Source organism: Mchenga conophoros, linkage group LG16 (assembly GCF_057382185.1).
Source record: "Mchenga conophoros isolate Kocher_MC1m ecotype Shallow Benthic linkage group LG16, M_conophoros_male_GT1.1, whole genome shotgun sequence".
NCBI classification, from domain to species: domain Eukaryota; kingdom Metazoa; phylum Chordata; class Actinopteri; order Cichliformes; family Cichlidae; genus Mchenga; species Mchenga conophoros.
Genome location: NC_140541.1, coordinates 4,566,130 through 4,638,052, shown reverse-complemented (window position 1 = coordinate 4,638,052; position 71,923 = coordinate 4,566,130). Strand labels below are relative to the sequence as shown.

The following is a 71,923-nucleotide window of genomic DNA, read 5'->3' as shown; positions in this document are numbered from 1 at the left end:
TTTTTTCACATTCATACACCAGTCGGTAATAAATTCTACACCTCTCCTGGAAAATTTAAAGCATAAAAGCGATTTGCCAGGAAAAGTCTTAGAACACACTTATTTTGATCACATTAAAACGTGATATTCACACTGGAACCTGTAAAATTACTATAGTCATCTAGTGATTCTTGAAATAATTGAAGAAATTTTGAAATGTACCTGGTGGCTGTCGACGAGTCGGGGTCCACGATCTTCAAGCTTTGCTGTTATGATGAAACACAAGTACAAAAGATCCAAAGATGCAGTAGTTGTTGTTGCTTTGTAGTAAAATCCGCTTTCTGTAGAAATATTCTCCAAAAGTTATCTTTCCACAAGCTGAGCTTGGAGCAGGTCAAGACAAATCCAAGAGCAAGTGTAAAGGAACAGCTGGAACCTTGCGCAGCATTCATATACCAACAGCCTGCATGGTTACGGTTGCTAACATGCGTGTGCACGTGATATAACTATATGAACTGAGCCCATCAGTGTAATTTACAGTAAAGTTATGGTCATTTATAGTTACTGCCTTTGTCACCCTTTATGTGGGATGTCTAATAACCATGTAGGTATATCCAGAAATAAACACAGATATTAGAAAGCAGTAAGTCAGTACCTGCGATGTTTGTTTCAGTGAATAACATTAGCATAGCTCATGCTAATATTACAGCTTCACATTTTTCTTTTCAAAGGTAACAAAAACTTTGCGTTCTCGCTACTTACCATGCTGTAATACAGGTATATGCTAGCAATGACAACATTTAACAGATGTTTTTTAAATGCTAGCCGTGCTAATTAGCCTTAGGATCGCTTGAGGTCTTGTTTCCAGCTCTAGTTGTCATAAGGGAACTTAGGCCTGTGCGAGCCTTTGGCACGAAAATGAGTCTCGTAAAGCTCACTATTAAACTGACAAAAAGCCTTAGAACCTAGAAACTATTATTCTTACAACTGTGCTGTGTTTATGTTATAACATATAGCAAGAACCTATAACTATAATTGACATTTGACCTCACTGTATGATTATAGCTGTCAGGGTTCCTGGGTCGTTGACCCAGTGATTTCAGTTTGTTCATGTTCAGTTTGGTTCGCCACATTAATGTTCTCACTTCCTGTTTTTTCCCGTGTCAGCTTGTCTCCCGTGTCATTAGTCAGATTATGTTCAGCCCTGTACTCACCTGTTTCCAATCATTGTCATCATTCACCTGTGTATTTAAGTTCCTCGGTTTCACCAGTTCTCTGTCGTGTCATTGATGTTGATGTTCATGTCGTCCCTCCGTCTGTATGTTCAGTTAGTCAGCCAGCCATTCTTCCAGTCTTTCAGCCAGCCAGTCACTCCATCTGTCCTGCTTTGTTCACTCACCCTCCAATAAATCCCCTTCATTTCTGCACCGTGAGTCCAGCGTTTGGGTCCTCCTTCTTTCGTCCACGACCTCACCCTGACAATAGCAGCTGTGTGTTATGTCATGGCATGTTTTTAAAATGCCACCTGAAATTTAGGAGGGGGGTTCTTGAGAGTTTTGTACTTTCATCTGATAACACATACTGTTTATGTATATTTAACACAACAGGCAAGGGATTGTGGTATAATTAGAATTAACACAGATTGTGTAGTCTTTAAATAGACGAGCATTTTTAAAAGCACACATATTATTTGAACACTTCCGTAACTTATTTTTAGTTTTGCTGCACATAAGTTGAATGCAATTAAATCTCATTACCTTTTATTATCCTTGAACTTATTTCATTACACGTAATATAAACACTGCTTATTTAGAAAATAATAATTAAAACACTCCTTGTAATGCGTTAAAATCAGCCCAACTTTTATTTTCAAATTTAAAGCATTTCAGCCAACATACTGGACACTGTTCTGCTGAACAACACACATATTTCCAATATTGTAGCTGGTGTTACTTAATAATTTATTATTTTATTTGTCACACACTTTAAAACTTTAACTTTTCAATAAAACAAAGTCTCAGATTTAATTATTCTGAAACTAAGTTTAAGCTTCCCATAACTTTTTATTGCAAGTTACATTACTAATATAATAAATATAAAATGTTTTTATTGTTCATCCACAAGTGCAGTCTCTGGCTCAAACAACACAGAAGCTTGGTATGTTCATTTGTCAGTCGAGGCATTACTGCTTGAGTGCCTGTCATGAATTTAGCTCATCCAAATGCAATTGTCTGAAGAAAGTCTTTAACATTGTCCCAACTTCCCTTAAGTACAGTGGCAGTAGATGTGGGCTGGAGATGCAATGACCTTGAACCTGCAGGTGACCACACCATCTGTGATGGAGGGCTCATCTCTCCTGGTGTCCTGCAAGGAAACAACAATATTCTTTAGAACACCAAGTTATATTTGATCTACTTATTTCACTTATCTGTGGCCGGGTTGTGGGGGCAGCAGCCTAAGCAGAGAACTCCAGACCTCCTTTTCCACACCCACCTCCTCCAGCTTATCTAGGGGAACTCCATCATGTCTTGGGTCTGATTCAGGGCCTCCTCCTGGTGGGAGCTCGTCCAGTACACCTCACCTGGGAGACGTCCAGGAGGAATCCTTGTCAGATGCCAGAACCACTTTAACCTGCTCCTTTTGATGTGGATGAGAGAAAAATACAGAAAAAACCCAATAATCATATGATTTCTGATGAGCATGCGCTTTGGCAACAGTGGGAAGGAAAAACTCAATTTTAAAAGAAAGAATCCTCCAGTAGCACCAGGCTGAGGAAGGGACAGCCATCTGCCACAACCTGTTGGGATGAGCAGAGGAAGACAGGACAAAAGATAAAACTGAAGGCTCTGCCTTCCATTCTACTTTTAAATACTCTAGGAACAACAAGTAAGCCTGCAGTGTGAGAGCGAAGTGCTCTAATAGGGTGATATGGTACTACAAGGTCATTAAGATAAGATGGGGCCTGATTATTTAAGACCTTGTATGTGAGGTCTTAAATAATCAGGTCTTAAATAACACCCGGGGCTAAGCCCGGGTGTTTCAAATGTCTGGCTCCGCCTCTGAGCTGCAAGAGTGCACTGAGGATTGAGACAAAATATGGTCTACAAACCAGCATTATATTAGTTTGTATCAGATAGTCCTCCAGTGTGTTTATTTTTTGCTTTTATTATATTGTGCAGTTATTTGTTACCCTGAAATGCTTTATGCTTAACAACAGCTCACTATTTTAACTTATTTTTTAACTCTTGTGATCAGTATGACTAGATTGTGTGAGTTTCCATACTAAAAGAGTTGTAGTGATAAAATAATTGGCATGAGAGACACTGATTTTTGGCATGGTATACTGCAGAAGTTTTTTGTTTGTTTGTTTTTTTGCATAATTTACCTTTTAATTAAACTGCATTCCCTGTATTGTAACAAAACTAACATTGTTTATATGTCAGAAAATTAGCAAACATGAATAAATGGCGAAAACAATATAATTATAACATATATTTTTATTTTACTTATTTTAGGTCTGTGAAGCCAAACTTGATGCTGGGGATTTATTTTTGTCAGTGGAGTCAAATGGTAAGTTACAATTTGTGCATTTTGTCATATTGGAAACACCACAGATTATATTGTAACTTAATAGCTCTGTAGAACAAATGATATAAAGATTGTAGTGTCAGGGTACTTCTTAAGAAGTAATATTGCACTATTGATGATCGCATGCAGGTGGCATAAAGTAAATATTCAGACGTGCTACCAACACATGATTCTCTAACAGATCAATGGAGCAGACTGTTTAGGTTCTTGTGGTTGTAATAACATCCATAACTGAAGGTTTGTCATTAATTTATTTTCACAGGTCTAGATGATCACATCTGACTTTGTCATTTAAATGAGGTGGACTTTTTTGGGTAAATTGCTGTCCACTACATATACACAGAATGTGCACAGTATTTCAGATATAAAAAGCGAGTATGTAATGGACTCGCTGGCTTTAATGTAAAAAGCCTGTTGTGTAACTTTAATGAGGCAGTTGGACTAAAGCAATGTGTTGCTCATCAAGGTAAACATCTGAGGAATAAGGAAATTGTTACTTGTCCTTTTACTCAGTGTTCTTTTAATCACACATTTACTAAAGTTTTACATCACATAAGTCATTTTCACAATCATTCTACTTTAAAAGATTTCAAGACAGAGCTTATTGTTCTCTGAACTTCCTTGTTCGCTGAACGGCAGGTAAAGTGCATCTTTTTGTTTGTTTGCTTTTGTGTGTTTGTGTTTTCTCTAATGGGCCTGAGATTAAGCCTCAGTTTGCTTAAATTTGGGTCTCAAAGAATCTTTTTTTTATTCTGCCTGTACTCCCCACCCCTCTTCTTCTGTTGCTCAGGTTGAAGCAGAATTTGCCCGTCTTACATCTGTTGACCTGAAAGGGTTCCTTTTTGCTGTGCTTGACCATTATGGAGAGGTTCGTGGAGCTGTACAAAATCAAGAGCGGCATAGGACTAGGCTCATAAAATGCTCATAAAATGCTTCGGTGATGATGTAAGTGTTCAACTGCGAAATCTAATCCTTTGTTTAAGTTTCAGGTTATCCAGTTCAACTGATGAACTCATTGAAAGAAAGCTGATAAGCAAAGTCTGTCATCATATTTTCACATTTAGGACATTTAGTGTGGTAACTTTTACAGAATCTGTGTATATTGGTGGTAGGTTGGATATCATATTCTACTTGAATGTCCTGATAAGCCTGATTCAAAATCTCCAATGATAATCATATATTGATGGAATTATGTATCAAAAAGCTGTGAATTTGGAGCTGTCTGCATGCTTCATAAACACTGTTTAAAAAGTGTTTTTGTTTTCTTTTTGACTTCTTTGACCAGAGCCCTACACAAAGGAAGAGGACAGAGGGCCTCATCTTCTAAAGGAAGATCCCTCACACACTCTCAAGACTGTGAAGGTTAGCATTGTTTCTTTTAGTAAATTTAATAATGACAGCACCACAGTGGATTTTAAATTAAACACGTGGCATCTATTGTTTCATAGATGCCACGTGTTTAGAACATGTGTTCTTCCTCACCAAATGTATTATTACAAGATCTTTGACACTGGATTTGGTCTGGGTTTCAGAGAAACTAACTGGCAAGCTAGCATTGATATTATTAGTGTCTTGTGTTTATTCATGTCTTCACCAGGGTCTTTGACATTTCGCTGCTGTACTGTTCACTTCAGCTTTACGTTTGATTTCTCACATTGTATATAGTAATGGCTGAGATATTAGGACATTTAAGGGCCTGCAGTGGCTGCTACAGCTGTGGGGGGCAATACTTTGGTGAAATGTCCTGGACCCTGGAAAAGAGACTGTGTAGACTGGGTAAGCAATTAAAGGTTACTGGCCCAGAGTCATTGGGCAGCTGGGTAAAGGTGGATGTTGATATTCAGTGCCAGTTATGCAACGTGTCCAGCCATGTCTATATGCTCTTTTTTTCATGATGTTAATATAAGGGAAAAAATAAACTTTAATCAATAAACTGATTAAAGAAGCATTGTCTATGGAGCCACAATCTGATCCTGTAGTGTAGCTGCAGTTTGCACATTTCATGTATTCTCAGACAGATTTGGTTTAGAGCACAGCCAATATTTAGCGTAAGTAGATTTAAATTCACACACACTGGTGATGGCAGCTACATTGTAGCCACAGCCACCCTGGGGCGCACTGACAGAGGCGAGGCTGCCGGACACTGGCACCACCGGGCCCTCTGACCACCACCAGTAGGCAATAGGTGAAGTGTCTACCCAAGGACACAACGACTGAGACCGTCGGAGCCGGGGCTCGAACCGGCAACCTTCCGATTATAAGACGAACTGTCAACTCTTGAGCCACGATTCAGTCATCCACCCATGTGTGTGAATGACTGGATGTGTAAAGCGCTTTGGAGTCCTTAGGGTACTAATAAAGCGCTTTACAAATACAGGCCATTTACCATTTTAATTGAAAATTTTGTTTGAATTCTGCAATTGAAGACATGCTCAGTTATTTATGAACATGGTCTTTGTTTAAAGCAAGAAATGGATTTGTAACATGGGGGTGCATATCTCATTCTGAAAAAACTTTAACAACTAATAAGTGTTACCCAAAGCCAATCAGCATCAGCCAAAGTATCGGTATGGCTCTTCTTTGGAAAGACATGAATTCTTAAGCACGAGGGATATTGTGTAATTGTAATTGTGTAATTTTTTGTCTTTGAACCCTTTTATAGCCGACAGGTATTGAAGACACGCTTTCTAAGAGGATGAAAGTTGCCATTGTGATGGTGAAAGAAGAAGACATCATCGATGTGTTGGTTGTCGTTGAGACAGTAATCCTGTCTAATCTGAGGGATGTCTCAAGTGCCATTTCCATGCTGATGGGCCTTCTCTTTGCCCTCAACATAGACTATCCAAAGGAACTTAAGGGCATCTTTGAAGTCATTCAGAACATCCTAATGAACATTGGTGGAAGGCAGTGCTTCTCACTAGTGCATGGTCCAAGAAACAGACTCTTGCAGAACGCCATACAGAACTGTAATTGTATGCTCACAGCATACAATTGCCTTAGTGTTAAGGACAGTTTTTATTTTACTGTTTTGTTTTTTCTTGCAAGTTCTCATTCTCACTTTTGCATGTCACTAAATGACTACACTTTACATTCCAGATTAGACAATTACTCATTTGTTCATGGTTTAAGAAACTTATGTGAACAACAATATAATGGTGGACTCTGCAGATGCTTATCTCATCAAGTCAGTAGTTTTCCCTTTGTTTTGCAATTGAGCAGACTCAAACTAATGTTGCTGAAATATTCATATTATCAAATGTTTCAGAAACATGCACTCATTTTCAGAGATATTGGTTCTGTGGAATTTGTTGCAATTGTAAACGAAGACAAATACAAGAGTTTGATGTCTTAGTTGTTATAAACTGATCTTTACTGTCACTTATCAAAGGTTTTGTACTATTTTAATATTTCAAGTTTTATGCTAACAGGTGTGACTGAGCACAATGAAGTTTAAAAATTTTGCAAATGTAAAGAATAACTTTTCTAAAATAGCAAGTGTCCCGTTGATACATTACAATAATGCAGACTTTATGTTGTTACTTCACAAGAATCACTGCTGCTCCTAGAGTATTGGTCAGAATTTAATCTTCACCCAAACTGGGCTCAAGCCCAAGTTCAAATTTATTGTTTCACAGCGAGCAACTTTTGAGTTTTGATGGATTGTGAGCCTGATGAGTTACGTCACTGATTTCTCTGTTTCTCAGATGACTAAGATGGCACAATAAAGGTTGAATGTTGCGTGCTCATGAGTAATTGTCTTGTCATGTTCTTAAAACAAACTTTCTGCCTGAATTGATCAGATACACTTTAATGGAATCTGTGGGTTTTTCTTTCTTTCTGTAAACAACAGAAAATTTAAAGGAATGTAGATATTTAAACCTGAGATCTAAGATAAACCTAACAGGTAGTTTTGCTGAAATGGATGTTGGAAAGCTAAAAAAAAACTTAAGATGTTCAATACACATTTTTCTTTACATCCAGTCAATCAACTCTGATAATTAAAATGAAACTGATTTACAAGTTCACTCAGATACCTTAAGGAGCTCAGTTAATTAATAAACTTAAATCAGAATCAGAATCAGAATACTTTATTGATCCCTGGGGGAAATAATTTTTTGTTACAGTGCTCCATTATAAACCAACATTAAGACAAGACAGACAATACACTAACTAAGAATAGTACAATATATACATATATATACATACATACATACATAAGTCACTCATAAATAAATAGCTTAAAAAGAAACATGTGTAGTTATAGCAGTAACCAGTGTGTTAAGTGGATGCGTTGTACAGGGAGCCACAGGCAGGAAAGATTTCCTGTGTCGTTCAGTGGTGCTTTTTGGTAATCTCAGTCTCTCACTGAACGAGCTCCTGTGACTGATCAACATGTCATGGAGTGGGTGGGAGGTGTTATCCAACATTGTCTTTATCTTGGACAGCATCCGCCTCTCCGACACCACCTTGAGGGAGTCCAGCTCCATCCCCACAACATTGCTGGCCTTACGGATCAGTTTATTAAGTCTGTTGGCATCTGCGACCCTCAGCCTGCTCCTCCAGCATGCAACAGCATAGAGGATCGCACTGGCCACAACAGACTCATAGAAAATCCTCAGCATTTTCTGGCAGATGTTGAAGGACCTCAGTCGCCTCAAAAAATAGAGACGACTCTGGCCCTTCCTGTAAAGTGCTGTGGTGTTTTTAGCCCAGTCCAGTTTATTGTCAATGTGTACTCCAAGGTATTTATAGTCCTCCACAATGTCAACACTTACCCCATGGATTGAAACAGGGGTCAAGTGTTTCCTGGTCTTCCTGAAGTCCACGATCAGTTCCTTGGTCTTTGCCACGTTGAGCTGCAGATTATTCTGCTCACACCACGTGACAAAGGAGTCGACCACAGCCCGGTACTCTGTCTCATCATCCCTGCTGATGCATCCAACCACCGCAGAGTCATCAGAAAACTTCTGAAGATGGCATGTCTCTGTGCAGTGGCTGAAGTCTGTGGTGTAGAGGGTGAAGAGGAAGGGGGAGAGGACAGTCCCCTGTGGTGCCCCTGTGTTGCTGATCACCTTGTCAGACACACACTGTGGGAGACGTACATATTGTGGTCTTCCTGTCAGGTAATCAACAATCCAGGACACCAGAGAAGCATCCACCTGCATCGCTGCTAACTTATCACCCAGGAGGGTCGGCCTGATGGTGTTGAAAGCACTGGAAAAGTCAAAAAACATGACCCTCACAGTGCTCGCCGGCTGGTCCAGATGGGTGTACACGATTGAGCAGGTAGATGATGGCGTCCTCTGTTCCGAGACGATAAGCGAACTGAAGGGGATCCAGATGTGGTCTTACTATGGGTCGCAGCTGGTCCAGGATGAGCCTTTCCAGGGTCTTCATGATGTGGGAGGTCAGTGCCACGGGCCTGTAATCCTGGGGGCCACTGGGACGTGGCGTCTTTGGTACAGGGACGAGGCATGATGTCTTCCACATCACCGGGACCCTCTGCAGACTCAGACTCAGCATAAACAGTTTATGAAAGACTCCACACAGCTGGGGGGCACAGGTCTTGAGGACGAGGGGACTCACTCCGTCTGGTCCAGCAGACTTGCCTGAGTGAAGTCTCCTCATTTGCATCTCAACCTGGTATTGAGTGAAGGTGATGGGTGGGGGAGGGGTGTCAGGACTCTCACAGGAGGCAACATGTGAAGAGAGAGGCTGGCACAGTGGTGTGGCTCTGGATTCCAGGCTGACTGCAGGTGAGGTTGTGGGGGTGGGAGCAGACACTGTGGTGTCGAATCTATTGAAAAACAGATTCAACTCGTTGGCTCTATTCTCACCTCCCTCAGCTCCCCTGCTGTTGGTTGGCCTGAATCCAGTGATGGTCTTCATGCCCCTCCACACCTCTCTCATGCTGTTCTGCTGGAGTTTCCACTCCAGCTTCCTCCTGTAATTGTCCTTAGCCTCTCTGATCTTGTCCTTTAGTAACACCTGGATCTTCCTCACCTCCTCTTTGTTGCCCCCTCTGAAAGCCCTCTTCTTGTTGTTGAGGAGGGCTTTGATGTCCTTAGTCACCCACGGCTTGTTATTTGGGTAACAATGAACAGTCTGAGCTGGAACAATGGAGTCGGTGCAGAAAGTTATGTAGTCTGTGATACACTCAGTAAGCCCATTGATGTCCTCGGCGTGAGGCTCACAGAGTGTTTCCCAGTCGGTCACCTCGAAACAGCCCTGTAGTTCTGCTATTGCCTCCTCTGACCACCTTCTAAAAGTCCTGGTGGTCACAGGTTCCCTCCTCACAATTGGCACATAGCGGGGGGTGAGGTGAATCAGGTTATGATCTGACCTACCAAGTGGGGGGAGGGAGGAGGAGCTGTATGCATCCTTGACGTTAGCATACAGTAAGTCTAAAGTTTTCTCTCCCCTGGTGGGACAGTCCACATATTGTTTGAATGTTGGTAGTGTATTGTCCAGTGATACATGGTTGAAGTCACCCGAGATCACAATAAAGGCACTCGGGTGCTGAGTCTGTAGCCGAGCTATGGCAGAGTGGATAGTGTCACATGCAGCTGTGGGGTTAGCAGAGGGAGGAACATAAACAGCCACCAAGATGACGTGAGAGAATTCCCTGGGTAAATAATACGGCCTGAGTCCAACAGCACGCAGTTCAGTGTCCGGGCAACAAATCCTTTCTTTGACTGTTATGTTGGCAGGGTTACACCACCGGTTGTTAACTAAAACAGCAAGCCCACCTCCTTTACGCTTACCGCTAGCGATGCTGTCCGTGTCCGCCCGAACAGTGTGGAAGCCTTCCACGGAAGCATTCTCATCGGGAATGTCCTGGTGCAGCCATGATTCGGTGAAACACATCAGGCTACACTCTCGGTATTCCCTCTGACTCCGTACCAGTGCTGAGAGCTCGTCGATTTTAATTGCCAACGATCGCACATCAATCAACTTAGCTAACAGATTATGTTAGTTAAGCTAAAATAGATTCCTAAGTTAAAAGAACTACTAAAGTATTTGAATTAACTAAAAAACCCAAGTCAACTGAACTAGGACAAGAGTTTAAACAATAGATTATTTTAATTTATCTGAAAGGGTTTTCCCAAGTAAAAATGACAATTAAAGGAGTTGAACTGACTAACAAATCTCAGTCAACTAAACTAAGACGAAAGTTTAGACAACATGTGATTTTTCATCAACATAACATTTGGTTGTGTTACAAGAACAAACTCTATTTCTTGACTTAACTTAAATTTTTAAGGCAGCCCTTTGCCTGATATTTTTAAGTTGAAACAACAAGTTATATTTTACAGTGCAGGATTCAAATCATGAATACATAATGGGCTTGGATTTACAACATTATAAATGAAATGCGCTCTATTTGGGCCGATGGCGCGATATGGCAGCCTCGCTTCTGTCAGTCTGCCCCAGGGCAGCTGTGGCTACAACTGCTGCCTCCACCAGTGTGTGAATGCGAGAGTGACTGAATAGTGGTATTGTAAAGCGCTTTGGGTGCCTTGAAAAGCGCTATATAAATCTAATCCATTAAATCAAATTATAAATTTTAAATTGGCATTGATCCCTTTACCCCGAGTGTATATATATCTATATATATCTATATCTATATCTATCTATATATATATATATATATATATATATATATATATATATATAGATAGATAGATAGATAGATAGATAGATAGATAGATAGATAGATAGATAGATAGATAGATAGATAGATAGTATACTCATTGTTTGTTCAATAAAGTTCCTAAAAACAAACAAACAAAAAACAAAAGCAAAATGTAACGTTCGAAGCATTAGAGTCGGTCACGGCTTCAAAATAATGGAAAACCACATGTCCACAGTGACATCTGCTGGCCAATTTGATTAACGCCACATATTGATAATGCTGTTCTGTGAAACACTGACGCAGACAAGCCCTGCACAATTCCAAGCAGAACTACTTATAATACCAGACAGTCAATAATGGCAATGAGTACATGTTTTGGAGAAACTCCCACACAAACAAAGAAAGAGCAATACTGAGACTGTTAAAGACAGCAGGTTATGATCGTAATAAACTGCGCTTCAACAAAATTCTCCCTCTGTTAACATTTGTGTTGTTCACAGTAACTCAGTGTATAAATTAAATCATACAGAGAGTAGACTGCTGGGGTTACTGTAATAACCACACAGGCTTCCAGCTGTTTAGGGCCTCGGCCGGCTTCGTTTTTGCTCACAGCCCTCAAAGACCGGATGTGTTTGGTTGATTTTTAAGTTTTCTGGGAGTTATCAGGTTTGTTCTCCACACTGTCAAGTAAAGTTAGAAGCTGGTATAACATTTGCTTTTATTTTAAATTAATTTTAAAAATATTCTTTTTTTTTTTTTTTTGGCCTGTCCCATTTGGTTCTTTAGCCATCAGAATTGTTGTCTGAAGACCAACAAGGATACCCAATGGATTTACTTTGCCAAATGGATCATCGTGGTAGGTTTGAGTACACAGACCGTCCACTGGACGCCGTTAACTTGCCCACCCTCAAGGCCCTATATATATGTGTGTGTTATGAGAGTGTAAGTAATGTGGATGTCTAAGTTGTGAGATAAAATTGAGGCACAGGTGGCCAGAAGGAGACAGAGAGGGGGGGAATGTCTCCCCTGCACCCTTGTGCAACATATTCATTTAAATGAAATGTGTTTTCCTTCTTTGTAAAAAATTAACATTTATCATGTTTTCATTGGCCAATTCTGACCAATCTTAAGAGTCCATTTCACACATTATCTTTAAACTCTGCTGTGCAACCTCTGAACCATGAAGGAACTTTCCTTAAATTTCTATTGCTGTATCTTGTAACACTGGCATGATGTTTGCAGCCTCCTGTTGTGTATGAGATGTTTGAAGTGAATAAAAAAGGGAAAAGAAAAATCTGTCATTTCGAGTGTGGGTTTTTTTCTAGATTTTATTTTTACAGTATAAATATTTTACTTATGGCAGCACAGTATGTGGGTAACAGGTTATCATGAGGATGAAGTCACTTACTGCTGCAAATAAGATTTTCTGTTGAAAGCAACAGACTCCTCCTGTTCTATTTTGTCCTTGAAAGCAGAGGCAGTTTTATTAAGACATTTTAATTAATTTACAGCACAGAGTGCCTCTCTCTCTCTGCTGATATGAGTTAATGGAGCTCACCCACCAGTCTGTTTTTCTCGCTTCCTCTCATCTATATGACAGTAATCTTTAAATAAGATATTTATATATCAATCTAATATTTATTTAATTACACTTTTGATTCCAGTGTTTAAGTGATTGGATTGTCTATATTGGTCTTCACAATCCACAGCAAAAATAATAATGAAAGGTGGGGTATTGTTTCTTTTACACATGCACCTATAAAAATCAAAGCAGTAGTATCAAAAACATTAACTCAGCACAGATGACTCTGTTTCATGGAAAAATGGCACTGCCTAAAGCAGCAGGTACACCACCTGGAATAATAAGTGTAATAAGAAAAAGTGTGTAGTCAGCACTTTGTGTAGATGTCTCAAAGTTGGGAGCACAGTGCCAAAACTCTGTCCTAAAAGTTTTCTCTCAGTCTTCATAATGAGGGTTTTGAGGCAAGCTCCACTGATTATGATAGTAATACTGCGATCTTCATGAAATGAACTGAGCTGTCTTTGACTTTGACCATGACTTACTCACCTGTAGTGTGTAAAGACACCACTAAAGCTGAACTGAACTGCTGCATTTGACTTGCTATCTTTTCAGTTTTCCTTCCATTGCTTTCACAGTAACTTCCAATGTGTGTTACAAAGTAGCTGCTTACACATAACCATCCAGGAAACTGACTTCTTTAGACTGTGCCACTCTGAGCAGTAACAGATGAGCTTATTGACTTCTTATTTGTTGTTACTTCTGTAACATATTTACTTCTGAAAAAAAACCGTCAACATTGTTCCTCCTGTGTGGCAGCAGAGAAGCAGACGTGAGCTTTACCAGAAGAAATTTTGCTGTAAAGTGCAGCCTGGAGCTGCAGAAGCAGCACATGTGTGAAGCACGAGCAGAATAAAAGAAAGGCTATGTGAACAGCTGAACAGTTTCCAGGGTCTCCCCATAACAGCCAGTGATACAAATATAAATTTGTTGTTTTTTATCAAAAAATTGATAAATAACTCTAACAATGTCTTATATTTTAGACTCCTGAGAGTAGCCACCCTTTGCTTTGTTTTTGCTGCAAACCCTCGGCCTTCTCTTAATGAGCCTCATTATACTGTCACCTGAGAGTCATGGTTCTGGGTCATGTTGACCCAGCATTCTGAGTTTCTTGTGTTTCGGTGTTAATTTGTAGTATGTTTATGTTTTAGGTTCATCAGTAGTCTTAAGTCTCGTCTGTTTTGAATTTCTTATATTCTTATATTGCCTGCTTTCTAGCCTGAATATGTCTTACAAGTATTTTGTCATCCAGAAAGAGTAATATTTCAGACACCGCCACTCTGCGTTCCTCCGCCTCGTTTGAGCTTTGGACGAAATGCATACTGGGATGTTTGCCTGGGTTTGGCTACAGTAGCCAGTGAGCTGATGGTGACCAAAACAGCCAATGAGAATTTTTTCATCCAAGTCTGTGATTTTTTGGTTTTGTGGCACAAATATAACACTGTACAGATAGAGTTGAGCGTGCAGGGGCAGAGATGTTGAGAGCGTGAGCAACACATTGCGAGCAGGTCCGCAGAGATCTGAGCAAGAGCAAATGCAAAAACTGAGCGAGAGGGGCTGCTATTGTGTGTGTATATGGATAATAGCAAACACTGAAATACATTTTTTGTATGCAGCAATGAATTTTGTTCACTCAAATTTAGATTTTCCTTGCTCAGGAATAAATTTCTCCTCAAAATGCAACACTTGTACTCGCAATTTCTTTTTACGTGTGCTCAATTTTTTTTAATGTGCGCTCAGAATAGTGACACAAAAATAATGCCATAGTCTTTGACCTCTGTGTCCCCCCCTGTGCGTTTGTGTTTATGTGTGCATGTGTGTCCTTGTGTCTTGTTTCCCTTTTCTGTTTTCATGTTTCTCTTCTTTCATTCCATGTTCCCCCGTCTATGGATTCTTTAGGTAACATATTGGTAACATATTTAAAATAAAATACATGTACAAAAAATGAGTAAAATCGTTTTGGGTTTTTTGTAAAAACATTGCTTTTATTTGTTTGTATAATTAATTGGGTTAAGACTTTTATACAAATTTTTAGCCACAAAATTGCGTGTTATCTGGCGAACATGTTTTGTCCTTTATCTAAAGAATCAGTAGCTTCTCACACACACGAGCCGTTTTTATTAATTTATTTGTTTAACTGTGAACTTGTGTCGCAGTTGGTCTTCCATACAGGAAGCTCGTCACACCAGGCTGTAACTTTCACTTTTGATTTGGAGCTGTTTGCCGCACAACAGGGGCACTTTGTTTTTTCTGACTTCGACAGAAAAGAGGCAGTGCAGCCACAGCTGGCTGATTTTTGGATCGTAGCTACTAAGTGAAGTTTTCATATCTGTTTCTTTTCTGTCAATCAGATCATGGCTGAGGTCTTCGGCAGTCGATCGCTAAATGATAAGGTGAGTAATAATCTGTTCGTCTGTTTGCTTGTTTTAGCCCGTCTAAGAAGAAACAAGTGCTCCACAGTTAACGATGTCTTTCTTTCTTGGCAGAAGGAAGGAGGCCTGGATAAAGACGGTGAACTAAAGGAGGCCAGGCGAGAGTTGGAGGAATGGAAGGTAGGCCGGTGTGAAGTCGCGCAGCGTTTTAGTTCAATAGTAAAATAAGTTCACGACCGTCAGAATAAATTTATGAGAAAACGCAGAAAGCTGACAACTGCTCAGCCGGAAATGTCTTCATCCTCCGTTTATAGAAGAAGGTGGTTTGTTTACTGAGTACTGTGAGTGATCTGAGTGATTTAAATAGTAATTACAGTTCTCAGATCTCTTATTTAAGTCGAGATGCAATCCTGCATCGTGAATGCAAGTCCGGAACTAAGTATGTTCTACAAATAAACGTACTAGACTGAAAAGCCTGAGAGAATCTATCTAAATGCCCATATTATAATAGATGTCATTATTTCCATTGATATACATTTATTAGCATTGAGACATCATTGGATACATTTTATTTACGCATTTGAGCTTAAAGTTAAATGGTTACTTATATTTGGTTGCACAGAAGATGCAGTTTGCAGTAAACAGGGAGAAACCATAAAGCAGCTCATTTCAGCAAGTGAAAGTCAGACGGAATGGGCTCAGGCAACATTCCATAGGGTGTAGCTGTAGGTCTATATTTGCTCAACTAAAAACTATTTTGATGGCTCACACTTTAGCAAACGAGGCGCAGGTGAAGTGAGCACAACCAAAAATGAATAAACAGTCTTTTTGTCTTTTGTTTGGGGGAAAGATTGGTCATAGTTTGTGAAGGGCAGAACCATTATCTTGTGAAACCTACACAATTGCAATGATCAGTACAGATCTTGATTAGTGATTGCTCAGGAACCTGTTTATATAGAAATAAATAAAGATACATAAGGTTAATGTCAACTAAAATACAGGCATACAACACCAGGGGGATGCAGCACGAATACTGAGTTTCATCAGTGAGTCAAGTGCACAACATTGTTTAGGATTTCTCTTTTAAATTTATATCAAATTGATATAAATGCTTCAGTTCTTCCATTTTTTCCTCGCCTTGTAATCGGAAGGTTGCCGGTTCGAGCCCTGGCTTGGACAGTCTTGGTCGTTGTGTCCTTGGCCAAGACACTTCACCCATTGCCTACTGGTGGTGGTCAGAGGGCCCGGTGGCGCCAGTGTCCGGCAGCCTCGCCTCTGTCAGTGCGCCCCAGGGTGGCTGTAGTTACAATGTAGCTGCCATCACCAGTGTGTGAATGTGTGCGTGAATGGGTGGATGACTGGATATGTAAAGCGCTTTGGGGTCCTTAGGGACTAGTAAAGCGCTATACAAATACAGGCCATTTACCATTTACCATAAAGACAAAAACTAAGTAAAGCTTTGTTTCTCTTCCAGTTCTGTACTTTTCTTACTTATCAGCAGTGGTATTATATCATTCAGAATGACTTGAGTATATTTGGCCATGTTTAAATATCTGTCAGTGAGAGAATAATTTTATTTGAGCAGCTTGTAGTCTCTTTGTAGACTGCCCACAGCTCCAGTTGTATTCTCTCTGAACACCACCTATTGCTCTTAAAGGCTAGATTCGAAAAAGCGGATGATGTGAAAGCCAGGCTGATACTGGAAAAGCTGACGGAAGATGATGCCAAGACAAATGCACAGCAGGAGATGAACGCTTGTGTCAAAAACCAACAGAAGACCCAGGATGAATTTAATGAAAGCATGAGAACAGTTCAGGTACACTTATTGTCATCTGTGTAACATCTACACTACACTCAGAGAAACTGAGAGTACATAACTCTCACCAAATATTCCACTTTATTCTTTTCCATAGGATGAAATCCAGAAGCTGACTAGATACAATCAAGATTTGCTGGAGAAACTGAAGAGATGTCAGGATGAACTGGAGGCTAAGAAGACAGAGTCCCGCAAGTTAAAGCAGAAATTCAAGGTAAAAACCAGGAACACTTTCAGATCTGTCCATCTGCTCACATTTTTACGTACACTAATCACGGGCATTAATGTGATGGTAATTATGGGATTTCCACACATTATAAATACATCACCAAACATATCCAGATGTCTCTTAGCAAGTTGCATGTTGATGAGTTATTTTGAGATGGCAGCAAATTTACACTGTTATACAGGCTGTAGACTGTTACATTGTATCAAAGTGTCATATCTTCAGTGTTGTCCCATGAAACTATATTACAAAATATTTACATAAATGTGAGGGGTGTACTCACTTTTGTGAGATACTGCATAGACGTACAGGCTCGTATATATTCTTTTGAGTGTGTGTGGATTCAATTCAAACTTGTGCATCCAATCCCTGTTTTTAAAATTCCTTCAAGAGCTATGCTCTACAGTCATTCCACCCTGTGAAAGGCAGTTCACGGCCCCAAATAAAACTGTGACATTCATGTTCCTGATCAGCGGACACAAACGCCTGACCACAGCTGTATACACATTGAAACAGATAACGGCCTGTAACTCTGTATTGTCCCATCTGTCCAGATCTACGCCCAGATCCCAGACACAGAGGTGAAATTTATTTCTCCGAATAAAGAGACAAGGGAAGAGGGTGACGAGGACAGTCAGCCAATCAGAGGAGTGTTTACCATCAGCCAGAGAGCTGCTGTGCTTCTGCAGGGAGGACAGGCTCTCATCACCTTTGAGGAGGAGAAAGGTAGACGTCATTTGACTTCAGTACTCTATATGGTTCATTCTTACTTATGTTAATGTTAATAAAACCAAAAATAAGGAGTCCTCATGGTTTTCCATGCTTTGCTGTGTAAGATATTTATACAATGACAGTTTGCACTGTCACTTGGAAAAAGACACATACAAGACAGTTAAATGCTCAAGTGAAAAAACAGCATTTCAATTTCAGATATTAAATATGAAATTATGATTTCTTATTTTTAATATCACCTGAAAAAAGCAATTTAAATGAAGACAGACAGACGCGTTTTTTGGAGGTGTGGTCGTAAACTTTGGATCAGCTGTAAAACAGCCTGTTTCACTTTAAGCGTTATTTTCAGTACATTTCATGCTCAAGAAAATGTTTTGTCTCACTCCCATGGCTTCTTGTGGCATGCTGTAGCTCTAATTGGAACCTTGTGAAGATCCAACCATGCAAATTATGATTTTTATGCCATTTTCCAAGTGGTCTTAAACGTTTGATTGGGACCGTATCTGAAACTGCCACACGAATGTTCATCTCTTTAGTTTAACGTACATCATGTCAGCATAAAAAGATCAGATCAAAAATCTCTGCAACAACAGCTATAATAAAATCAAACACTTGAGAGACAAGAATAAAGAGACAATGTCAGCCTATCATAGTGTGTCTATAGACAGATTATTCTGTGATCAACCTGCTTAGCATGTCAAAATGAACCCGATCATGACTCAGACCAGAGGTGGGACCAAGTCATTGTTTTGCAAGTCTCAAGTAAGTCTCAAGTCTTTATCCTCAAGTCTCAAGTCAAGTCTCAAGTAATGTCAGGCAAGTCAGAGTCGAGTCTCAAGTCATGTGACTCGAGTCCACACCTCTGACTCAGACCTTACAACATGGAGTTCTCAGTACAACTGCAAATGATACACATCTTTTTGTCATATTCTTGGTGTGCAGTGGCTCGCCAGATCCTGAAAATTGCCAAGTGCTCTGTGTCCTGTGAGAACAGCAGTTTGGACGTGAAGCCGAGAAGAATCACCATGGATCCTGCTGTGAAGTTTGAGGTAGATGCTGCAACAGTATCATCGGGTTTTTTATGCTTCAGTTAGAAAATGAAGCCTCATGTTTCAAAATGAAAAAGCAACTAGAGCCTTATTTTTTATGTTGACTGTGTCTCTAGTTTCCTGTCTATAGTTTGTACAGTTGTAACACTGTCAGGTCATTCAAATCTGTCCACAGAGTAGGAGTGAGACAGTACACCTCTCCAGGGTTACTTATTGCTGTGATGACACACAGAGAATACTTTCCTAAAAATACTTCTTAACTAAAGCCAAAGTTTTTTGGCTTTAGTTAAGACCCTAACAATACAGAACTAGATCCATCCTGAGTCATTCCCATGGAAAATATGGCCTTCTGTGTGTGTGTGTGTGTGTGTGTGTGTGTGTGTGTGTGTGTGTGTGTGTGTGTGTGTGTGTGTGTGTGTGTGTGTGTGTGTGTGCGGCAGGGTCAGAATTAACAAATTAAAACAGGAAGTAACTAAACAAGGAACACAGGAACGTAAACTTGACACGGAGAACACAAAAGAGCAGGAAAAATGACCTCCTGGGACAAACAACAACTAGAACTACAACCTAATATCCAGAAAATGGAAAATGAAGCTGGAATATGAAAACCTAAGTGACAACATAAAGAACATACTATACAGTAAATATAATAATTAATAAAACAAAAATAATAAACTCAAAGCATGAGGTCAGCAAACAGATATATAGGACCGCTTTCTTCCACTTATAATTTTTTTATATTTATATATATATATAATTTTAAAATCCTCACAAACCCTTGAATAATCAGGCCCCAACTTATCTTAAAGACCTCATAGTACCATATACCAAAGTACATCACTTTGCTCTCAGTCTGCTGGTGTATTTGTAGTTCCTAGGACATTTAAAAGAAGAATGGGAGGCAGAGCCTTCAGCTCCCACTTTGGATTTGTGAGACAGACACTATCTCTACTTTTAAGATTAGGCTTAAAACTTTCCTTTTGGATAAAGCATATCGTTAGGGCTGGACCAGGTGACCCTGACTCCTACTTTAGTTATGCTGCAATAGGTGTAGACTGCTGGGGGACTATGTTACACTGAGTGTTGTTTTGTAATGATCAACACCCTGTAAACAGTGTGTGTTCACACCGATGTAGGTCCACCTTGACGTTTCCAGAAAGGAGCTGAAAGTTTCCAACGTCCCTGATGTCATGCCAGAAGAGAGAATGAAAGACCGACTGGAAATTAGTTTCTCCAGGCCCAGTAGAGGAGGAGGAGAGGTGGAGAAAGTGGAGTATGACAAGAACACTGGGACTGGGTGTGTCACATTTCTCCAACCTGGAGGTAAAACTCTATAAGATAATTGTGCGACATTACACATTATTCTTAGTTAGTTGTTCTAAGTTATTCTGTATCATTACAATAGTTGTAGCCAAGCTAAGTATGTTAATGCTCAAATGTATGTGCATTTGTATGCAGTTACTGAGAGCCTTGTCCTGAGGGGAAGGTACGACGTCGAGCTGGACACTGAGGTAAAGGTGCAGGTTGGACCTATTTACGAATACCAGCTGCGCAGATTTCAGGTAAGTTACAGCACTGAGACTAAAAGCACTTTGTTAACTTAGTTAAAAGCACAATTTATCACTTGTACAAAATTTAACTGGACAGGCTGCCAGTCTGTTGCAGGACTGACACAGAGACACAGGCAACATTCATGCTCACATTTTAGACCGGGAGTCTCTTTGGAGTCACCAGTGCATGCCTTTGGACTGTTGGAGCACACAGGGGCCCACGCAGAGAGGCCCCACACTGGCAGTTTACCTTTAATTCCCAAGCTGATGCTTTCAAACCTCTTTATTTTTCAAAATACAAAATATAAAAAAAAAATGTATTTATGACTCAGAAAACTATACTTACCAAACCCCACATACCTTTAAAGGTCATGCTACTAATGGGAATCACTAACTCAATTAACAAAATAGCCATTGCTGCTGGATAATTCCTTTCTTTTACTTAGCCTAGTCGTCAGAATCCACAACATGTCATGAAAATAATTTCTTAAAATTTCACCAACAGAGACATATGGAGAAATTTTTCCTGTTTATTTTAATATTAACATTAACCAATAAAACCTCTACATTTAGGGAGGCTGTGTCTTTTTGCAATTATGTAAATGCATCCATGCAAGTTTAATGAAAGATAGTTATTTCACTTTAGCACTAAAAATGCTTAACTGGTATAAAACTTTGCATTCAGTTGCCTTCAGATTAAACAAGAATACTTCTAGAAAAAATAGTTATATTTTACTTCAAGCTATCTTAGTATTTGTTTTTTGAGGATTTTTAAGTTGTATTGAGAGCTGATGGGGTGTTACGCACACCACAGGTGCGGCTACCAAGTTTAAATCTTAGTGACCGAGACATCAAGTCAAGGTCAGAGATCAAGTTTTCTGAAATGCCATAACTTGAGAACAGGGTGGCGTAGGATTTTGAAATTGATACTATGGGTGTGTCAACTATGACAGTGAGGACTAACACTGGCAGTTGCAGGTCTTCTTTAAATTTAAAAGCCTTTTTTTGTTACATAGTCATTGTGTATTATGACTTAAAACATTCATAATACATAATTATTATGGCTATAGTAAAATAATTATTCTCTGACAAAAATATGTAATTATTTCACAACTTGTAACAAACATATAATTATAGAAATATTATATTATAACATGTAAGTGTCAGTATTTGCATTTTTAAATTTTTTTGCAATTACTAAGTCTATAGAAAAACAGTGTTAGCGGGCTTTCTTATGTGTTCAAATACACACGCGCCTACATGACTAAGTCTTAACGACACCCCCCACCCCCACACACAAGTTGTTCTAAAACTTGTGTGTGTTGTTGTAAAAGTTGTTAAAAGTTTGCAGAGCAACAATAAAGCAAATTTTTATGATTTATTTCAGACCTTTTGCGGCTGTCCGAAGCGAACCATCCTCCTGGATGACATTCAGGACATGGTTGATGAGGAAGACCTCCAGGACCATCTGGAAATCCATTTTCAGAAGCCCAGCAACAGTGGTGGTGAAATAGAGAGCATCAAGTACATCGCTAAACCGAAAGTCCTGCAGGCCTTTCTCTGTGAGAGCACAGAGGAGAAGGACGACAGTCTGTGAACCACCATGAACTGTCCTCTAATACATATATGACATGTAAGACGAGCTCCACCTGTATTAAAGTATATTTCTAATCATTTCCAAATGTCTTGCTCAACCTGAAGTGATACATTGTAGAGATTTCATTTATTTGCTCTCCTGCTGGGTTAATCGGGACGATACTTTATCTCTGTGCATTTAATACATTTGATTACAATCTTCCATGTGGTAAAGTTGGGGGTGTTTGAGTTATGTTAAAAGATAAATCCAAGAAATTCTGAATATCACTTGAAAAAGAACCTGTGTGATATTTTATGCAGTCAGTCAGTAAAATTAATGACAACCTACACAAAGACAGTACTGTCTTTGTTCTTATAAGAACATGTAAACACTGGGATGGGTAGTAGGCTGATAGTAGGCTGAAAGCCTCACATCTCATTATCTAATCACTTATTTTAGTCAGAGAATTGTATTTCCTTTAGTTAATGTAACTAACTGTAAATCTGGGATGTCAGAAGACAAACGTGTAATGTGCTGGATGACATGATATTTTCTGTTGGTAAATTACCACTTGAGAGGTGAGAACTGCAGTTTTATTACAGCTATCTCTGAGCTAGTTGGCTTGCCCTTTTTAGCTCTATAAACCTGCAAAGGAAGCTTTCAGACACACCGTCATCCTGTGTAAAAAGAAAATCCTCGCAATTTGAACTAGTACCTCAACTGTCTTCTATGCTGTGCTTAATAAAGTTAATGAATCCTGAAAGAGTAACATGAGTTATATTTGTTATGTTGTGGCAGCTGCATTGGTAACCACAGTGTTAGCACTGCTGCCAGAGTCACATGTTGTTTTATTGTGGCTCCTGGCTGGGCAGCATGATCATTAGCACATTATTAGTTGTTGCCTCACACCACTGTTCCCTCTGTAAATGGTAAATGGACCGCTTCTCATATAGAGCTTTAACTGACCACTCAAAGTCATTCACCCATTCATACAAGAACGTCTTTCTAAGCTCTTTCCAACATTCATGCACATTTATATTCCAGTGGATGCTTTGGAAGCAACTTGGGGTTAGTATCTTGTCCATGGATATCTGACATGCAGACCAACCTTCTTATTAGTAGGCTTCTGTCTTCCTCCCACATTCCAAGATCGTGCATGGACTAGGTTCATTGTGAGTAAATGTTAATTTTATTCATATATCACATTTCATTACACATAAACTCATAAAACCTCGTGTAGGTCTACGATGACTCAAACAAAAGAAAACAGTAAACTGTGCAGAAAAACAGAATCAACTTTCTGGGAACCTTTCATAACATTTTTATGAGAAACTACTGTCCCCAAAGTTATATGGTCATATACTTTGAACCCAGAAACAGGGTAACTATGTGAGAATGCTGTTTGTTGATTACAGTTCAGCGTTTAACACGATAGTGCCCTGCAGACTGTTCACAAAGCTCAGGGATCTGGGACTTCCTCACTGGCAGAACTCAGGTGGTGAGGGTGGGTAGATGCGTCTCTAACAGCATCACCATCAACACAGGAGCACCACAGGGGTGTGTCCTCTCGCCACTGCTCTCCCCCCACTTCAGGACATTTACGCCAGGAGGTGCTGGACTAGAGCAGCGCAGGTACTGAAGGACCCGTCCCATCCTGGCAACTAACTGCTCCAACTTCTGCAATCAGGCAGAAGGTTCCACACCATCCGGGCAAGGACAGAGAGGCTCAAGAGGAGCTTTTATCCTCAGGCCATCCGTGTGTTGAATCATGCCCCTCTCTTTTTTGCACAGTCGAGGAGTGTATCAGGTCCCATTACACTGCGTGTTATATCTGTATAACCATGCATGTGACAAATAAAGAACCTTGAATCTTGAAATATTTGGAAATTGACATACTTAGCCCTTGTCACCCAGTAACAGCTGGGACTGGCTCAAATAAGCCCAGGCTCTAGGAATATTTAGGGGTGGATTTCGAGCAACAGCTATACAGCTATGAAAGCCATTAGGAATCACGAGAATTTAACTTCTGATTGTTTACCAGAGGAGAGCAGTGGATGAGGTAGTGATCCACTAGAGAAGGAGTTGGTTAACGAAAAGGAAAATGGTTGGAATACAGTGAACAGTAGTAAGAAATGTTGGAGACATACAGCGGCTTGCAAAAGTATTCGCCCTTGAACTTTTCCACATTTTGTCACATTACAGCCACAAACATGAATCAATTTTATTGGAATTCCACGTGAAAGACCAACACAAAGTGGTGCACACGTGAGAAGTGGAACGAAAATCAGACATGATTCAAAACAGTTTTTACAAATACTTTTACTTTGTAGAACCAGCTTTTGCTGCAGTTCCAGCTGCCAGTCTTTTAGGGTCTGTCTCTACCAGCTTTGTACATCTACAGACTGAAATCTTTGCCCATTCTTCTTTGCAAAACAGCTCCAGCTCAGTCAGATTAGATGGACAGCGTTTGTGAACAGCAGTTTTCAGATCTTGCCACAGATTCTCGATTGGATTTAGACACCAGACAAGTCAAGGATAAAGATATTGATGTGCTGTGTTAGTTTTCTGCCACACATAGCGTTTTGCATTTTGGCCAAAAAGTTCCATGTTGGTCTCATCTGACCAGAGCAGCTTCTTCCACATGTTTGCTGTGTCCCCCACATGGCTTGTGGCAAACTGCAAACGGGACTTCTTATGGTTTTTTGTTAACAACGGCTTTCTTCTTGCCACTCTTCCATAAAGACCGGATGCGCTGTCTACGCCGGCTCTCTCTTACCCTTTACCCGTCCTGTTGCTTGTCTCGTGTTTCTATGGTGTATTGATAGTCATGTGCTTTTGTGCTGAGGTGTTTTTTCTTTTATCAAACTGTTCTCCCACCAGGAGCTCAGTCTGAGTGGAGTTTTTTTTCTCCTCCTCTTACCTCATGTAGTGTATTTTCGTTGTTTTTTCCTATCAGCCTACCTTTCTGACATGTCTCCCCAATGTGATGTTTGTGTAAAGTTGGTCAGAAGGTTCCTTTGTGAGTGCGCATGCGCCATTAGCGTGCTGCCTGCTGTAACCCCTAATTTCCCTCGGGATGAAAAAAGTATTCTGATTCTGATTCTGATTCTGATTTGTGCAGTGCACGACTAATAGTTGTCCTATGGACAGATTCCCCCACCTGAGCTGTAGATCTCTGCAGCTCGTCCAGAGTCACCATGGGCCTCTTGGCTGCATTTCTGATCAGCGCTCTCCTTGTTCGGCCTGTGAGTTTAGGTGGACGGCCTTGTCTTGGTAGGTTTACAGTTGTGCCATACTCCTTCCATTTCTGAATGATTGCTTGAACAGTGCTCCGTGGGATGTTCAAGGCTTGGGAAATCTTTTTTTAGCCTAAGCCTGCTTTAAATGTCTCAATATCTTTATCCTTGACTTGTCTGGTGTCTAAATCCAATCAAGAATCTGTGGCAAGATCTGAAAACTGCTGTTCACAAACGCTGTCCATCTAATCTGACTGAGCTGGAGCTGTTTTGCAAAGAAGAATGGGCAAAGATTTCAGTCTGTAGATGTGCAAAGCTGGTAGAGACAGACCCTAAAAGACTGGCAGCTGGAATTGCAGCAAAAGGTGGTTCAACAAAGTATTGACTCAGGGGGCTGAACAATTACCACACCCCACTTTTCAGTTATTTATTTGTAAAAACTGTTTGGAATCATGTATGATTTTGGTTCCACTTCTCACGTGTGCACCACTTTGTGTTGGTCTTTCACCTGGAATTCCAATAAAACTGATTCATGTTTGTGGCTGTAATGTGACAAAATGTGGAAAAGTTCAAGGGAGACGAATACTTTTGCAAGCCACTGTAAGTTGCAAAAGGTATCCTTAAATACAGATGGCACTGATAGTGATCAGAGTAGCGCTGCATCGAGGAAGCAGAATGAGGAATCCAAGGTAATAATTAAACTCTCTCAGGAAGGTGCTTGATTGAGGACAGAAATATGTTTTTGGAGTCATTTCTGGTGTACCAACAGCTGTTTCAGCTGAACAAGTCAAAGGAAATATAGTAGGATCCAAGGTTATCGAGGCACAGTGCTTAAAAACTCTGAGAGAAATGTGACAGTGTAGCTGTAATTTAAAAATTTATGGAGGAAAGGCTACCATCCAAACTTTTTTCATTAGTTATATGAATTAGGATGTTCAGCCTTATATTCCCCCTCCCTTGGTTTGCTTTAAATGCCAAAGATATGGGCATGTCACTGGAGGTGGACACGAGTATGGTAAATGTGAAAAAGAGCAAAGTTAAAGTGGTGCAATTGCGGAGGTGAGCATATCTCAGCTTTTCGTGGTTATGAGGCAAGTAAAAGGGCAGCAGAGATCCAGAGAGTAAAATCCATTGATGGCATGCAGAAGCAGAAAAGAAGCTTTGGTTATGAACAAAAATGATTTTGTGCTATTTATGGAGGCTGTAATAAACTGCACCACTCAAACAGACAAGAAAACTGAAAAAATCCAAATAATTGTGAAGACTACAGACCTGGGAATCACGGGTCTGTGTGGGAGACAGCTCAGGAAATGCTGAGTGGTAGAAATCCTAGCTCACAGCCAGGAGGAGGCAGTTCATTGTGGTCCTAAATATTCTGCAGTGGGATGCTTGAAGTCTTATTGCTAATGGGCAGGAACTAAAACAGTATCTCATCTGCAAAGAAAACCTTGTGTAATATGGAAACATGGATAAAAGCAGAGTGGTACTTTGTTTATAAATGAATATACAGCTATGAAGAATGATACAAAAGAAGGTGGTGGCCACATTTGTGTGAACTGGAATATGATATAGATTAGTCAGTGTAAATATAGAGCACAAGACAATCACAGTTAAGGTTTGGATGGAGGAAGATGAGGCAGTAATGATCAACTACTATAAATTATGTAAAAGGATCACTGGGGACATATTAAACACTATAGGTGTTTAATATGTAGGTGTAGGGTGTAGGTGTTCCCTACACATGGGTCTAGGGAAAATAATATGTTGTGGGGATTTTAATGCACTTTCTGGGGAAGCAGATGCACAGATGAAAATGATTCATGCACTGAGGATTCAAATCCTTTGAATTTGGCAGAAGCACTGGGATATCAGCGATACAGGAATTGATTTCTGCAACATTCAGATACATTTCGGTCACGGTCACAAAATAGTGAAATAACAATTACCCATCTCAGGATAGGTCATACAGGGCTTAATAAAACACTACAGCTAATAGGCAAGCACCCAATGGGATTGTGTGCCCACTGCAAAAAAATGGAATCTGCTCAGCATGTACTGTTAGTATGCTGGGCTTGTGTCCTGGACAGGAAGACGTTAATAGGAGGAGCTGAAGATTCATTCCACTGTAGAAACCCTGCTTGGAAAGGCACTGTCTCACATCTATGGCCAACTGTTGAAAGTTGTGATAAGAAAGGGTTCAATACTGCAGATTTTTTTTTTATTCCCAATATTCCAAGTTCCTGATTCACACTCCTGTCCAGGAGGGGGCGGTAATGCACCTCTAAGCTCATTTGAAACTAAAACGAAGAACCCCCCCCCTTCCCCCGAGGTCAAAGCCAGAAATGTTGTTAGAGTGAGTTGCCCGCGTTCATTTGGACAGTGTCTTCATGTTTTCAAAGGTCGACTGTTTTTCTACGATTTTGTGGAAGTATAAATAGGAACAAACTAACGCAGTCATCTGGTTTGGACTTGTTAAAATCCTGTAAGTTATGTTCTGCTCTTGTTAGCTTATCAGCAGATAGCGTTTCTTACCAAAATGTATCGGTTGTCATACCGCTGTGAGGATAAACCGTGTGAAACGTGCTATTACACTCACTAGAAGTTCCCAGATGTATCTAAAGCCGAAAGATTACAGTAGTTAACTGGTTTTACTTTAACTGGTTAGATTTGTTTACACATTCAATCCGCAGATTCGTCATATTTACCGATTGGTCGACTCTGTGTGCAAATCTGTCTCGGAGTTTGACAAGATTAAAGGACTCTCTCCATCTCCAGCTGGTGCAAATGCAGATTTCAATATTATCAATATTATCTGCTGACAACAATGAGATTATTTTAATTTATCAAACAGCTTCCGCTTGATGTCGTACCTCCGTGTTTCAAATCATGAGCTGACATTTTGCCCTCGACACACTCCTGAATAGCTCGACGATGTGTCGAGTTCACCTGCACACACCTGTTCGCTCCGTCAGCTGCTGGTTTAGGAAACACGCCCACGTTTGACATCGGGAGCTTTCTGCTCAGTATAACGAAACATCGCAAAGAATAAAACCATCTTTGTGAAGTAGCTGTAGTGGGATCAACCTGTTATCTATAAATAGCTAAAATAGCTTTTATTCTCCTAATCAAAATCCCGGTGCCTTGAACTCTTGCAGATTTCTTTTTAATTTGTAAAATAATGCTAATGTTTGTTTCCCCATACATCACCTGGCATAAGTTGTTTTTCACATTACCATCGGCTATCCTAGGCTACCAACAGTGTGTTTCTCAAACCACGATTGCTTCTTAAGATGCTTACATCCAGCTATTTAAGCAGATCAGTGGCAGAGCTATGCTATTGACGTACATTGATACCAATCCAGTCAGTGGATTTCCATCCATCCGGGGCCAAGTCGTGGGGGCAGCAGTCCACTTAGCTATGCAAACATGCCTCATCTTTGATTAGGATTGCTGGACTTCAGAGTGGCTTATATGATTCATACATAACTTCCTTAATTCTGATTCAAAAAGAATAGATGAGATTTAAAAGGAGTGAAGCAGACTGAGCAGCGGATCAGTCAGGATGGTGTGGTAGTCGTACAGCGTTTCTTCTGTGATGAATTTGTTTGGAAATGTTTCCTGATGACACAGTCTTGGACTCTTACAGAGACTTCACTGGATACTGCAGATAATCAGAAGCACGCTAGGATGACCAGTGTAAGTTTGTCAAACAACAGTTTGTAATATTCTCATCTTATTCTGATGTTAATGCTCTGCAGTGATCACCATCACAGAGCACCACTGTAAACATTGAATAACGTGAAATATTTCTTTCTATTTTAAATTTATTGCATAGTTCTCACATTTATGTTTTAGATACAAACATTTGTAATATTATACGAAGATAACCCGAGTAAATACAAAATGTAATTGGGGTATTTTTTTCAACCTGCTGGATAGACGAGTATGTGAATGTGATAACCAGAGAACGAGGTGATGTAGGGAGCTTCAGTTTGATGCCAGACCACCTCTGTTTGTTTTTGAATAAACTTAATAACTGGTTGGACTGTTTGCAATAAACGGCCATTAATGTTTGACATTCCTGTAGAGACACTTTGGAGAATTATTTTAACTTGGCAACTTTAGAGGGTATTTCAGTATGAATGGCCTGTTTAACACCACGCCACAGCATCTTCAGATTAAAGTCTGAACTTTGTCTAAGCACTTCAGTTTTTTTTATTTTTTTTTATTCATTTATTAAAATGGGAATTTTTCACATCACTGTCCTGCTGCATAACCCAAGTGTGCTTGAGCTACAGGGTACAAACTTATGGCTGGACTTCAGGATTGTAGGATTTTCTGGTTGAGAGCAAAATTCATGTATCCATCAATTAACACTACCACCACGTTTGACTGTTGATATGTTTTTTTTCCTGTTCTCTATATGTAATGAGACCTTCCAAAAGGTTACATTTCTGCCTTGGGACCCTCATGTCATTTTAGCCGAGTCTCTTTTTGTCATTGTTGAAACTCTGACCTGAGGCAGATGAAGCTTGCAGTTCCTGGATGAGTCATTGATCACTCCTGGAAAAACTTTGTTAGAATCCCAAAACCTTTGTATCACTTTCCAAACTGACAGATGACAAGATGAAGCTGTAAACCAGGGGTCTCAAACTCCAGTCCTCGACGGCCGGTGTCCTGCAACCTTTCCATGTGTCCCTGTTGCAACACACCTGAATGCAATTAGTAGGTCATTAGCAAGAGTATAGAACTGAAGTTGCTGAAGTGGCAACCTCTAACCCTACTCAAGTAAATGTAAGTGTTAAGGAAAATACACTTTTAACAGTACATTTATTGCACCATGTTCATTCACTCATGAACTGCTGTAACATGAATGAAATGGCTGAATTGCCACCTCAGCAGTCTGACTGCAGTCAGGTTGCTTGCGAATGATCTACTAATTGTATTCAGGTGTGTTGCGTCAGGGACACATGGAAAAGTTGCAGGACACCGGAGCTCGAGGCCCCTGCTGTAAACCTTTGACCATGTAGACCAGGGGTGTCGAACTCCAGGCCTCGAGGGCCGGTGTCCTGCAGGTTTTAGATCTCACACTGGGTCAACACACCTGAATCAAATGATCAGTTCATTACCAGGCCTCTGGAGAACTTCAAGAGATATTGAGGAGGTCATTTAGCCATTTGAATCAGCTGTGTTGGATCAAGGACACATTTAAAACCTGCAGGACACCGGCCCTCGAGGCCTGGAGTTTGACACCTGTGATGTAGACCTTTGGTGGTGTTTCAGGTGTCTGAGTTCAGCATTATTATTATTATTATTATTATTATTATTATTAGTATTAGTATTAGTAGTAGTACCTGAGAGACTGCCATTTACAGTTGTACTGTTTGTTTGCATGTGCAGGTGCTTTGCAGCAGAAGCAGGTTGGTAAGTTACCTTCCAGGGCTCCATGTGTTGGTGTATCGTGTGGCTGGAGGCAGAGCCTTCTCTGCTGCTGATTCTTCAGGCTTAAATGAGCCCGCTTTGGCCACTTCTCACTCTGCTAAAGGTATGGCCTTATTTTAAGTTTATACATTTGAACATTAATTAACTACAACATGTTTTTCTAGTCAGTAATTAAATCTAATGCATCTTATGTATAGATTAGGTATTAGGTATAGACCTAATAACACAAAATAAATTGAGATATACGGAGGTTGACACAGAGTCGTTACCTCGGACTCTGATGAAGTGATATTGGCGTTGACCAAAATTTGTAATTTCTTATTTCTTTGTGTAAACTCAGTTTGTGTGCATGCTACTTTTCTTTGTTATGTTGTGCTTAAGGACTGCAGACACTACGGCCTGATGACATAATGGCGCCGTTCGGGCCCCAGGACCAGCGCTTCCCGCTGCCCGGTAATGTGGGCTTTGACTGCCAGCTGGAAGGATTGACAGAGCAACAGAAGAGCCTGACAGACAAAATGCTACCAGATGTGTTGTCTGCTCCATCCTGCTATCAGAAGCATGAGTGGCTTCTAGCCCAGTCTGTTAGAGAGCTCTCTGTAAGTCCAATGAGAACCTTATGAATGTTTTTAATAATCAAAACAAATATGGACCAAACTATGCTGTGTTATTACTACTAATGTTAATCTTGCTACAAATTTCACAAACACTGGTGCAATTAAATAAATGTCAGAGGAATTTTATGTTGAAGTATGTATAGATTATCAATGAATAATCATATGCAGGGATAGCTCAGTAGGTAGAGTGGTTGCCCCATGATTGGAAGGTCGGGGGTTTGATTCCCCTGAACGGCTACCCTGAGGTACCCCCTACGTCCCTACACACTGCTCCTCGGTGGCTGCCCACTGCTTCACTGGCTGAATGGGTTAAATGCAGAGGAGTCATTTCCCTACGCGGACTAACACAAGCACGTACACATGTTTAAGATAAAATGATGTGTGACATTTTTTTTATGCATTTTTAATCAGTCAAAAATGAACTTTTCATTGGAGTGTGGTGTGGACTTAGTGGTGCTAACAAGTGTAAAAAATGTAACGCTAGCCAATCGTGGGTGTGACATGATTCATGCAGCCAGACCTCCAGCATCCGTCTGAATATTTTAGAATGAAGAGACATTAAAACAGTGTATGCTGAAACTATATCCAGGTTTTGTATCGTTGGCGTTGTTGCTCATACGCTGAGAGTGGTGACATTCGCTTTTCTGACAGCTGTGTTTTTCTTTCTTAGAACAAGGGCAATCCTGCGTCCTCTGGCAAAGTCAGCACAGCTGAACAGTACTTTGACAACTCGAGAGTAGAGTGTGCCACACAGGCGTGTCCTGAACTCTTAAAGAAAGGTACATCGCTGTAACTGCATCCTTCATACATTTATTTTTCAGCCTTGCATAACTTTGAAATTGCTTGTATTTCTCATGAGAAGCGGTGTTCCTGTCTAATGCGAGTGTTTCCTAATTATAAACAGATTTCCAGTCAATGTTTCCTGAAGCTCCATCCTGTGGTATGATGGTTGTCACGGTTACCCAGAAGACGCAGAACGATATGGCGTCATGGTCTGCTGAGGTGGAAGATGAGAGAGAGCAGATGCTTGACAAGGTTAAATGCTAAGCTGAGCTGTTTTACATGTCTTACACTATAATAAGACATCACAGGGTTTCTCCCTACATTATCACAGCAAGTACTCAGAATAAATAAATGTAAGTGTTATTTTAGAAACCTTTTACAACAGCTAAGCACTGCAAATATTAGAGGTCTGTAAAAGAAACACTGATGATGAGCTGAAGAGTTTATTAGAAAAGCTGTCCACCTCTGGAGAACTACAGAAACTGCATTATATGAGATGTTACTAATGTTAAAAACAGTAGTAGCACATCCATGTAGTACATCCCATCTGTAGTGTGAAAAGAAGTGAAAATGAAACGGATAATAAATGCGTGAGTTTCATTGAGAAAGGGGAGGAGACACTTTATTATTTATTTTACAGTAATTAATGAAGTAATTAATGATTGTGGTGTCTGCTGTGTAGTTTGTTGCAGGTGCACGGGAGATCTGCTGTGCGCTGCAGCGAGAAGGATTCTGGGCAGACTTCATCGACCCATCGTCAGGCCTCGCTGTAAGTTATCTCTGACTCTGCCTGTCAACAACTGTTCAGTGTTTTTACGATATTTTATCACAATAACAACAAATGAAATGGCTGATTGGGTGTAGACATCACATGGCATCAAATGACAAAGTATAAATCTGAGAAATCTGTTAGAAGCTCATGTTTACATGGAATTAACTCTGAATTAGCCACGATCAGCACAGTCAAGATGCAGGTAGCTGTCTGTGACAGATGCATTTAGGCGCTTTTAGTGATTCCTTTAAATTCTTCTTTTTATCTTCAGGTATTTTGTCTTTGGTGCATACATTTAGATTTATTTGGAGTTTTCTGAAATAAGCACATGATCAAATGTAAACACGTCCATTGGAGGCTGCACCATGATTCTGGTTAGATATTTGGTCACCAGACAGAAGCTGATGTATTTGCTTTTCTGGCACAGGCGTGACTTTGTGCTTAACTTCACATGTTTCAGTAGGTTTGAAGACAGGACATCATAAAAGCTGTTTCTAAGTCCACAGCTAGCTTGGCAGGCCGCTGCCTTTCTGGATTGTTCCACAGTCATTCAGCTGCAGAATAACAAACCTTCAAAGTAACTGTCCCTGGGCTGGTATTTAAGGGTGATTCATTGTGGCAGTGCGCTGTGTGTATAACAAATGTACATTTCTGCAGAAGAAAACTGGTGAAAATTTCTTGGAAGCTGTAATGTTGGCAGGACAAACTTGTGCAGACAGCGGTGTGCAATTGCAACTCCCCATCCCCCACCCAACACACACACACACACACACACTATAGATAGAGACTATTGTTGCTTTTCAGGCGATGGTCTTGATCAGATAACTGTCTCATATTTGTGTGTCCCTTCTTATTTCTCAGTACTTTGGCCCGTACACCAACAACACACTGTATGAGACAGATGACCGATACCGTCACCTGGGCTTTCAGATTGAGGACCTGGGCTGCTGCAAAGTGATCCGACACTCGTTGTGGGGGACACATGCTTTTGTAGGGACAATATTCACCAGCGCACCACCTGATACTCCTACTATGAAGACGTTGCAGGGTAGATGAACACAGGCTCTGGGATACCGAGTGTAATATGCCTCAACACTAACAGAGTGGTTAGTGGTTTTGACCATATCTGTAATCATATTAAAGCTTAAATAATGCTGACACCACAAAGCTTGTGAATGTTTTGTCTTTGAAATTAGTCATTTATAGAATGACCCATTCAATAAATGAATAACCGTTGTATTAATTACCTTGGCTGCCCTTTTAACCGCAGTTGTGTTAAACCATTTTTCTGCTGTACTTAGTAGAGTTTGAAGATATTGCGCTGCTGCACAAAGAGACAAGTTCTCAGAAGATAGTTTTCCGGTTTATCAGCCTCAATTTTTCTTAAGAAAAACACGAGCATCCTCAGTGAGAAGTGAACTCATTTTACAGTTAATGTTGAACTCCTTTCTAATCCTTGAAAATATTTTAGAATCATCACTGGACTGACTTGTTGATCCCACCATAAGATGAGCCGTCTTGTTTTTGTGGCACAATCTTGAAAAATGAAATTTAAGGATTAAAATGTGCTGAAATGTTGACATAAGTAAAGGTAGAAATAGTTTAACTGTAAACTCTAAGATGTTATGCAAATATTATGCAAAATGATTTGTATTTTTTAGATAAACATTGTTTTGTTTTCAAGATTGCAACAATGATGAGTAAAATAAACCAATTAACAAAATTAAATCGTTAAGATAGTATTTCATTATCTTTACCCTCTGAAATGTAGGTACTGAAATATCTACTTATTGCAACCAAGTACTGATGGCTAAATCAAGCTTGTATTGAAAAAAAGCTTTATTACTCGAAGCTTTTCAACACAGCACTTTTTGGTGACATCTAGTGGCCGGTAATGAAGAGCAGCTTGAGTCTACAAAATGAATAGCTTTATCAGGATTGCCCACTCTACCGAGCTGACAGCTTCAGTTTAATATCACGTGACATGTCTGTGTGATACCGGACTTGGTGCCTTGTGAATGTTTTTGGGTGAAAATCTATGTTCTATTTGATTCATAAATAATTTTAATGAATAAACTTCCCTTGTTTAAACATGTGCCATGCTGTGTTCCCCCTTTGCTTGTGACTTGATGTTTTGTATCAGTAGATAAAAAAAATAAATAAATAAAAATAAAAATACATTGTATATAATATTTTACAACACGATCTTATACTAGGTTGGGAGCTGGGACTAATACCCCCGTGCTGTAGAGCCTCCCTGAACTGCCCCTCCACTGGCGGATCTAGAAAATTGTATTTAACCAGTGGACAGGCGCAATTATACAGGGTGGGCCATTTATACGGATACACCGTAATAACACGGGAATGGTTGGTGATATTAAAGTCCTGTTTGTGGCACATTAGTATATGTGAGGGGGCAAACTCCTCAAGATGGGTGGTGACCATGGTGGCCATTTAGAAGTCGGCCATCTTGGATACAACTTTTGTTTTTTCAATAGGAAGAGGGCCATGTGACACATCTAACTTATTGGTAATGTCACAAGAAAAACAATGGTGTGCCCTTCTCCCCCGTCCCTCTTCTCAGCTGTTTCTCTTTCCCTCTTTCTTTCTCCCCTTCTTTCCCCCAGTCAAGTCTGTCCCATGTTCAGTAAGTGAAAATAAAATAAACAATAAAAGGTGAATCAAATGGAAAAAAAAAAGAGAATAGTACCTGCCAAAAAGGATTGCTAGTCCCTTTCTAGATGTTTTCTTTACGTCTTTATGGTAAATATGAAATATGCTACAATAACGCAATTGATAGCATCAGAGCATAACTTTGGCAGATTTTTGGAAAGCATCACATTTTCAAGAACAATCTGGATCCGTTTTTATCTCTCTTGACAGTACTCATGCTGCAGATTAGCTACATATAAATATACATGATACAAATGACACAAGGGGCAAATGATTTTCAACTAACTTGAAAGGAGATTAAAAAAATGGATAACATGTGTTGCTCAGGTGCTGGGCAAACTGTTTCCCTGCTTAAAAGAAAAGAGAGAAAAAAAAAAGAAAACAATGGTGTGCTTGGTTTCAACGTAACTTTATTCTTTCATGAGTTATTTACAAGTTTCTCTTTGTTCACAGCCATTGACATGTCGAGGAGCGGATCGAAATTGTAACTGGGTCATTGCAGCAGATTTCAATGCAAGACACCCTACAAGACCACCCATCTTCCATGCTACAGTTAGCAAACTGCTTGCTAAGTTTGGTGAAACTGGTTCAGTGTTGGATTTGCCAAAATGTGGACGCAAGAAAACTGTCACTGATGAAGAAACATCAGTGGCTGTCCTAGCTTCATTCAGCAAGAGCCCACAGCGTAGCACTCGCCGCATGTCACTGGAGAGTGGCATTAGTCAAACATCCCTTCAGTAGATATTAGCTACTCACAAATGGCACCCTTACAAACTCCAGCTACTGCAGCATCTCAACGAGGATGACCCAGATCGGCGCACAGAATTTGCAGAATGGGCAAAACAAAAATTGGAACAGGACCCTCAGTTCACGCAGAAGATTTTGTTCAGTGATGAGGCAAACTTTTATGTGAATGGTGTTAACAAACAAAACCACCGCTATTGGTCTGACACTAACCCACACTGGATGGATCCCTCCAAGACTGTTGGAACAACAAAAGTGATGGTTTGGTGTGGTATATGGGGAACAACGATAGTGGGTCCATTCTTCATCAATGGAAACCTCAAGGCCACTGCATATTTGAAATTGCTACATGATGATGTGTTTCCCTCTTTATGCACTGAAGCTGGCACGTTCCCTGAGTTTTTCCAGCAAGATGGTTCACCACCACATTATGGGTGCCAGGTCCGAGCATTCCTAGACGAACAGTTTCTGGAAAGTGGATTGGTCGTCGTGGGCCAGTTGAATGGCCCCCAAGGTCTCCCGATCTGACCCCCTTAGACTTTTATCTTTGGGGTCATCTGAAGGCAATTGCCTATGATGTGAAGATACGAGATGTGCAGCACCTGAAACTACGGATACTGGATGCCTGTGCTGGCATTTCTCCTGCGGTGTTATTATCAGTGTGTGAAGAGTGGGAGAAGAGGGTTGCATTGACAATCCAACACAATGGGCAGCACATTGAACACATTTTATAAATGGTCAGAAACTTGTAAATAACTCATGAAAGAATAAAGTTACATTGAAACCAAGCACACCATTGTTTTTCTTGTGACATTACCAATAAGTTAGATGTGTCACATGGCCCTCTTCTTATTGAAAAAACAAAGGTTGTATCCAAGATGGCCGACTTCTAAATGGCCACCATGGTCACCACCCATCTTGAGGAGTTTGCCCCCTCACATATACTAATGTGCCACAAACAGGACTTTAATATCACCAACCATTCCCATGTTATTGCGGTGTATCCATATAAATGCTTCTCCCTGTATATAATATACTATACCTTATATAATTATAACTATGTGGGTTTTAGACCTGGGCTTAGAATGGCATATGAACTTGTTTTTATTTATGAAGAAGCAGAACGTCCTCCCTCCCTCGCTGTATGTCATTATGTTGCACACTGGATCGCCTTCTCCACCCAAACACAACATAAATCCGGCCAACGATTCACTTCCTTATAAACCATTGAATCAGGTACTGGAGCTGTGACGTGCTAAATAAATCTTCGGACGTCATTGATCACTTGGGCGCTGTCTATTTTTTGACACATGAGCTGGAGCTTCAGCTTCACATCGCTACTTTGAGGTTTAATCATTGTGTGCGTGTGTTTTAGATATTGTGTTAGGGATTTTTAACTCTGGTCCTGCTGTCATCTGTAGAGTTTACTCAAGCTCAAAATGAAATATCCCATGTGAGTTTGAATTATTATTTTTCACAAGATTATTATTATTATTATTATTATTATTATTATTATTATTATTATTATCGTGAGCTGGTTTTAGCCCTGAAGCAAGCTAGACAGGGTCATCTGAACACGAGCGCGAGAGAGCGATGATGACGTCAACGACAGCCCGGGCAAGCCCAGCTGTGAGCGCGCGCGCGCGAGTGTGTGACAGTTCGTCGCCTGCTTTCGTACAACAAGGAAGTGGAGGGTATGTCACTGAAGGGAAACCTGCAACGAACGTGAAGCGCTAGTTTCCCCCTCCGAGGTAAGCCCCTGAGCAGCTATGGCGTGTTTGTTTGCAGTTGGATGTCTGCTGCTGCCACAGTTGTAGCGGTTTAGCTAGCAGTCTTTACAATGAATCGGAAGCTCGGCTATATTCACCTTGCTGTCTCCCACAGGATCAAAGGGCTACTCCGAGACGTTGGAGGCTCTCGTTTTTGCCTTTGTTAATGGTTTACAGATAACAGGGCGGTTTTGATATAGCTACAAATAGGAAGGAAAAATATCGCCAAATCTCACAGTCGGTGCATTAGCCCGTTTCTCATCAGTGTCCGAGTAAGCTTTGCCGGGGGCCGACGTGTTGAAACGCAAGACTGCCACACATCTGTTCGACCAACGCCAGTTGATCTAAACGCCAGTAGATCTGGAACACCGGAAGCACGTTCTCCTTTCTGGCTATATTAATTTCTTTCAAGGAAGCAGAAACGGTGACCGCGCTGTTAGGAGAGTTGTGCCTGTATAGTTGGATGTTAAAATGTCAGAAGATTGTTAAACCTATATCATGTGATATTGATGTCACTTGAGATTTGTGAGTGTTTTTGGTGATTGTGATTATGAAAGGCTAGTAACTAATCGAGATCTCGGAAGTGAAATACATTGATTGCTTTGTTGTAAGTGAAGATGCACTCCCATTTAAATATCGGTTTTCTGGGTTTTCCGATCACTCAAAAAAGTAGTCTGACATGTCATGACATGACTACTTTTTGCTTTCTGTTTCGGGAAATCGTCTCTCTGACGATTCTTTACAGACCTTTGCATCTTCATCAGCTTCATCTCATACATTCTGCATGCAGAGGTGGATGATGACAGTTCTCTGCATTGTTTTTCTTGCCCAGTTGAGGCACTGTATCCACTGTATCCTGAATCATCCCAGTGTGATGCGAGTGAATATTCTAATAACCACTTCTCGTGTTCTTGTCTTCCATATCTGGTAAAGCTAAGAGTCTTAAGTGCCATCTCCTTTTGGACCTGGCATTCTCGAGGCACCTTTCCTTTAAGAATTTTACCTGTGTGTTGGCAACGCCTGGCAGAGCCCCAAGTCTGTAAAATCTTCAACTCCCACCTCTGGCAGAACCTCGACAGCATTCTGGGGGGAGGCTGGGCACATGAAGACCTTGTTGTAGACCATGTTCTGCAACTCCTTTGCTGAGGCGGCTGCAAGGTGGTTGACCATCATGGTGGTAACCAACCCTTAACTAGAGGTCAAACCTGTAGTTCGAGGATTTCTAACATCTCTTTGAAGGGAGCAGTCAAGTTGGAGTCCTATTGGCTTTTCTCAGCCTGTAGGACTTAGGAAGCAGCTGACAGATACTGGCAGGCCAATTCCACTTCCACACCTGAAGCAAAAAACTCAGGCGTGGAAGGAGTTTGGGGAGGCCATGGAAAAAGAATTTCGGCCTGCCACAAAACTATTCTAGCAAACTGTCAAGTGACTATGGAAGGTAAAGCACGGTGTATGATGGGGGCGAGGTGTTGCTGACCTCAGGATACTGGGTGTCTGGCTTGTTACTACGAGTCATTTGATCCCTGTATAACCATTGCAGGAGCTTGGTCTGCATTGCCAGCAATAAGTCATACTCATTCTTGCACACGTGTTTTACTCTACCAGGGCTGTCCTGGTGTCCTGTTACAGAGTCTGTTCATAGTTTTTAGAGAAGCTTTTATGTGAGTATGTGAAGTGGATGATGATAATAATAATATAATAATGATCCATTAATATTGCCCAGCCCTAGTACAGAGTATTATTATATCGTTGAATGTTCAGCCACAGAAAAGGCTTGAAAATCGCCCTGTGACCTATCGCAAAAGTATTTTTTTATGATCAAACTAATAATTTTATAGGTCTACAATTTGCCAGTTTTCCTATTAAAAAGTGTATCATCACCCTTGAATTTTGTTCTGGAAAATCAGAGGTGGTCAAACTGGGAATTTTTGTGAAATTTGGTAAATTAATATGGAATGACCCACGTGTCCTCCTGAAGTCAAGTTGACCAACTCAGTGGACTGAATGGGCTCACACATACTCGTTAGCAGCTCAGAGTTTGTTTGTGAGGTAGTATGAAGCTGCGGACCACATCTGAATTAAGCTGTGCAGTAAAAACATGTCATATTGTAAACTAGGCTTTTTCTTGCCCTCTTAATATCTTTATTATTATTATTATTATTATTATTATTATTATTATTATTATTTATTATTAGCATTATCTCTTCTTCACTGTTCTATTCATCCTTTCAGACTGCTGACATCTTCCAACCAGCTCCATGGCTTTGTGGATCAGCTGACTGTAGTTTCTTTTGAAGATGGATATGAACAGAGACAGCAGGGCCATGTCTGCATGTACTTCATGATTTCCTTCAGCGCGAAGAGATTTGAATGCTGAGCCCTCATTAGCTGCCTGTTAGTGGGATTGTCCATACCTGTGTTCAAACATGGCTCCTGTTCCTCCAGGGGTCCGCCTGCTGGTGTCCTTTGACAGGGACCAATGGTGAGTTTAAATTGGACTGGCTGTCTAAAGGTGCTATTGACATTAAATTCTGACCAGATGTTGGTAACAACCCACCCAGTCCACAGATGTAAAGAAATCAAACCATAGATGGCCATAAATTATATGTAATAATGAGAAGTGGAACAGGGAAATAGTACAGAAACACATAAAGAAAGAAAGGTGCAAAAAGGCCTGGAAAGATTTTACCAGCTGAAATCTATCAGTAATTACAAAACTAACCTCTCACTTAGTGCAAATTAATATCAACTGGTTCAGTCCCAACTGGTGAGCTCTCATTACCAAGGTGTCACACAAGAAACATCTCATACTGGACAAAACCAATGGAGAGCTCCAGAAATATCTAGAACCAGCAGGCATGATTGTTTCAAAGAAAACAATAAGTAATGTCACATTTGCGGTGGGCTGTATGCAAGCTCACATACGTGACTGCACTGCTGAGGAAAAAGCATGTTGTGAACTACTGAGAGAACATAGTGTGGTCAGATGAGACTAAAATGAAACTAATAGCAACGCATGAGACAGTTTCCTCACACAGGAAGTGTGTTGAAGCTGTCATCACCAACAAAGGCTTTTGTATGAAGTATTAAATGCATTTCACTAAGCGTGAGTATTACATTATTACACATAATTTATGGACTTCTATGGTTGGATTTCTTTGCATGTGTGGATTGGATGGGTTGCTACCAACATTTAGTGATAATTTAATGTCAATAACATCTTTAGAGATATATTTACTTAGAAATTTGGTGACATATTCAATATTTATTTTACTCGCTGCATACGTTGAAACCGATCTTTCTGATCACCCTGTAAAGTTTACTGTACAAGGTCGAGCAGTCAGTTTCTGCCTCTTTGACGTAGTAGTTGGCCGTTGAGGCTGCAGCCGGCCAAGTGGCATTGTTGGAGCTGCGTCAGCAAAAATTCCCGGCAGGTAGTTTTACCTGTGCTTACACCTAGTTTCACATACCTGATGCTTTGTGTAGACTCGACTTTCAGGTTTCTGAAAATATGTTGGAATGTTTGTTATTTTTGGTTGTGATTGATTTATTTATAATATTTTTGTTGAAAAGATTTTTAAAAATCTTTCCATAATGCTGAATAAGCAGAACAGCAGTAACTTTGATCTCTTTCTTTCCTTTTCCTTTTTTTTCTTCTTTTCTTTTTTTAAGAGATCAGGATTTTTTTAAAGTAGGCTTTAAGTTGTTTGGGCTCATCTTTGGCCTGCATCCAGAAATATCATCTAAGTAGTTACGTTGGAATGAACAGGAACAAACCCATTTTTTGTTATCCTGACTTTGATTTAACAATTGATTTATTAACAAACGTGTTCAATAATTTTTCAGCAAAAGCAGGAGGGCACAGACTTCATAGGAAACACATCTTATTTAATGTTTCTGAAACATCCGAAGTTTTCTTTCTACTGCATGACAAATGCAGTAATAAGGTACACGTTTAAGACATTTGACCCTGTGTTTGGGTTTGTAAAGGTTTCATTAGTTACACTGTCTTCACTAAGCCTTTGAAAAGTTATAGTGGGATTTTGTTTTTTTACTTACTTGTGTGTTTATATAACTTAGATTAATTGTGCACTCCTCTGTGAACAGCTAGTGCGTTGGTCCCGGCCACCTATTATAAATGACCAATTTAGGGTAACACTGGTGATACAGAAAGGGGCATTGATGTGACACTCCATGCGTTAAATGTAGGGGTCATTAATCATCAGAGCAGCTGGTAGGAAGCACAGCTGCTCTGCTCATCTACAAGGTTGAAACTGTTGGTGGAAGTGGTTGTTATTCACTTGAGCTACTTGTAATTCAGACTGCTGTGCACTGGATATATCTAGCTTTTATTATTTGAAGGAAAAAAAAGACAAATTGTTGCCCACTATGTTAGTTCAAGAATGAATCAGGTTTAAACATAGAAGTCATCTCATTTAAATGTAGCACACATTTTGGAGGAGTTGTTAGGTCTGTTGGTCCTAAACTTTGGGAGAAGCAACCTGTCACTGAGCAGACTCCTCGGGTTGTTTGCACTGAGAGAATTGCACATATTGCACATTGTTCAGTGTTTTGTTGCTACAATGATAATAATGATTCTGATTCTGTGGATACTTTCCAGACGCACTGTGATTCACATCAGGAACATTAATGTCTTATGTTACCCTTGAACATTTCTCTTCATACAGTTATCATCTTATATGTCTTAGTGAGACGTTTGCAGCCTAACACACCTGGTGGTTTGTGAGCACTTTGTATCTGTCAGGTTTCAAGCTGCTTTGTCAGATGATGGATTTGGTCACCCTGCTGTACCCAGGATGCACTGCTGCAACATACTAACCACATGCTGTCCAACTGCTGGATAAGAGTGTATCTAACTTTTTCTCGGCCCATTTTGAGTTTCTGCTGCACAGCCTGGTAAAGCCAACCATAGTCTGTACTGCGGGTCAAATGAAATGTGGATTTTGGGCACAGCCACACCTTCTCTCACGTCTTATTTGACTGCATTTGACTTTCTGTCTTGAGCCAGCCTCTGCTTAGAAATGACCTTACACTCAAGTCAGACGTGTGTGAGCAAAGACGAGCGTAAATATGACTGACGTAACGCAAACAGTAAAGTACACAATCCAGGTACAGGATATCAGGATTCTATTACAGGATGTAATAGAATTTGTTGGCTCCTCCTGCTTATTGTAACACATGATACATTTAATCAGTTGATGCCAGGTCTCTCTTGGAAATGAGATTTTTAATCTGCCTAAATATTTCACAGTACTTTTGCCTTTTTATTTACATATGTTGTAGCGTTGGTCAGCTAGGTTTGGGGCATCAAATCAGTTTGCAACATTTCCTTGTAGGGCCACAAAATGTCTGCAGTGAACCTTTGTGCATTTTACAGTTTGAGATGTGGACTTTCTTAGTAAAATAACATCTAAAAATACAACAACTGCAACAATGTTTAAACTTGGGCTGGGCGGTCGACTCCATAGGCTAATGCTAGATGACTGATACTGTTACTGCCGCCAATGACAGTCACCAGTCACCAGACTGGGCGAATAGATTCATGTATAACCATTAGAGTAGCACTTTCACTCTCCTCCACCACAAATGTAAGCACACTGCACACAGTGATGCCTGATTTACCGTTTCCATGATAACTTAACATAAGCTGACAAATATCATCCAACAGCTAATATAATAATAATAATATGTTATAACAATTACGTGTTCTTTATTGTATTGTAAATGTGCTCACTTATTAAGTCCATTTTTTTAAATTCACTCCAACCAGCCAGCTACTGTATACATGGTGTTTTTCAGCCTGTCCATCTCTAAGCGCACTGTACCCTTGTTCTTCAAACAGTCTATTATTAAACAAAGAAGAGAAATGGCCAAGTTACCTGCACCTCTCCACCCTCATCCCCAACAGTCTGAAGAAAGGTTTGATACTCTGCTCCTCCAGACCACATAGGCCAGATACTGAACTCCACATTGCCCCATCAAGGTGTGAGTTTGTTGGTAACAGCTAGAAAGCATTTAAGCACAAAATAAAGCACTGTGACACTGTTACTCTCACAGCAGGGGGCTGTGCTACATGAACACAGCCCCAACATCCTTTTGTTAAGTATAATTTCCCTGGGGGAATTCAAAGTTGTGAGTTTGGTGTCAGTTACATCTTTTTTGTAGCCCACTGTATCTGGGGTAGTGCAGATGACTCATAATTATGGACATCTCAAACCTGTGATCTCCATGTTATGAGCTCCCTCATTTCTCAGAGCTGCCTTCCTGTGTGCTCTCCCTTCAGGTACAGAGCTCTCACCTTCATCCTAACCTTCTTGCTCTACACCAGTTTCCACCTGTCCAGGAAACCAATTAGTATTGTCAAGGTAAGATATGGTATTCCAGAAACAGTACATGGCATTAATGATTGTACTAATAGGTGCTGCACTGTTGTGCGATGTTTGTACACTGCTCCAAAAGATTAAAAGAATACTTTGAAAAAATAGCAAATCTCAGATGTTTGTAGCAATTATTTATATGTCAAGACCTCCGTATAAAATAAACTCATCATTCCAGTCTGTGCTCCATCACAGCTTGTTTACAGCCTTCGCTGGTTACGACCAGCTGGTGTACATTGTCCTAATAAACACCCGCAGCCTTGGGCTCTGTCCAAATCTCCCCCAAAGAAAAGAACAGGAGAAAGCTAAAAGAGGTAGCAAAGGAGCTTGATTTGTAATCCCAGTAAGAAAGAACACTGAACTGGAATGGATGCAGTCTGGACCCGGGACAAATTTATGAAAGAACTCAATGCAGAAAATCAACGGAGGTGGGACAAAGACTGAGTAGACGCTGAGTGGTGTGCTCTACAGCAGCGGTCCCCAACCTTCTTGGCATCACCGACCGGTTTAATGTCAGACAATATAGTCACGGACCGGCCTTTAAGGTGTTGCAGATAAATACAACAAAATAAAATTATACTACCGAGACAAAAACGGTGGTATTCTGTAAATATAATAATAAACGTGAATTCACTGTGTAATAACTTTATTAGCAGCGTCCTCCTGAAATGCACCAACAACATTGAGAGTAACATCCTCCTCTCTGCCCCTTAATGCTCTCTGGTCGCTATGGTAACGCATAAATATTTCTTTCTCTACTGCGACCATCATGGAGTCAGGGAGAAAAGTTACCCAATCATAGTAAAGACCCCTGTTTCTTCTTCCTGTGTTTTCTGTGTGGCTTAATGGTTTTGTGCTTACAGAGTGAGCTTCATAAGAACTGCTCAGCTGTCAGTGAAGCAGCCATCATTGCATCCAGCAGCAGCCAGCAGCCCTCCCTGCTATCTCTCCACACAGATGTCGACTGCGGCTGGAAACCTTTTGGTCTGTCTTATCTTGAGATGTTTTCATCTTTTTAGAATGTTTATAATGTTACAAGTTTACACTAAAGCATCATCAGCAGCAGGTTTCTTAATACTCATGCATGCAAAACAGAGATGAATGTGTCGAGCAATTAGTAAAAACTCGCAGATAAACAAAACCTGCTGTGCTGTCCTGAATCCTGAAACCTGTTCCCCATATTTACAGATAAAAGCAATTACAAACAGCTGCTGGGAGCCATGGACTACTCCTTTCTGTGTGCTTACGCAATTGGAATGTACTTGAGGTAAGATGGCAAGGTGTGGAGGAGGAAATGATTTTACACAGTAAACGTGAACTGGTGATGAAGAGAGAAGGCCGCAGCTGGCCAGTGGATTTGAATAAGGCACCTTCTTGCTATGAGGCAGCAATACTAACCATCTGCCACCCGCCGTTATTAGTTGGATTATTAAACTTTTTTTCTCTCAGTAACTCTCAAATATTTAAACTACTTTATGTGCTGAAATGTGTGATGGTTAATATGATGTCATCACTGTGCATCCATCTAGCGGCATTATCGGGGAGCGCCTGCCCATTCGTCTGTACCTCACAGTGGGCATGCTGGCCAGCGGTGTGTTCACTTGCCTATTCGGGCTTGGCTACATCTACAACATCCACAACCTGAGCTTCTATATATTTGTCCAGGTGAGGTGCAGGATGATCATTTTATAGGATGATATGTTCATTTACACCGCTCAAAAAATTAAAGTAACACGTTAACACACATCAGAGCTCAATAGTAAAGAAAAAGAACATCAGATATGTCTGTACTGATATAGACTGGGTATGAATAGGAATTAAAAGACTTCGTTTGATGAAAATGACAATTATAAACCTACAGAGGGATAAATTTAAAGAAACAATGAAAGTGAAAAAAGTGTAAAAATAATGTGGCAGGCTAGTCCACATCAAGGCCTGCTCCTAATGAAGCAGTGGGTGATATCCTGGGCATCTCATGCCAGATGTGGACCTCACTGTCAGCAGCACTGAGCTGCTGGACGGTGAGGTACAACCTCACATGACACTGACTTGGCTCAGAGACATTACTACGACTCCTACTTTTACAAGGACTCTCCAGCACACATAGGAGTGTAAGTGGATATGCACACGAAAATGCACAATGACAGGTTTATGTAGCAATAAACTTGCCATTGTGTATGTTTATACAGAGGAAGTGCACATGTGACCCTGTAAGGAATGCATAACAACAAACTGTTCTGCACAGTGATTCACCTTCTTGTCATTTTGCAGGTGGCCAATGGCTTGGTTCAGACCGCTGGTTGGCCTAGTGTAGTGACCTGTATCGGCAACTGGTTTGGAAAGGGAAGGTAATGTCTAAGAATTCCTGGCTGTATAATGCACACTGGCTGTTAGCAGAACAAAAGAAATAAAAAGTTGGACTTTATGACCGAACAAGATCCATCCATCTATTTTCTTCCACTTAGCCAGGGGAACTCACATTAGCATGTCAGTGAAGAGATATAATCTCTCCAGCATGTCCTGGGTATACCCTGAGGCCTCTTCCCAGTATGACATGCCTGGAACCCCTAACTCAGAAGGCATCCCAGTCAGATGCCCAAACCACCTTAACTTTCCATGTGGAGGAGAGCAGCTCTACTCTGAGCCCCTCGAACTGCTGCGCTCTTCACCCTGTCTCTAAGGGAGAAGCCAGCCACCCTTCAGAGAAAGCTCATTTCAGCTCGTCTGCACAGCTGAAAAGAGCAGAAATATCTGTCCATAGGAGTTAAATAGCAATTGATCTTTGAATACATGTCCTTACTTTAGTCATGTCTTAACTGCTTCAACTGTGGGGGCATTCGGAGGGTAAAACTCTTTCCAAATATCCTGGGATTTCCTTACCTGGAAAGTTCAGCATGCATCAAAAAAAAACCAAACAACTGCCCAAATACTTGTGGAGCAGACTGTGTCTCTGTCAGCGTCAGCACTGTATGAACCGAAGGTCTCTGTTTCTGAGTCAGGCGTGGACTCATCATGGGGCTGTGGAACTCTCACACTTCAGTGGGAAACATCTTGGGCTCTCTGATTGCCGGCTACTGGGTCTCCTCCAACTGGGGCATGTCCTTCATCGTACCAGGGCTCATCATCATCATCATGGGCGTGGTTTGCTTTCTCTTTCTCATTGAGCGTAAGTACAGCTTCATCATGTTTTTCTGATGAGTGTTATAAGGAGTTTCTTGTTTTTCTAAGCGCACACATTCATTGCTCAAAGAATGCTTGCTATCAAATGAAATGAATGCATTTAGATTCAGTTAGCTGAGGCAGGCTGCTTCCTGTGATTGTCTTTTCAGTACGTTGGCTCTTTGAAGAATGGACTTTATAGCTGTAAATGGATTATGTTGTATTAACCTGATGGCACTGTTTTCATTCTTCAGATCCTAATGACCTAAAAAACATCTATACACAAAATTCATCTCTAGGCAAGACTGTAAGTACACAATTTTTGTTTGTTTTAATTTCTTATAATGAAGACTAGTTTGGTTCATTAAGCATGAATAATATTTCAGTGTAATATTAACTCTGTCATTTATAATTAAATGTGGAAATGAAGGAAAAAGTATTTTATTTTTATTTGCATTATCAATCAGCAGCCCTGTTTAGCTGTGAATGTCTCTCTTTGATTAGGTCCCAAGCAAGAGTTGGAATGGAGTGAACGGACACACAGAGGTGTATCTACAGTACAAGGACAACAAAAATCAGGTGTGTCTCACAGTTTAACTTAAAACTGAGATTATTTACTGTACTTACTGTAAGGCCACGCCTTATTCCATCACACATCACATGGTCATGATGGATAACCAATCCTACGCACGCACCACTGAACTAATCACCAAGTATGTTGTGTGTGTGGACTGCATGTACTGTATTTCCAAACATCTATCATCGATCAGACTAGAAGATTACAAGATTATAAGCTTGTAATCTTTTTTGCTTTACTCTAGAACAAAATCAGCCTTCTGTCCATGTTCAAATAAAACTTTAATACTTTGTCAGTGAAAAGTTTCTAAGTGGCACATTTCAGACTGTTGAACAATAAACTGTACAGGCCACATTTTGGAAGCAAGAAATGAATTTCATGTGTGCATCTAATAGGACCGATTGTCATGCAGCACCACAGAAACATGTTCTATTATGTCATTGTAATCCATTCAGGTCTGCTATTATTACAAGGATAGTATTCAAAACAGGAAGGTCAGTTCTTCAGAGATCTCTGCTGGTGGTCAGAGCTTTGGATGCTGGGTGAAATCACTGCTAGGCTGAATCCAAATGTCTGGACATGAGGAATGACTGGAGCGCTGAAGAATGCTCAGGGTGAACTCGTGTTTTAACCACTCTACTAAGGAGGCAGAAAGGGTCAGCATTAAAGGTGATGGGGGGTTGCAGTCAAGCACACTCTGACTGCAACAAGGAGCTCTGACTGATGACCATGATTTTTTTTAGTATTAATGTAAGGAGATGTTTGAATTTAAATATAGTACTTATCCACATCTGTACAGTGTCATCAAAGCGAGTCCTACCCTGCAGAGCACAGTGTGTCTGCAAATATGAGAAAAATCAGGACATTCGGATTCAGCCGCAGGGTTTCTATTTTTCTCCTTTTTTTTTCTCCTTGTTTGGAAGGTAGTTGGGCGAGGTTTTCCAGCTCCTGTTCTCTCAAAACTTATCAGTGGGAGTTTTATCCTTAGGTCCTTTACATGAATGCACTGCTGGCAAACATCTACAGTATAACACCAAACTGCTGACATAATCGTACAGTTATACTTCACATACATGGTGACACGACGTGTGTTGGTCTGTACCATCTGAAGGGGAGAAATATTCCTTGGTTATTTAATTAGAAAGGAGAATCTTTCAATAATTGGTCTTAAATTGCAGGTTGACTAAGTTCACTCTTTTCCATTTATTTATTTATTTTTGTAATTTTATTTATGAAACAAAAGTCCAGTCTAAGTACTGTCAGTGCTGACCCCTCGGGGTCCCCTTTGTTCTTCAGCTGTCCGGTGGTCTGGGTATGGGTACAGATCTTTGCTCTGCTCTCTCCCTCAGAGCTACGACACAGAGCTCCTGTTGCCTAGAGAGAGCGAGCGCATCCCCATGCAGCCGGTTGTGGTGGTGAAGAGTGAGTCGGAGCCGTCTGCCATCAGCTTCATGGGAGCGCTACGGATACCTGTAAGTCACACGTGCGAACCTGTGTCCATCACCTGCGTCACTCTGATGCTTTCACTGCAACAAAGTCTGACCAAGTCTCCTATCAGGCAAAAGTCTTGTGATGTTGTTTTAAGAGTGATGCTCTGAGTAAGAGCAGGATGTGTAAGATTGTTGTGTAAGTGCTTTAAGATAGAAAATCAATTCAGAAGAATCATCTTGTTTAGTTGCTCTGGTTTTTAGATCTTTTCTCTCAAAGTGAGAAAGAAACAACACTGAAAGGCTTATATTTGGACAGCTTTTGGAGCGATTAGCTTGCAGTTATCTGAGTTGCAAGCTGAGGCAGATCTAACGTAACTTATGAAGTAAGTCTGATTACTGTGTGCGTTTGTTTGTCTGCAGGGAGTGGTGGAGTTCTCTCTGTGTCTGCTGTTTGCTAAGCTGGTCAGCTATACTTTCCTCTTCTGGCTGCCGCTCTACATCACCAAAGCAGGTGAGGAGCAAATAGAAACCCGTCAGGCACGACTTCATGCATAGATTTTGACTGTGGATTAAAAAAACAGATTACATTGACAGACGTCCAATATGTCAAAATTTATACGTTGGCTATCTGAAGCAGGACACTGAATTATGGTTAAATTGGCAAAAAAAAAATCTGCAAAAATATTGGCCAACTGAGAGACTGGAGTAGTGTTTACAGCCGTATTGATCCTGTCAAAAAACATGACATCAGTCAACAGAAACATTTGAACTTCATTTATTGTCATTGTACAGTGAAATTAGCCAACAAGACCACAAAGGTGCAAGAAAGTGACAAGTTTAAAAACAACAATATAAAAAAAACACTATTTACACAATGTATAAGATACAAGAACATTGTGAGGGCGTAGATAAGGCATCATTTAACAAGTAAGGGTGAAGGAGCTCTAGTCATTAAGATGGTGAAACTGTTGGGTAGGATGATAATTGCACATCTGCCAGCATATTGCACAGGACACACACAGCTGCAACAGAATGACTGTAAGGGAGGAGTCTGCTCAGCCACACACACACACACACACACACACACACACACACACACACACACACACACACACACACACACACACATTACCATAAGTTCAAAGTTTGGCTACTGTGCTGCAATTTAATACATACTAGATGTGTTGTTAAAAACAATAGGTCATACTGATAATGTCCTGTAGGTGTGAGAGCAGACAGTCAGCCAGGTCCTTACATAAACTGAACAGTTTTTATGAGCCTGGTTTGGTCAACAAAGGCCAGTTCACACTGGAAAAAGAGAAATCTATAGGACTGTGTGAAGATGGATTCATTTTGGTTTCTTTGGGTGCTGCTTGAAACTTGTTTTTGTTACTCAACGACCAATGAGCTTATGAATGGGCAAGGCATTAAAACCCTCCACAGCTGTTAAGACTCATCCCAGAGTGTTGGTCAGTGAAACAAGATTAAGTTGTTCTGAAGATGAATGCAAGCCTCCTCGACTTCTCATTGTTTGTGCAGTACAGCCAGCAGTGGCAACAAAACGTTCTTTCAGTCCTTAAACATGTGAACTGTGGTGGACCTTGAGCTTCATGAGTTACTGTGACCTTCTGGTTTCATTTGTAATTAATCCACAGAAACATTGTCAGCATGTAATATAACATAGTTAAAGACTTTTCTATTGTCTGTTTGTAATGTAGTAACTGGGTTATGTAGATATAAAACCAGTATGTTAAACTGAAAGAGGCTGATACAGAGTGTGGCAGAGTTGGACAGGCTTCTCACAGATCACGGAGCAGATGTTTTGTCCTCAGGATATTCTACAGTGAGCAGTCCACTCATGTGTCAGACTGTCAGCAGACTGCTGAAGAAGGAGAACTGACATAATAGACTCTGTGTTTGTGTGTTTCAGCTCACCTGGATGCCAAAAAGGCTGGAGATCTGTCCACACTGTTTGATGTGGGAGGAATTGTGGGTATGTGCTGTTTGTGTGTGCTCGTCTGTCCCAGTGGACCTTCAGCCTCACTGTTTAGCAATGCTTGGGGACAAAATTGATGTCCCAAAGTTAGAGACTGTGTTTGTTTTTGTGATCTAGAAAATGAAGCCATGCAGTTTACAGAGCAAAAGAACAGAGGGACATTTTCCCGTAGACATGCACACTGTGCATACACAGAAAGAGTCTCTCCCTGCTGGCCTTCAGACAGAATGCAGGTTTAAAATCTATTCAGCTTCACTTTTCAGACCTGGAAGCTTCGTGCATGCTTTGCATGTCTGTGGTTTTTGGTCTGTGATAATTAACCCTGATAGAGACCAGCTGTCAGGGTTTATGAAGCAATGTACAACATGATCACCATGAAGTATTATGATGATTAACAACTGAATGTGTCTTTCTGTCGTATAGGGGGCGTCTTAGCAGGTGTGATCTCTGATAAATTGGGGAAGCGAGCCACCACCTGTGCAGTCATGTTACTGCTAGCTGCTCCTACAGTAAGTCTTCACTGTACTGCAACAGTCAGGAAACATCGTCCACTGTGTGCTGCAAGACTGTGAAAACACTCTTTGATTATGAAGCCTGCACAGGGGAGATTAGACCAGGTTTTTGGCTCCCCCTGCTGTGCAGCACTTGACACAGTCACTTCATTAGGTGGTGCAGGTTGGCTCCGTTTTGCCTTCAGAACTACCGCGATTCTTCATTTCATAGGTGCTCAAAACATTCTTCAGTTGTTGGCTGATTGTCTAGAAAGTATATTTTCTGTCCCAGTACATCCTGAAGGCACACTGTCAGGTGGAGATCTGGTGACTGCAGAGACCCTTTGAGCACAGTGAACTCACTTCACATGTGAAAAAACTAGCAGACAGAAACTGTCTCAAAATACCAAGTCTGTGCAGTTTTTTGTTGTCCAAACTTTGGACAGTAAATGTAGCCTCAGTTTACTGCTGAGAGGAGTGACCCCCATCTGACATCAGCCATCATCAGCGCCGAGCAGCCAACAACCACGCTACGTTCACAGACACTTATATCACCTCTTTTCCCTTTCTGATGCTCAGTTTAAACATCAGCATCTTGACCTTGTCTACATCCCTAAATTGAGTTACTGCCATGTGATTGGCTGTGTATTTGCGTTAACTTGTTGAACAAGTGTCCCCTATAAAGTGTCCAGTGAGTATAATTGCTGAGGAGCAAAGATTACAACACATTTCATGCTATTTTTTATAGTAAAAGGCTTACATGTAAGAGTACGAGGTGATATTAGACACGTAAGTGTTAACTGTCCTGTTTTATTCTTTTCCTGCAGCTTTACGGCTTCTCCATGATCAGTGAGTTTGGTTTGGGGCCAATGATTGGTAAGAACCAGCTAGCACTGAATGATAGTTAATCAGTAGGTCTGGAACAATTTTCTGTTCCTTAATTGTAATATATGTAAATGAAAGGATAAAGGCATGTTAGCATATGCTTCAGTAGTATGGCTCTGCAGTAAAAGGTTCAAAAGCGGCCTGCAGTCCAGACCTGTCATGTGTTGTTTGTTCAAACAGAAGCCAATCAAATTCCTCTCATACTGCAGGCTTACTCCTGGTTCCCAGGTTACTTAATGGGAGGCAGAGCCTGGAGCTTTCTGGCCTCCTTCTGTGGAACCAGCACCCACTTTGATTCACGAGTTGGACAATAAATAAATTCATATCAGCACTAGAGTTAGCTCCCCCTTTGTTTCCAGGTGCTGAGGTCCGTACAAATTTAGTCACATGAGCTGGTTGCATTTATTACAGTAGGTTATCAGTCAGCCATTGAATGTCCAATCAAATCTAAATAAACACAAGTGACTTGTTTACTGTGGCATAAATGATGACTCTTGGTTATTCCCTCTGAGCTGCTGATGGTCAAGGGAAGTTGGCATTATGGGATACAATGTAGTGCCTTCAGAGCAATATCAGCTCACATTTACTGTAATTACATGAACACACATTCTAATGAAGAGAAGTGCACATGCTAGTAAGACACTACCGGCAGGTTTGTGGAGGACACAAACACCTCAGCCTGCATGCATTTGTTTCCAGCAGTAAGATTTCAGTGGCTGCAGAATTTCCATTCCTTACAACCAGGATAAAACGTCCTTAATCTGTGTGCTTCAGGGATGCTGTTAGTGTGCGGAGGTCTAGTGAATGGACCGTATGCGCTCATCACAACTGCAGTGTCTGCTGATTTGGTAAGGATGTTTAACACTACTGTAATTCCAGTGTGGTTGTGTTTGTAAATCATCATTTATTTCATTTTAAAATCACCTTTCTCCCCTTGTCGTCTTTTCCTCTGCCCCCCTTTTTTCTATTTGGCTGTAGGGCACCCACAAGAGCCTGAAAGGCAACGCCAGAGCACTGTCTACAGTCACAGCCATCATTGATGGCACAGGATCTGTAGGTCAGTACTGCTGCTCAGCTTATGTTTACGGCTTGTTTGGATGAGAATGAGGGGTCTTATTAGGGTCCTATTAGTGATATGTATGATAGTAATAATTGTTAATAATTACATTTAACAAGTGCATGAATCCTCAGCCAAGAATTGATTTTAAATTTGTGTACAATGTAGTAGTAGTTCAGAGTAATGAGGGCATCTCATTGGCTCAGGCTAAACAACGAAGCTCTGGCTTTGTTGGATTTGATGATTATAAACGATACAAATATCAGTTTAGTTACCATTTAATGATGATTACATTAGCATGCCTTGTGTTATTTTTACTCATTTATAATCATCCCATGTAGAAATGTGAAGAGAGGATTCATGTACACGAATAATCTTGTTCATGTTTGTGATGTCAGGCGCAGCACTCGGCCCGCTATTAGCTGGACTGCTGTCTGCAGGCGGCTGGGATCAGGTCTTCTACATGCTGATGACTGCTGACTTTCTTGCTCTGTTGGTAAGGCCTTTAACTTGCATCATATAAGAAGATTACAAAATGACAAAACGAAAGCAGAAAATTTGCACCTATGTGCACATTAGCACAGAATACTGGCCTCTTTGAACACACTGATAGTTTTCCAGCTCTTTGGTTCAGTCACTGCTGCTGTAAAGGTTTTTTGTAACAACAAGCAGCTGTTTTCAGAAAATCAGTCACTACCTGCTCAGCAGCAAAGAGCAGACAGATGCAGAGACCAGCTGGTGAAGCAGTGAAAAGTCAGATATTTAGCTCAGGAGCTGGAGTCGAGAAAACTAAGACAATGTTGTGTTTTTACCCTTGTTTCTGATGAATAAAATGAACTGAATGACGAGTGGTCTTGCTTGCTATAGAAAAACAGATGCTCATACTAATGTGTATGTAACCTTGCAGCTTTTGCTACGGCTCGTGACAAAGGAGCTGGCCTCATCTAAATCCCATCCTATCTCCACAGTAGAGTAAGTCCTCCTGTTATCTCGATCATGATTATACTCAGCCTGACTGCTGCTTTTGGTGCTGTACTGTAATTCTTGTGTATCTGCATTAATTTGATGTTCAAATGTTGTGCTGCTGTTTTTTTTTGTTTTGTTTTTATAACAAAACAGTTATAATACACTTAGAAGTACTTCAATGTTTATATTATATCTTTCAAACATGCAGATAATAAAGTTGAATTCTACTCATATGGATTAAATACAACATGATGAGTGTGAACACTGGCTTTGCCCCCAAAAATAAATAGGCTTAATCTACGATCACTATGATCTTTTTTTAGTTTACAATCAGAATCGCTCACATGGAGAAAACAATGCTTCTGATTGTGTTGGTAGTCACATGACTCAAAGCCATCATGGAGCTTCATTCCACTCATTGTAGCTAATGTAGTATCAGTGGGCAAAGATGACCGATGGTAATGAATGTAAAATGTCTACAACAATCAGATGTAAAACTCTGTTTTAACAACGAAAGAGAGCCGCAGATTAAGAATAACTAAGGATTAAATGCAGCGTGGGACACCAGTGCATCATGGGAAGCCCTACCAGACTAGGTCCATTCCAGTGTTGCTACAGGAGTGATCGGGTCACCTGATCCAGCCCAAACTATATGCTTTATCAAAAAGGGAATTTTTAAGCTTAATCTTAAAAGTAGTGAGGAGAGGGGTTTGAAAGCCAAAGACTCTGCATCCAGTTCTACTTTTAAATTTCCTGGGAACCCCAAGTAAGCCTGCAGTCTGAGAGTGAAGTGCTCTACTGGGGTGATATGGTCGTATGAGGTCTTTAAGATAAGTCTGGGCCTGAATATTCAAGAGCTTATATGTCCAGGTTTCTTAGGCAGTCACTGTATTACTGCATGTTTAAACTACAGCAGAGGACAGACTGATGTTTATAATGGCAAGAACAGACTGCCTTATACTAGGCTGAATTTCTTTTTAAAAAATCAGGGATGAGGGGAATATGAGGGCTTAAAACCACATCCTCTAAGAGGGACAAAGTCACAAACTCAACCTGAGTAAAGGCAGCAGCACAGAGGGGTCAGGAGAGCTGTGATAAGAGCCCTGGTGGTGACAGCCTTTTAATAAAAACGCTCAGGAAATTATTGCATATATCAGGAGAAGCTTAAACAGACATGCTGTGGAGCATTAAGGACAGAGTCAGTAGTGTTAAATGACACATGTGAGTTATGGCCTTTGGAGGAAATGACATTTGCAAAATATTTCTTTTTTGGCTTTTTGATAGCGTTGCAGTAATGACACCGGCAGTCTTTTAAAATGTAAAACGACACCTGCAGTTTAATCTTTCCTATCTGCGCTGTGCTCTGCGACATTTCCTCCTGACAGCATGAGTCATTAAACCAAGGCTCAGGTTTAGCTTTAGCTGTCTGGTTTTTAAATGGAGCCGCAGAGTCCACGATGGTTTGACAGCAAGAATAAAACCAGGAACTAAACTCCTTTCAGTCAGAATGGCCACAGAGCTGATTGAAAACAGCAGAAAACAAAAAAGGGAGATAATAACCTGAAGGCCAAACAGGAGCACAACATGTAACTGCAGCATGTGTAAAACCAACAGGCCTGCCTGTGACCAACATATCCATGCTCATAGAGCCGGTACAGAGTGTACCAGATTTAAAAAGTCAGTGAAGCACAGAAAGTTCTTTATGAAGTTCTTATTGGGGGGGGGGCATGTTTCAGTCACACACAAAACATCGAGATCATGGGAACTGAAAAAGTCCAGAAGAATAAAAGTTTTCCTTACTAGTGATCTGGTGTTCACCAGGCAGGAGCTGGAGCTTTGGCTTCGGAAAGCTGAGAGACCCGGTGCAGCAATCTCAGGTTTCAGAGATATTCTCGTGCAGGTTTAGCCAGAGCATAGCCGGCAGGGCCGGAGAGTTCATTGCAGCTGATCATGGGTACCAGGCAGGTATCAACAGAATCCGGGAAATGGAGAGGCACAAAACAATCTTTGGAGCCATCCATGTGCTGGTCAGACAACAGCAGAATCATACCTCAGGGAAAACCTCACCTTTACCTGTTGAGTGCTCAATATATAAACACAAGCAATCTGTGTGAGTGGCAGAAGAGCAGCCACACACACCGACATCATCTTAATATCACTAGTGGAGAATGAAAATGGCAGACATGTCTTCAGTTAGACATGCCGAATATCCAGTTGTGGCCAAAAGTTTTGAGAATGACGCAGATGTTGGGTTTCACAAAGTTTGCTGGGATGAGTTTGAGTTCAGTCTAATAACAGATAAAATGATGCGTTTCAGCGGTCGTTTTCATTATCTACATGCATGTTAGAGTCACCCACAATAATCATTTTAAAATGATTTGAAACTCTGAGTAAGAACCAGGTGGACGATGGATTACAGCAAATAAAACTGTTTTTCCAATTTTCTGGCTAAGATGCACAAACTAAGTGTCAGGCTTTCAAAAGATTTCAAACTCTGTGTGTTTGGTTGGTTCAGGAGGTTTACACAAGAACTGCACATCTGAAATAACTCAGACATAATTTAAAATTATGTTGCTGATGTCTCTGTGCCAAATTCTTCTATGGTCTTGTAAGATTATGGAAGACCAGCACCAGACATGTTACACATTAAAGATCTTATTCTCTTTATTTTTCTTATTTTTTTGTGTGTGTGTGTTTGGTTGAGCTTATACTTGAGTTTCTTAAAAACCAGTCCAAACTTGGTTCATGACTGGAATATTCTTGTCCTTGTACGACTACAGTCAGTGATCGACTATGTGTTCTATCTCGGGCTGAATGTGAACATAACATGTGCAGATTGATTTATTTCCTAAAAACAAACCAGCTGTAATGTTCCCTCGTGGGCAGGAAGTTCACTGGTGTTGACTGTAAAGCTTAATGACTCAACTTATCAACACAGCGTTAATGTTTGTCTCTTATTCACAGGTTGAAGGAACACTGAGCACTTTGATTGCACTGCGTACACACCTACACGCAGAGTGCAATGAAACCACTTAAGGTTGATATGGATTGTGACTGGACTGCCCTGACAGATGAAACTGATTGTTAATAAACCAGCGTGTATGCTTGTGTGCGCCTACAATCATGCTGCAGTGCTTTACTGATGAAGAGCTATGACTGAAGCTGTAGCTGCTGCGCTGAGCAAGCAGCGCGGCACACAGTTTAAAAGTCTCATGTGCACTTACTGTACTTGCTTAACTTCCCAATGTCCCTCTTAGCCCTTGAATTCAGTTTGAACTTGATGACTGGTATGTCTTGCTGCTCACTTGTATGTTGGAACTTTTTCAACCTTACCTGTCCAGTTAATTTAAGGGGCTATTTGTAATTGTGTGCCTTTTACAGTGGTACCTAGCTTTGATAGTTGTTTTTTAAAGTTATCAATCACAGAATTAAGAAGAGCTTCATCAAAGCTGGGGTCGTTGCCGGGACTAAAAAAACGTCAGACCTGCTACAAAAACAGCAAGCATGCAGTTTTTACACTTTACTTCCTGTGTAGTTCTGTAGCAAATATACAGAAAACATACATGATAGAGTCTCAGGTAACACTGTACTCGCCCAGGACTTCATGATAAATAGCACTTTAACGATTGTAGTTCTGCCAATTAGAACCACTAAAACTGGAAACACCACAGGTTGCTAGGTCTCTGTGTCCTTACTGTCTTTTTTGTATGAATAGTGTTTTATATTGTTGGTGTTTGTATTGGCAAAATTTTCATACAGTTCATTTATTTGGTGCCATGTGAGCTGTCTGTCAAAGTTTGAGGCTTATGAGGAGGACTGATATTTTTATTTTTATTGTTGTACTGGGATAAATTCATATACCTCTACCCAAAACCTGGACAGAACCACTTCTTAATATCGTGCCTAGAGCTGTTAACTTTTTTTGAAATAAAATTTAATCAGATAGCAGTCATCTAGAAACGGTGATGCAGAACTAATTCCATCATATCTGTTGAAGAGAAGAAGGAAAACAAAGACCACCTCGTTGAACCAAAGAGATGATGGGATTGGTTTAGTTTACATGTGTATTTATTTTGAAAATCATTTTTGTTTCCTTTTCCATTGTCCTGTGGTAGTCTGTGATTTAGTAATAAAATGAATGTAGCTGATCTCTCTCTCTCTCTCTTTCTCTCTCTATACACACACACATCTGTGTGGTGATTTGGGGGGGGGGGTTATTTATGTTAGATGAATAAGACTGTTTCTGTTTTACGGTGGAGAGAATATTTAAAGAATATTTATTGAGAAGGACTGAACACTACATTTAATTCTTGTTCTCATGATCTTATACGCATTAAAAATTCACAAACTGTATATCATGAATTAAAACATTGATTTATTTTTCTGCAGATTTGTGTTTTAATCGTTAAGAGTGATATCTTGTATGTATTTAACCTATGAAATAGGTTTATGTAACTGTATTTTAAAGGGGATCTTGGTGGTACTCTTAAGACAATATCCTTGGAACAAGACCACATGTAAATATTATGTGTCAGTGGTAAGATTAATACTTGAGACCTTGTGTGCCTTTCTTGGTTTTTGCAGGGCAATTTTTTTAAGTTTCCATGGAAATGAACTTGGTTTGAAGTTGATTTATGTAGAGAAAACAAATAAATCATGTGCTTTTTTCACTGGTTGAACCTTGTGTTGCCTGTTTTGTAGTATGCTACTGCAAGCCAGCTTTTACATTAATTTGTACATGATGTGGACTCACCTGGAAGTGGCAAGTGTTGTGGAAATGGTAAGCTGACAAGGAGAATCCCACTCAGTGATACATACAGACTCTAAGTTACACAGAAGCACATGAACAATAGAGAAAAGCCAAAGCTACATGATGATCCTTGAAATTAGCTAATAACACATTTATTCCATTAGATCCACCTTTCAGGCTTTGATTTCACTTTTCTTTGATGGTTGATGGTTACTACAAAGATGAGTACACACAAACAAAATTCAGTCCATTGGTAATATATGAAGGAAACTACAGTGAGGAAGACTAAGATACAGTATGGTGGAAGCAAGAGGCGTTTATCTGCCCACATATCTCTAAGGCCATTTCAAGCCTCATAGCACAAACAATCAGGCCTAAATACTCACAGCTGTTAAGGACTAAACCATTATTTTACTGTCAGGCAAGTTTTCCCAATTCTAACCTTCCCCCAACATTGTACAATACACCATTTGAATAAATAAATAGACATTTTATTATTTTTATGGGATTGAATGTTTTTTATTTCACCCTTACACGTTAACAATGTTACAAAAATAAAACCCACTAAAAACCCCATGCACAGAGAGTTCCCACCCTTGGCCTCTCCCAGAACCTTTAAATGGTGTCCAGATCCCTGGGGAAACATTTGGGAGAGGACACGGAAAAGGCAGGTGAGTGATCACACCTCAACAGCAACATTTTGCACCAACCTTTACCTCTAAGCCTTTGGGAGGGAGCTGCTCAGTCCTAGATCCTGCAGTTTTCAATACCATCGTTCCCTCGAAGCTGGACAGGAAACTGCAGGATCTAGGACTGAGCAGCTCCCTCTGCAGCTGGATCCTTAGCTTCCTGTCTGACAGACGCCAAGTGGTCAGACTGGGCAGCATCACCTCATCCCCCATCACACTGAACACTGGTGCTCCACAGGGGTGTGTACTGAGCCCTCTCCTGTACTCACTCTACACCTACGACTGCACAGCCACTAACAGCTCCAACATCATTGTGAAGTTTGCGGACGACATTACAGTGGTGGGTCTTATCACCAACGGTGATGAGACGGCTTACAGGGAGGAGGTCAGCGCCCTGACCCACTGGTGTCAAGACAACCATCTCACCCTCAACGTCGCAAAGACAAAGGAGTTGATAGTGGACTTCCGGAGGTGCAGAGAAGTACACACCCCCATCACCATCAACGGCGCTGCTGTGGAGAGAGTGAGCAGCTTCCGGTTCCTTGGCGTACACCTGGCTGAGGATCTTACGTGGTCAGTACACACAAACAAAACAGTGAAGAAGGCGCAGCAGCGCCTCTTCTTTCTCAGGAGACTGAAAAGATTCGGCATGAGCCCCCGCATCCTCAGGACCTTCTATCACTGTGCCATTGAGAGCATCCTCACTGGATGCATCACCACCTGGTATGGCAACAGCACCGCCTACAACTGCAAAGCTCTCCAGCGAGTAGTGCGGTGCTCTGAACGGATAATTGGAGGTGAGCTTCCCTCCCTCCAAGACATCTACAGGAAGCGGTGCCTGAGGAAAGCGGGGAGGATCATCAAGGACTCCAGTCACCCCAGCCATAAACTGTTCAGACTGCTTCCATCAGGAAGGAGGTTCTGCAGCATCCGGTCCCGTACCAGCAGACTGAGAGACAGCTTCTTCCACCAGGCCATCAGACTGCTGAACACGTCATAGACACCTCAGCTTCACTACTGGAACTTCAACATTATGCACTCCACACTGTATATAAATGCCACTTGTTTTGCACATATTCAACTCTGTATATTTTATATATTTTATTATTATTATTATTATTATTATTATTATTATTATTATTATTATTTTTTTTTTTTTTTTTTTTTTTTTTTTTTTTTACTATTTAATTTGTAAAAATGTGTATACACACACACACACACACACACACACACACACACACACACACACACACACACGTAGGAAAATATTTAGTATACACATCCAGAAATGCATACACTATTATATATTGTACATATATTTATTAGTTTCAGGTTGGCCATTCTTGTATTTTGCTCGTTTGTGTTGTTGTGTTTGCACACTGTTGCTTGTGGGGCTCGCACACAAGAATTTCACTCGCATGTGCTGTGCCAGTGTGCCTGCACATGTGATGTGACAATAAAAAGTGATTTGATTTGATTTGATAAGCTTTGTACACACATTTGCCTAAGTTTTCCTTGTGTGTGTGTGTGTGTATATATCTATATATCTATAGAAAAAATAAAAAACACCCAGCACGCCCCTGCGGGCGGTTTATCCTTCAAGCTCGGGTCCTCTACCAGAGGCCTGGGAGCTTGAGGGTCCTGCGCAGTATCTTAGCTGTTCCCAGGACTGCGCTCTTCTGGACAGAGATCTCCGATGTTATTCCCGGGATCTGCTGGAGCCACTCGCCTATCTTGGGAGTCACCGCACCTAGTGCTCCGATTACCACGGGGACCACCGTTACCTTCACCCTCCACATCCTCTCGAGCTCTTCTCTGAGCCCTTGGTATTTCTCCAGCTTCTCGTGTTCCTTCTTCCTGATATTGCTGTCATTCGGAACCGCTACATCGATCACTACGGCCGTCTTCTTCTGTTTGTCTACCACCACTATGTCCGGTTGGTTAGCCACCACCATTTTGTCCGTCTGTATCTGGAAGTCCCACAGGATCTTAGCTCGGTCATTCTCCACCACCCTTGGGGGCATCTCCCATTTTGACCTCGGGACTTCCAGGTTATACTCGGCACAGATGTTCCTGTACACTATGCCGGCCACTTGGTTATGGCGTTCCATGTATGCCTTGCCTGCTAGCATCTTGCACCCTGCTGTTATGTGCTGGATTGTCTCTGGGGCATCTTTACACAGCCTGCACCTGGGGTCTTGCCTGGTGTGATAGACCCCAGCCTCTATGGATCTTGTACTCAGAGCTTGTTCTTGTGCTGCCATGATTAGTGCCTCTGTGCTGTCTTTCAGTCCAGCTTTGTCCAGCCACTGGTAGGATTTCTGGATATCAGCCACCTCCTCTATCTGCCGGTGGTACATACCGTGCAGGGGCCTGTCCTTCCATGATGGTTCCTCGTCTCCCTCCTCTTTCTTGGGTTTCTGCTGCCTGAGGTATTCACTGAGCACTCGGTCAGTTGGGGCCATCTTCCCAATGTATTCGTGGATGTTCCTTGTCTCATCCTGGATTGTGGTGCTGACACTCACCAGTCCCTGGCCCCCTTCCTTCCGCTTAGCTTACAGCCTCAGGGTGCTGGACTTGGGGTGAAACCCTCCATGCATGGTCAGGAGCTTTCTTGTCTTCATGTCAGTGGCTTCTATCTCCTCCTTTGGCCAGCCTATTACCCCAGCAGGGTACCTGATCACGGGCAGGGCGTACGTGTTGATGGCCCGGATCTTGTTCTTACCATTCAGCTGACTCCTCAGGACTTGCCTGACCCTCTGCAGGTACTTGGTGGCTGCAGCTTTTCTAGCGGCCTCTTCATGGTTCCCATTAGCCTGCGGGATCCCCAGGTACTTGTAACTGTCCTCTATGTCTGCAATGTTGCCTTCTGGTAGTTCATGAATACACATGTGACGTGACACACAACACAACACATGGCACAGTCCAAAAGAACTTCATCTGCATCCGGCAACAATATCAACATAACTCATTGGAATTCTCTTTATGATAATCTGGAACTGAGAACATTTCGATACACAGACCATAATGTTCTAGACTTAGAAAAGGATATAGACCCGGAAAATAATTTCTTCTACAACATCAGCTGTAACTGCTGCTACTTCACTGATGAACAGTTTAAGCACACCATCAACACGGAAAATAAATGATCAATAATCCATTTTAATAGCAGAAGTCTGTATGCCAACTTCAACAATATAAAGGAATATCTAAATGAGTTGACAAATCCATTTGGAATTATTGCCATTTCTGAAACATGGATCAATGCGGAGAAAGGAATGGACTTTGGACTGGAGGGATATGAAGTGAATTTTGTAAATAGAAGGAACAAGAGTGGAGGGGGAGTAGCTGTGTATGTGGATAAAAACCTAAACTACAAGGTGGTAGAAAGTATGACAACTGTAATTGATAATTTACTAGAATGTATAACAATTGAAATTTATAAGGAAGAAGAAAAAAATGTAATAATTAGCTGTATATATAGAACACCTGGCTCTAGTATTCAAGTATTTAATGACTTCATAGAGGAAATATTCTCTAAAACAAATCAAAAAGTTGTGTTTATCTGTGGTGAGTTTAATATTGACCTGTTGAATCCAAAAAAACATAAAATGACCGACGAATTCCTAAACACTATGTACAGTTTGAGTTTACATCCTAAAATAACCACGCCCAGCAGAATTACACCACATTGTGCCACCTTACTTGACAATATTTTCACTAACAATATGGAAAACAACATTGTGAGCGGAATATTAATTAATGACATCAGTGATCACCTACCAGTTTTTGCAGTTTATGACACTAATTATAAGAAAAATCAGCATGAAGAACAACTGAGATACAGACGTGTAAGGACAGAAGAAACTATGACTGCATTTAAGAACGCTCTATTAAATCAGGACTGGGACAATGTGTACAAAGAAGCTGATATTGATATTGCATATGGCATATTTTTAAGAATATTCATGGAGTTGTACGATAAAAACTGTCCAACAATAAAATACAACAGAAAGCACAAATATTCAGATAGACCATGGCTCACTAAGGGTTTACAAAATGCATGTAAAAAGAAAAATACACTCTATAGGGAATACCTAAAACAAAGAACAAAAGAAGCTGAAAATAAATATAAAAAATACAAAAATAAGTTGACCAATATTATACGTGTATGTAGAAAGGAGTATTATAGTAAAATATTGAACAACAATAAACATAATATGAAAGGAATATGGGATGTTTTAAACGGTATCATTAAAAATAATTCTGGACAACAAAGTTATCCACAATACTTTATCGATAATGGCAATATTATGGAAAACACTGCTGATAAGGTCAACAGCTTTAATCATTATTTTGTAAATATTGGACCAAAACTGGCAGAACAAATTCCTGAGTCACTGCCATCAGTAGACTGTAGTGAAAACCTGATTGATAGGAACCCTAACTCAATGTTCCTCACATCAGTGGAGGAAAAAGAAATAATTGACATTGTACACATGTGTAAATATAAAACATCCACTGATTGTAATGATATTGACATGAAAATCGTCAAGAAGGTCATTGAAGGAATTGTAGGACCTCTAACATATATTTGCAACTTATCATTTCAGACGGGAAAAGTGCCAAACAAAATGAAAATAGCTAAAGTTGTGCCGCTGTATAAAACCGGGGATAGACGCCACTTCACAAATTACAGGCCTGTTTCTTTACTACCACAATTCTCCAAAATCCTAGAAAACCTGTTTAATAAACGATTAGACAAATTCTTAGATAAATATAAATTACTCTCTGACAGTCAATATGGATTCAGATCAAAAAGATCAACATCTCTGGCATTAATCGAATCAATTGAGGAGATTACGAATGCTATAGATCAGAAACAGTATGCAGCTGGAGTATTTCTGGATCTCAAGAAAGCATTCGACACAATCAATCATGACATATTAATTAATAAACTGGAACGGTATGGGATTAGGGGGGTTGTACTGCAATGGGTGAAAAATTATTTAAGTGACCGGAAACAATTTGTGAAGCTGGGTGTCCATTCCTCATCATGCTTGGACATTGCTTGTGGTGTTCCACAAGGCTCTGTACTGGGTCCAAAATTATTTATTATTTATATAAATGATATTTGTAAGGCATCTGATATATTAAAATTAGTATTATTTGCAGATGACACAAATATTTTTTGTTCTGGGGGGAATCTTAAGGAGCTGCTGGATACAATTACTTCAGAAATGTGCAAAATTAAAAAATGGTTTAACAGGAACAAACTATCGCTAAATCTAAGTAAAACTAAAATTATCTTATTTGGGAATTCCCTTAGAAATGCACAAGTGCAGATTCATGTAGATGGTGTGGAAATTGAAAGAGTACTTGAACATAAGTTTCTTGGTGTGATTATAGATGATAAATTAAACTGGAAGTCTCATATAAATCATATACATAACAAAATTTCAAGAAGTGTCTCAATCTTGAGTAAAGTAAAACACATTCTGGACCACAAATCACTCCACATTCTCTATTGTTCCCTGATTGCACCGTATTTGAATTACTGTGCAGAGGTTTGGGGCAATACTTACAAATGTTCGCTATCATCAATCTTTATATTACAAAAAAGGGCCATAAGGATAATCCATAAAACTGGTTACAGAGATCATACAAATCCACTACTCTTAAAATCAAAAATTCTAAAATTCACAGATCTGGTTCATTTTCTCACAGCACAAATTATATATAAAGCAATAAATAACCTGCTTCCTGACAATATTCTAAAAATGTTTTCTAAAAGGGAACGGGGACACAATTTGAGGGGGGAATTAAATTTAAAACATCCTCGTATCCGTACAACATTAAAAAGTTTTTGCATCTCTGTGTGTGGAGTGAAGCTGTGGAACAGACTAAGTAAAGATATGAAGCAATGTCCAAGCATGGCGCAGTTTAAAAAGCGGTTTAAGGATATGGTCTTTACAGGGTACAGGGAAAAGGTAGAGATTTGATAGGGTGTTCTTGTCTAATATTTTCATGTGTGTGCGCATGCACGGGTTTGTTGGTATGGGTATATATATATATATATGTATGTGTGTGTATATATATATATATATATATATATATATATATATATATATATATATATATGAGGAGGTATTTCTGTAGTCTATTGATACTAGATAGTGGAAAAGGGGTGGGATTAAATAAGCTTATGCTTCTTCCTGCTCCTTTTTGAACATGGACGTTATTTGGAGTTGTGGTTGCTCGCTTTCCTTTTGTTTGCTTTGTTCATTTGTCTCTTTTAATTCTATTTTTTTTTATACTTTTTCAACATGTTCAAAATAAAGATTCAATCAATCAATCAATCAATCAATCCCCTCAGTTCTGACTACCTTCCCTCTCTTTGTTACCATCCGACTACACTTCTCCAGTCCGAACGACATTCCAATGTCATTGCTGTATAGCCTGGTAGTGTGGATCAGTGAATCAATGTCTCATTCACTCTTGGCATACAGCTTGATGTCATCCATGTACAGGAGGTGGCTGACAACTGCTCCGTTCCGTAGTCTGTATCCGTAGCCAGTCTTGTTAATGATGTCACTGAAGGGGTTCAGGCCTATGCAGAACAGCAGTGGGGACAGAGCATCTCCTTGGTAGATCCCGCATTTGATGGTTACTTGTGCTATGGGCTTGAAGTTGGCCTCTAGTGTTGTCCGCCACATCCCCATTGAGTTCCTGATGAAGGCTCTCAGGGTCCTGTTGATCTTATAGTTCTAGGCATTCCAGGAACCAGGTGTGGGGCATTGAGTCATTGGCCTTCTTGTAATCAATCCAGGCAGTGCACAGGTTGGTCAGTCTGGTCTTGCAGTCTCGGCTGACTACCAGTAGCTGGTGTTTTGCACCTCTGGTATTCTTGCCCATCCCTTTCTGCGCCCCACTCATGTATTGACCCATGTGCCTGTTCATCTTAGCCGATATGATGCCTGACAGGAGCTTCCACGTGATACTCAATCAGGTTATTGGTCGGTAGTTGGAGGGTAACCAGTCCCTTCTGGGGGTCTTTGAGGATCAGGAATGTCCGGCCTTCAGTTAGCCATTCCGGGTGTCTCTCGTCAACTAGCAGCTGGTTCATTTGTGCTGCCAGATGCTCGTGGAGTGCAGTCAGCTTCTTCAGCCAATAGGCGTAAACCATGTAAGAGCCGTGTACTGTCCAACTCCTCATACTGGAGACCCTTTCTTGGATGTCTGCCACTGTGATTGTTACTGGAACCTGTTCAGGAAGGTTGCTGTGGTCTGCCCTCAGATCAACTAACCACTTCTCGTTATGGGTTGCATCCTTCTCCCATATGCTCTTAGAGTATTGCTCCGTCTCCAGCCTTAGAGGTTCTGTTCTCATATTGTTCCCCTGCCACTCAGAGTATACCATGGCTGGTTCTGTGGAGAACAGCTGGTTTATTCTCCTGCCTTTGATCTCTCTGGTGTGCCTCTTCAAGCGGCTGGCCAAGGCTGTGAGTCGTTGTTTAGCAGTTTCAAAGGCCTCAGGTATGGATAGCTTGCTGTACTACTTAGGCACCTTTTTCATCGCACCTTTCTGCATCTCTGATAGTTGGCTAACCTCCCTCCTTGCTACCTTGATCTTAGCTTCTAGCCTCCTTTGCCATGGAGGGAACTGCTCCTTGTGGCTGTTCAACTTGTAGCCAAGCATCTCACTGATCACTGCTGCCGTAGTGTAGATCAGCTTGTTAGTCTCGGTAGTGGTGGCTGTAGGTATCGTCCGTAGTGCTGCATTAGCATCATCTAGCAGACCTTCTGAGGGTACTTCACATAGTCTTGGTAACCGGCTACGGGGGATCCAGGTTTCATGCTTGGCCATGATTTTATCTTTCAGGTCAGTTCCTTTCACACTCAACGATCCTTCTCCTATCGCACTTGGGGCTATGTACCCAATCTGGCGTCCTGGCTCCCCCTTGCCATAGCATGTGTTTTGTACCTCGTCAGTCTCTACCTGTGAGAGCAGTCTCAGTGACCTCAGTGAGATTGGAGATAGACAAGCTCTCCCCCTCGTCCCCAGACTCTGCTTCCTACATGGAAGACGAAGGAGGTCCTTGAAGCAGTCCTTCCACTGCCTGGCAATGTTTTCTGGCAAAGTCAGCAGCAGTCCACCCGCACTATACACTGTGCAGGCAAAGCATCGCTTTCCCCTCCTGAGTTGCCTGATGGTTTGCCATGATCTCTTCAAGGGTGTCCCGAAAGTCTTTTTCAAGTTCTCTTCCCACACTCTGGTTTTTGCTTTAGCCACTGCCTGAGCTGCGTTCCACTTGGCCTGTCAGTACCTATTGGCTGCCTCCAAAGTCACACAGGCTAACCAAGCCTGATGGGACTCCTCCTTCAGCCTGATGGCTTATTTTATCTCTGGCGTCCACTATTTCATTCGGGTTTACCACCATAACAGACACCAACCACCTTGTGGCCGCAGTTCAGAGAAGCTTCTTGAGCAGCAGAGATGCTGAACATGGTCCCTTTGGACTCAGTGTCCCCAGTCTCCCTCAGAATGCTATCGAACCTCTGACAGAGGTGGACCGCGGACCGGGGCCTCTGCCAGGTGTCCCCAGGGCACCCTCACTATACATTTAGGTGCGCCAGGTCTGTGTCAACCATCCTCTCCTGCCACCTGATACAACTCACCACCAGAGCACCCCGCTCAGGGACTCCAAGAAGGCCAGTACTCGAACGCAAATAAGCTCAGATGACAGTCAGGACATGTTCCCTGATCTGAAGCCGCAGGGAACAAACCCTCTCATCCCCAAGTAGCTGCGTTAACAGGGTTGGGCCCTGATAACCCTATCCCGATCAGCATGAACTGTTCAGTTGATCGTCTTCTCGTAGGGGTTTTTTGAATCAGTCTTTGTCTGATCCCTCACCCAGGACCATGTGCCATGGGAGACCCTACCAGGGGGCAAAAGCCCCCAGACAACATAGCCCCTTGGATCTCTGAGACATACAAACACCTCCACCATTATAAGGTAGCGATTCACGCAGGGGGTATGACCAGCATTTGTTAAGTTAACCAGTTGGCTGATTGAAAGGCACATTCCCTAACTGACTATATTTCTCAGTCTGTCTCTTGCTCCTTCCTCTGGCTACAAATCACCATAAAATGCCATCAGCAGGTTTAGTAGCTGTGTTTATCAAGAGCGTTTTAATGAACATTTTCAGTTAATAATTTTAAGTACCGTATTTTCACGACCATAAGGCGCACTGTGCTAAAAGGCGCAGTCTCAGTTATGTGTGCCCTTACTGTATTTAACACACACATAAGGAGCACTGGACCATAGGGCGCTTACAAGTAGCGTATGCGTATTTAAAAATAAAGCGGGAGCAAACCTGAATTCGGTACCTTACTCACATTTCTGCAAATGATCATCAATCAAACCCATCGAAGTCCTCATCCTCTGTGTCTGAATTGAACAGCTGCGCTAAATCTCCATCAAACATGCCAGGTTCACTGTCTTCACCGTCAGAGTCACTTTCCGTGTCGTGCGGCTCCTCGGAAACGATGCCGGCTTTTGCGAAAGCTCGAACAACAGTGCCAGCAGACATGTTAGCCCAAGCATCTACAATCCATTGGCAAATTGTGGCGTAACTCGCCCGGCGCTGCCTTCCACTCTTAGTGAAACTGTGGTCTCCACCGGTCATCCATCGCTCCCAGGCCGCTCGCAGCCTTACTTTGAACGGGCGGTTCACACCGATGTCCAGCGGTTGGAGTTCCTTTGTCAGGCCTCCCGGAATGACAGCAAGCTCACAGTTCATTTGCTTCACAAGTTTTTTCACATCGGCTGTGAGATGGGCACGCATAGAGTCACAGATCAACAGCGATGGTGATGCGTGGAAAAAACCACCTGGTCTCCTTACATACACCTCCCTCAGCCACTCTTTCATCATTTCCTCATCCATCCAGCCCTTTTCATTTGCCTTAATGATGATTTCTGCTGGAAACTTCTCTTTAGGCAAAGTCTTTCGCTTAAAAATCACCATAGGCGGCAGTTTCTGTCCATTAGCATGGCAGCCAAGCACAACAGTAAAAGAAGACTTTTCATACCCCGTTGTGCGTATCGCTACCGTGCTGGTCCCCTTCTCCACAGTGTGACTCACCGGGATGTCAAAAGTGAGCGGGACCTCGTCCATGTTTGTGATGTGGCTGGATGTTTTTGTCACCGATGTGTTTGCTGCAGTAGGAGCGGAAGATGGCCAGCTTTTCCTTATACCGGTAATCCGCTGGAAGTTGCTGCGCTACCGTAGTCCTGGTCCGGATGGAAAAATGGCACCGTTTCATAAAACGAAAGCACCAAGACGGACCTCCTTGGAAATGTTCAATGTTCATCTCTTCAGCTAGTGAAACTGCTTTTAGCCGAATGGTGACCGTCGAAACGCTTCTCCCGCTCGCTCTTTGCTCGATGATCCACCGCTCGAGTCTTTCCTCCAACTCGGGCCACCTCGCCTTATGTCCGTGGAAACTCAGCTGCGTTTTCTTGACCTGCCGGAGCTTGTTTTCCAGCTTCCTCCATTTGCGAACCATCGATTCGTTAATCTTAAATTCTCTCGCCGCTGCTCGATTTCCATGTTCCTCCGCGTAGCTGATGGCCTTCAGTTTAAACTGTGCTTCGTAAGCGTGTCTCTTTGCCATTTTCAGGGTTGTTAAAACAACGATGTCCTGCATAATGCACATACCTGTCCTTTTATACAGGTATGTGCGATTGTCCCGGTATATACGATCAACGCCCACACTTCACCCTTTAACGTTCTCATGGTGTTCTCTACTACGTCCTCCTTACAACACATAGGGCGCGCCGCACTTTTTGAAGAAAATCTAAGACTTTTAAGTGCGCCTTATGGTCGTGAAAATACGGTAATTAAACTATTCAATTCACTGGATTTTTATTTATACAGCACTGAATCCAGGGTCACTTTTGCAGGAAAATTATGTAAAACACTTTATCCAACAACCACGTTATAGAGGTCCATCTCTTTCACTAGCTTTCCAGTAGTGAAAGTCTAGTCAGTTTCTTCATTACTCATGCAAATGATTTACTAGGAAGTGGAAAATCACAAGCTTCATCATAAAAGCGCTCATGAAACTTCTCTTTGCAGTGTTCTTTGTCAAAGTAAAGGAGAGCACCAATGATGGGTATGTGCATCCACACACTCTGATTTCAGTTGTGACTTGTTACCAAAGTAACTCAATCACTTACATTATGGTGGCAAATTCATACATTAGTCAGTTATAACCACAGGATCCAAGATTAGACTGCATGAGTAGTTCACCAAGTATACTTTACCTTCAGCTTCATGTTGAAATGGCTACTTGCAATCACTGGAGACTTTTAGGTTGGAA

At 41.0% G+C, this 71,923-nt stretch overlaps 3 protein-coding genes across 5 annotated transcripts; all 3 read left to right on the top strand.

The window, feature by feature from the left end:
- The first annotated feature begins 14,986 nt into the window (after positions 1–14,986).
- Positions 14,987–22,861, top strand: nmi (N-myc (and STAT) interactor). Of its 2 annotated transcripts, none has more exons than XM_085250126.1 (9): positions 14,987–15,175; positions 15,272–15,334; positions 16,812–16,970; positions 17,068–17,184; positions 17,751–17,922; positions 18,871–18,977; positions 20,114–20,300; positions 20,436–20,539; positions 21,915–22,861. In XM_085250126.1, the coding sequence occupies exons 1-9, from the start codon at positions 15,137–15,139 to the stop codon at positions 22,122–22,124; spliced, it is 1,158 nt and encodes a 385-aa protein (XP_085106252.1). In that variant the 5' UTR covers positions 14,987–15,136; the 3' UTR covers positions 22,125–22,861. The 2 variants fall into 2 exon arrangements, with proteins under 2 accessions (XP_085106252.1, XP_085106251.1); XM_085250125.1 differs by having other exon boundaries at positions 15,269–15,334.
- Positions 22,862–27,647: 4,786 nt separating this feature from the next.
- On the top strand, positions 27,648–35,048 carry mmadhcb (metabolism of cobalamin associated Db). The gene is made up of 8 exons (XM_085249828.1): positions 27,648–27,821; positions 28,986–29,035; positions 30,740–30,884; positions 31,163–31,380; positions 32,069–32,177; positions 32,303–32,433; positions 32,864–32,950; positions 33,815–35,048. The coding sequence occupies exons 2-8, from the start codon at positions 29,027–29,029 to the stop codon at positions 34,007–34,009; spliced, it is 894 nt and encodes a 297-aa protein (XP_085105954.1). The 5' UTR covers positions 27,648–27,821; positions 28,986–29,026; the 3' UTR covers positions 34,010–35,048.
- A 2,824-nt stretch (positions 35,049–37,872) lies between these two features.
- Positions 37,873–59,773, top strand: slc37a1 (solute carrier family 37 member 1). Of its 2 annotated transcripts, XM_085249418.1 has the most exons (21): positions 37,873–38,121; positions 40,372–40,621; positions 44,003–44,143; positions 44,444–44,525; positions 45,401–45,521; positions 45,726–45,804; positions 46,067–46,202; positions 46,809–46,885; positions 47,537–47,703; positions 47,951–48,003; positions 48,201–48,275; positions 49,623–49,745; positions 50,124–50,214; positions 51,634–51,696; positions 52,123–52,208; positions 53,018–53,066; positions 53,850–53,923; positions 54,054–54,132; positions 54,531–54,628; positions 55,040–55,104; positions 58,063–59,773. In XM_085249418.1, exons 2-21 carry the CDS (start codon positions 40,566–40,568, stop codon positions 58,076–58,078), a joined length of 1,731 nt encoding a protein of 576 aa, XP_085105544.1. In that variant the 5' UTR covers positions 37,873–38,121; positions 40,372–40,565; the 3' UTR covers positions 58,079–59,773. The 2 variants fall into 2 exon arrangements, with proteins under 2 accessions (XP_085105544.1, XP_085105545.1); XM_085249419.1 differs by lacking the exon at positions 44,003–44,143 and having other exon boundaries at positions 37,876–38,121.
- The last annotated feature ends 12,150 nt before the right edge of the window (positions 59,774–71,923 follow it).

Bases quoted from the DNA above. Each gene is read 5' to 3' on its own strand.
- nmi (XM_085250125.1), top strand. From the start codon at position 15,137: ATGGCTGAGGTCTTCGGCAGTCGATCGCTAAATGATAAG. The intron at 17,923-18,870 runs GTAGACGTCATT...CTTGGTGTGCAG, and splicing joins CACCTTTGAGGAGGAGAAAG to TGGCTCGCCAGATCCTGAAA. The intron at 18,978-20,113 runs GTAGATGCTGCA...ACACCGATGTAG, and splicing joins ATCCTGCTGTGAAGTTTGAG to GTCCACCTTGACGTTTCCAG.
- mmadhcb (XM_085249828.1), top strand. The intron at 32,178-32,302 runs GTACATCGCTGT...AATTATAAACAG, and splicing joins TCCTGAACTCTTAAAGAAAG to ATTTCCAGTCAATGTTTCCT. The intron at 32,434-32,863 runs GTTAAATGCTAA...TCTGCTGTGTAG, and splicing joins GAGAGCAGATGCTTGACAAG to TTTGTTGCAGGTGCACGGGA.
- slc37a1 (XM_085249418.1), top strand. From the start codon at position 40,566: ATGGCTCCTGTTCCTCCAGGGGTCCGCCTGCTGGTGTCCTTTGACAGG. The intron at 46,203-46,808 runs GTGAGGTGCAGG...GTCATTTTGCAG, and splicing joins GCTTCTATATATTTGTCCAG to GTGGCCAATGGCTTGGTTCA. The intron at 49,746-50,123 runs GTAAGTCACACG...GTTTGTCTGCAG, and splicing joins TGGGAGCGCTACGGATACCT to GGAGTGGTGGAGTTCTCTCT.